General features: G+C 42.8%; 2 protein-coding genes, 1 long non-coding RNA gene and 1 pseudogene across 4 annotated transcripts; 3 read left to right on the top strand and 1 right to left on the bottom strand.

The window, feature by feature from the left end:
* Positions 1-570: 570 nt before the first annotated feature.
* On the top strand, positions 571-2502 carry LOC114158208 (uncharacterized). Its single transcript, XR_003598361.1, has 3 exons — positions 571-600; positions 2074-2210; positions 2334-2502. It is a non-coding gene; the product is annotated as an uncharacterized LOC114158208 (long non-coding RNA).
* Positions 2503-26387: 23885 nt separating this feature from the next.
* On the top strand, positions 26388-48283 carry LOC114159109 (kinesin-like protein KIF26A). 2 transcript variants are annotated; one of them, XM_028041208.1, is made up of 14 exons: positions 26388-27437; positions 27534-28074; positions 30243-30438; positions 32234-32437; positions 33887-33980; positions 34062-34330; positions 35200-35383; positions 37585-37741; positions 38528-38690; positions 39627-42603; positions 45228-45415; positions 45835-45858; positions 46636-46756; positions 47931-48283. In XM_028041208.1, the coding sequence occupies exons 2-14, from the start codon at positions 28055-28057 to the stop codon at positions 48116-48118; spliced, it is 4785 nt and encodes a 1594-aa protein (XP_027897009.1). In that variant the 5' UTR covers positions 26388-27437; positions 27534-28054; the 3' UTR covers positions 48119-48283. The 2 variants fall into 2 exon arrangements, with proteins under 2 accessions (XP_027897009.1, XP_027897010.1); XM_028041209.1 differs by lacking the exon at positions 45835-45858 and having other exon boundaries at positions 26388-28074.
* Positions 48284-59844: 11561 nt separating this feature from the next.
* Positions 59845-61677, top strand: LOC114158271 (complement C1q-like protein 2). Its single transcript, XM_028039619.1, has 3 exons — positions 59845-60063; positions 60154-60291; positions 60749-61677. Exons 1-3 carry the CDS (start codon positions 59952-59954, stop codon positions 61018-61020), a joined length of 522 nt encoding a protein of 173 aa, XP_027895420.1. The 5' UTR covers positions 59845-59951; the 3' UTR covers positions 61021-61677.
* A 7177-nt stretch (positions 61678-68854) lies between these two features.
* On the bottom strand, positions 68855-70649 carry LOC114159015 (C-C chemokine receptor type 6-like; annotated as a pseudogene).
* Positions 70650-71386: the final 737 nt, after the last annotated feature.

The raw sequence follows: 71386 nt of genomic DNA, 5'->3' as shown, positions 1-71386 counted from the left end.
TCTCTCATTTCTAACGTCTGGCAGTTTTTAAAATTCATAATTATATTCCTAATAATTAACTGTTAATGAATAAATAATTTCACTTTTCAAGGTGAATATATAATCACAATCAGACCTGGACTGTTTATGGACCTTACCACAGGGGCCGCTTTTCATTGGCTGATGCCCATTCTACGTGGTCACGTGCGTTGCCGTCTCACAAACACACTTAGCTTCCCGTTAGCTAAGTACAGCATAATGGCAGAACTGATACAACTTCTACACCTTGAAGCCTGTCTGCTACACAGTCTTACGTTAGCTAAACAGATCAATATGCAATGTGTCTGTATCTGACATACAGTATAGATTTTATTTTAGCAGAAAAGGCTTTGGACTAAACTGTTACTCCTGTTAGCCACGTTAGCACCAAGTACAGCTAGTCAGTCAACCATCGCTGTGTTCAGGGAAGCGCTGATTAATAATTGAGAAATAAATATCAAGCCTGGAAACTTGATATCGTAACGGACTGAATGTTATGTTTTTAACCTAATCTTTGCTCGTCTTGCAGGCGGTTGCCACGGTAACAGGTGTGCTTAAACTACAAAGAGAGAGAGTAAAAAGGTAGGAGTGGTTTTGAGTTGATCACCTGTTCGGGTTATTTTACCTTTGTTTACCTTTGCTGTGGCGCATTACAGCCGCTGTAGTTTCTAAACGTTGGACTAATTACCTCGTTCGTTTGTGAGTTTACGTCATTCACAACAAACATCACATAGAACAAATATATTTCATAAAATTTTAACAAACAAATGGCTTCTACCGCGGTAATTATGTGAAATTAAATTAATTATATCCCAACTTCAGAAGATTTGCCTTTACCTTTACAGAGCTCTTTGGTTCCTCCTATCGGTCTGTAGCTTCTCATATTGAGGTCAAAGTTCAGATCTACCATAACTGACTGACACCTGCTGGCCTCAGGTTTGCAACCAGCTTGTGACTGAGAAACCAGTAACCTCCTCCCAGATGATGACATGAACCTGTTAGTTCCTCTGTCCATGTAGTAGCTGATATATTGTGAAAATCCGGTAGAAATGATGCACTAATCAGTCATGTTTACATAGAAACAACGAGGCTTTGTTTTGTTTGTGAGACTTGCGGTCACGTGGGTTGGTTGTGGGCGGAGCTTGGTAAGGTCCATTCAAGTTCAGTAAAAGAAACTTCTTCCTCGGTGGTGCAATAGGAGCGTGGTGTCTGCCCCAGAGGGAACTAGAGCTCCCCCTAGTGACCACTTTGCGCCACAACTGCAAGAATACAGGCTGATGTGTGCCTTATTTAAAAGTTGTGTTTGTGCTAAAGACCAAACATAAACACACACATTTCAGTATTTTCTTATTTATTTAAATTTATTTTTACTCATTTTTGGACTCAGTTTAATATTTATTAGATGTTTAATGTATTTTTGCCAATTCACCTACTGTACTTGTCTTGTTTGCCACTTTACCTGCCAAGTAATAAATCAAATAAAATATGTAGAAATTTGTGACTTAGAGCTGGAATTTGAACCTGATCTACTGAAAAAGTGTATTTTTCAGTGTATTTTTCAGTGGATCACTATAAAAAACTATAATTTTTTTGTAACCATTACTTTTAAAGAGAAAACATTTGTTAATTAGCAGGACGGCTTCAGTCATCAGGCAAACTTTAAACATTCTTCATCTGAATTTTTAAGTTCTGAAATTACATTAAGTATTGAATATATAAGGTTTAACTGGGCCAGATGTAATGAGGATCAGTTTAGTACAACCAGTAATGTTGAAAGTATTTATTATTATTTTGGTTCTTTTAGTCGATCTTCCTGCTCAGCCAGAGTTTATGTTCAGGTTTCTTTTTGTGATGGTTCATATTTTCTTCCTTTTATGCGTCACCACTTTGAGTTTCTTTCCTGCTGCCTTTGTTCAGCTCACAGTGACTCAGCCTCACGCCCGGCTGCAGAATGCCGTCCGTCTTCGTTCCTGTCGAGTTTCTGTCCCTCGACCTGCTGCTGCCTCCGTCTCCGTCGGACCTCACTGAGCTCACAAACTGTTTATTCTGCTTCAGTCACTGACATGAAGAGGATCTCAACCTGGACGGGAATTTAACCAGGAAACATTGAATCTGTTGCTTTTTAAATCTGTTTCTGTGTCTGTGGAGCAGCAGGTGTGTCTCGCCTGAGTGATGCGGCTGATAACCAGCAGGTGAGACCTGCTTTTATGAGCAGCAGGAATCCAGCCGAGCAACAACCTGCCAAACTTCCTGGTCTCTCAACATTCCTGCCCAGGTTTCGCTGCGGCCTTTAAATCTTTTCTTTGTGTTTAAAGACGGAGATGAGATGGACCTGATCTCCGCTGGTCCCTGCAGGACCCAAACAGACTCCTCAGGTGGAGATGAAACATATCAGTGGACGTCAAGAAATCAGAATCAGAAAGTTGAAATCATACCTGATAAACTAATGAAGGCTCTGTTTTTCAGAATAAAAGCCCAATCTAAGCTCATGTTTTCTCCATATTTACCACAGAGCAGCTGTTAGCATCCATGAGCTAAAGGAAATATTTTAGTTAAAATCCTCTTTTAAATAAATTGTTTAAGTCTTAAAGTGACGCCTGCAGCAGCCGAGACATTTTGAAGCCTTATGAATAAATAATATCATCAGCATAATGTCAAACTTTATCTGAAGTATAATTGACCTGATTTCACTTTAGTGAGACAGTTTGTGTAAAATAAAGTTCATTTTGACGCGTTTGCTGACCTGATTAAATCCCAGATCAATTTTTAGGATCATTTTGAAAACAGTTTCAGTCAAAGTCGTCGTTTCAAACTCCAGTAATTAAAAACAAACCTGATGAAAGAAACAAATATTTAGAGTAAAATGAATAAAGGAACAGAAAGTTTCCCAATCTGCTTTTTACCAAAACAAATTAGTTAATGACATTTAAGATTAGAATATCAATATTAAACCATTAAAAACACCTTTTAATTACAGGAACAATGAAAGTCATGTTTAAACCTGGTTAAACGTTAATATCTAATATCAGCCTCATCTGAACACATATTTACTGAGTATAAATGAACTTTATAATCATGTCAGAGCAGAAAGATGCATCTGTTCTCTTCTTATCTGCACAATTTATGTTTCTCTATATGGCAAAAAATAAAAACCACCCTGAAGGATCCGTCTGACCTGCAGACTCGACCTTTAACCTCTGTCCACCAGGAATATTAAATAAAAAAGATCAAAGATCAGGTTTCATCTCCCTGCAGTCAGCCTGACATTTTAAATATGTTTTATTACTTCATTATATTTTCTGCCTTTATTTTGTTATTGTTTAATTCACTGGTTGGACGACAACTGAATAATTTTTGTACATAATATTAAAAAATCTAACATGTTTTCAGAAAATGAGCAAGTTGAAATGTTTCATTTTGATGTTAGAATTATATTATATTATATTATATTATATTATATTATATTATATATTTTCCTTGTTGGATTAATAAAGCAGAAATGAAAATAAAATATTTTCTCATTGTGACTGATGAGCTGTTTGTTGGTCTGTCGGGTTTTTGGTTTCAGTCCAGAACAAATTTATCAGCTTCTAAACTAAATCAAACTAAAGTTCAAGAAACTAACAAACCACAAAATCAACCATTTAATTATTTACTGAATAAACATAAAACCAAACTGGAAAACAAAATAAAAGCCCAAGATAAATTTCTAGACAGTTTAAATGATAATTCTGGGTTTTATTGGCATTAAATTTTAATTCAGTTTAATGTGGGAAAAGCTGCTTTTGTTCCTGAACAAAATAACGACGTTTCTCTTCATGTTTTAGTAAAACAAACATTAAAGTTTGATTTTTATCATTTAGTTGGACTTTAATCTTCCTGATAAAACAAATAAATCAGGTTTTAATGTTTGGTTTGACTAGAAACATTTCAGCCTGAAACTGAAGTTTGATATTTTGTATCTGAATGAAACTCAGACAGTAAATCTGGAGTCCAGAGGTGGAGGAGCAGGTGGAGCAGGTGGAGCAGGTGAGGGAGCCGACAGGTAACCCGGCCCGACAGGTAACCCCTCCCTGCTTCAGGCCCGACCGGTCCGGACCTCATTCCTGGCTCTGTGGGGAGCTTCAGTATAAAGTGAGGAGACGAGGAGCAGAACGCCACAGTGGAGAACGACCCGACCCGACCCGACCGGACCGATCCGACTGGAGCCGATCCGACTGGAGCCGCGCTGCCCATCCTCTCTGGTCCAGTGGTTCTAGATAGTTCAACAGCAGTCAGCTCACTTGTGAAATGTTTAGGACCACTTGATCCGGGTCAAGGAGAGAACGTCTGCAGAACCTATGGAGGAATCCGGTGGATTCAGGTTCTGGAGGAATCCGGTGGATTCAGGTTCTGTGAGATTTTATTTAGATTCTTGAAAACCTTAAAACGACTGAAGGAAGTTTAAGGAAATTGTGTTTTGTGAAATCTTTACAATCTTAACTGAATGTTTGAGTTTCTTCTCGTCACTTATTGATTCCTGAAAGGCCTCAGTTCAGAAATGATCCTAAATGTGAATTAATGCTTTGTCATGATTGAATAATTAATGTTTTCATGTCTTATTTTATTATTATTACCGCAGAAAATGTAATTCATGTTGCTAATTTATTGAGATTTTGAGGAACAATCTGATCTTGAAGACCTGAAAGCTAAAGAAAACCTCATTAATATCTGATCATGTTGAACATATTTATTCCTGGACAGTTTTAGACTCTCGTTGTTCTGATTTGCTGTTTTTTTTTTTTGCCAAACTTGATCTTTAAGGGATTAGTGTTTAAAGTTTGTGTAATTTGCACTAAAACGTTCTTTAATGTTTGGAACAATAAAATGTTCCTCTTCACCATCATTTCTGCATGTTTTGTGTTTTTGCTGTTAAAATGTTTCAGTTTTTACTTTTAAAGCCTCAAGTTGAAACTGAAGGGATTTAAACAAACTGATCCGATCGGATCAGCAATCTGAAGTGCTGAAGTTTTTTAAAGTTGAGTCATTGATGTCTCTGTCACCATGGCAACACAGTAACCATGGTAACCGTGGTGACACCTGTAAAACCAGCTCCTCCAGTCTAATCAGGAGGAAGTTTGTTTCTTCCAGTTTAGTTAGGAAATAAAATGTCCTTCAGCTCCTGAATGAACCTGAGATCCAAAAGAAACTTAAAACAAACCACAGAAAACCAGCAGCTTTGTGTGATTTTACTATAATTAAAGGTTTTCTTTATTTGTCTTTTTATTATTTATTATTACATGTTTGGCCTTTTGTATCAAATTCGATCCATGAAAAGTTAAACTTCTATTTCTACCAAAAACAAGCTGCAGAAATGAATGAATGTCTTAAGTTAAATGACTTCTCATAATCATTCAAACTTTGTGTCAGATTTTTCTAAATGGTCTGTGGCTAATTTAAGTTTATAGTATTTAGTTTTTAGCTTCATGACGTCACTTCCTGTTCTGTTTCCTCCTCAGTTCATCTGTAAATCTCTTCAGTTGGTTCTGACTTTACAAACCGAGTCTGGATGTTGGACCCTGCAGTCCAGGCGGCTTCGCTTCACTTTACTTTAAATAAAGTGAAATTTAAAAAAAGTAAAATATAATTGTTTAAAAGTGCAAACAGGAGAAAAAGCTGCTTATTTTCATCATCAGTCAGTGACGTTTCACCTCCATGTTTTTATGAGTTTTTTGGGTTTGGAGACAGAAACGGTTTGACCAGGAGGGAAGATGCACTTCTAACACCTGTCCACTAGATGGAGCTCATTCCTAAATATGAAAACCTTCTCAGGAACCAGTTCAAATAAAAAAGAACTGGTCATTCTGCTTTAAACAGGTCAGAAAATAATCTGTTTCCAGGATCTTCAGGTGGAGAAAAGAATTAAACTAAAGTGGGACAGAAATATCTGCTTCCTTTCCAGGATGAAGTTTGTCAGCAAACAAGAGGAAATATTTTAAGCATTAAATGTTCAGAGTATAACTTGTCCAGCAGGTTTTACCGATGCGTTAAGCCTGAGCAGGAAACAAACAAATAAATCTGGTTTAAATGGAAACCAGTTGACAGACGCCAGTCAATCATCCCAGTGGGTTGGGCAGGAACCAACCAATCAGCGGTCCAGTTTGGTTCCGACGTACAGCTGTGTTTATCACGCTACGAGCTACAGGGGTTCAGAGAAAAACCGGATCCTACGTCATCAGAGCGGGACGAACCGGAGCGTTTAGAGGCGGAAAACAAATTATTGCATTTCCGAAAACCCAACGGAGTCTGGAATCATGCAGGAAGGCAGCTGTGAAGGCAGCTGTGAAGGCAGCTGTGAAGGTAGCTGTGAAGGTAGCTGTGCCTGATTTTGTGTGTAAATTGCACTGGTAGCTCCGTGGCAGCATGAAAACATGCTGTAGTAACTTCTGCATTTACTTAAATCATGTTTAACCCGTTTTGTACAAAATGCCTCCAACAGGTTCACACTCATGACACTTTGTGCCTTTCATTCTTCTTCTAAGAAAGATTTGGGCTTTAATGAGGGTTTCTCATTGTTTCCCGGAAATGACCTCACAGACCGGATGTAGGACTGAGTAGAGGATTTTCTTGCGGGTCATCTTTGTCTCAGTGTTGCATAAGACAAAAATTACTCACAAAATGTCTGTTGATGCATCGAGTTTCACTATTTCTGCCATTTTAACACTGTTTGAAGGTTTGTTCTACTTCCGCATGGGGGCGGGGCCTGGCGGCGTCATGCCAATTAGGAAATGTCAGCCATTTTGAGTATAAAAAACCCCAAAACAAAACTACAAATCACAAAGAAATGTGTATGAAATAGTATGAAAATATTGATTATCTTTGATTAAAGGCCATCACAGTTTATTGAAATACAATCAAACACAGTTTAAGCTTCAGATTTACTTGTTTATAATATACAGGATGTTCAATTAAAACACTTTACTGTGTGATTTTATCCCATAATGATTTTAAATTAAATCAACGGGAAGTTCAGCAACAGATAAAGAATAAAATAAACCAATGAAAATGAAATAAATGATTTATGAATGATGTGCACTAAGGAGCGTTAGCATAGATCCTCCCTCTGTTTCTGTACCGACTTTCAATCCAGAAACTCACATTTTGACAGTATATGTTTTCACTCTCCTACTCAGGTGCAAATATCTTTGGATTAGATTCTGCTCTCCTTAATAACTGAATATTTTTATGTTGAAATTTTCAACTAAAAGTGTTTATCATCATAAATGTGCATAACGAAAGTAGAACAGCTGCCACTGATCAGTGCTTACAAATATTAAAATAGAATAACATATATTGATGTTATTATAGTAACATCAATAGAATAGATGCTGACTTTATTTTTGTAAAAGATAACCATAGAAACATACAGATAAAGTTTAGTGTTCCTGGTGTTGGTCAGGACTCTGGCAGCAGCATTTTGAATGAGCTGTTAGTAAAGATGATGTTGCAAACATAAAGGAAACGGAGAAATGGAAAATGAACAAGCTAAATCTAGATGCTATGATCCAGTTAGCCTCCCTAATGCTAACCGATTAGCTGAGTTGTGTAGCAGCAGAGTCTGCTCAGTGGTTGTGTAACTCTGTGGGTCTGAATCTTCACGCCTCAGTGGCGCCGTTCTCCTCCCAGCCGTCAGAACCTCTCCTCCTTCATTCTGCTGAGTTAAAAGATTTGATCAGAGGCTGGAGCCGCATCTCGTCTGATGCAGTGAGAAGACGAAGAGTTCAGGTCCGATTGGAGGATTTTAAACTGAAATGTGTTCCCAGTTCTGGACCGGAGCGCCGGGACGCGGGCCGGACTACAGGAGGTACACGGTGAGGATTCAACTCTTTATTACCATAAAATAAAACCTTCATGAGGTGTAAACAGACCTGTCTGGGAACAATCAGTCAAAATCATTAAAAGTTCAACTTTATGTCATTAATTTGGTAAGATTTCTTAATTTCTATACTGATGTTGGTAAGAAATCAATTATTAATTTATATCAACATAAACTAATCATGACATTAAATGATCGAAATATCTTTCAGATATTGGAATTTCTGCAGAACTAAATCAAAAGCTGGTTATAATTTTCAGTCATTTTGTGAGATTTACCAATCTGACATTCTTTCTATCTGTCCCACCGACGATATATACATAAAGTGCTAATATCTCTAATTTTAGCTGGAAAGTTGTGGTTTTTTTGGGAACGTCTCAAGTATTTGTAGGTGACTGTAGTCCAGTAACTCCTGTGAGTACCAGGTGTCCACTAGAATAAAATCCTCTTGTCTGAAAACTGTCCTGTCTCTCTGGTAACAGGTGTGGGAGGGGCAGACTCCTCTGCCTCTGGGCTCCACATGTCGCAGGAAACGCCTGCGTTCGTCAGGAGGCGGGGAGGACGAGGCCCGGAGGAGCTGCGCCCGGCGGCCCAACCCCGAAGGTTCGCTGTCAGCCGGCGAGTTGAGCAGCTACGGCAAGCCGGAGGAGGAGAAGCAGAGACTGTGTCAGCGCTGCCACATCATGGCGTCGCAGTTGAACAGACAGGCTGCCGCTCTGACTGACGCCGCATCAATGAAGGTCAGAGAAACATGAAGTCAAACAAGAAGCAGCAACTCAGCAGGTTTTTAACTTTACAGACTTTAAACTCAGACATGTTTTCACCTTTCCACCATCAGAACAATGGCTGCTCAGCCTCAGAACCGGTTCTTTCCAGGCCTCCTTCTCTGGGTCAGGATGAGGGAAACTGGTTTGTCTCAGTTTGGTTGGTTTGACACCTCGCAGTGTGAAAGTGAACCGCAGCAGCTGAAAATAAAACAAAAGTTGCAACTTTGTTCCCAATCGAACCGAGTCTACCGGACTATCAGGTGGGAAAACAAAGTTCTTTGGGTTTTGTTCATGTAAGAAGACGATCGGTAGATGATTGGTGCGCCATCTGCAAACGTCTGATGCGGTTGGTGAAGTGGTCGTCTGGTGAAGAGAGAGAGTCTCAGCTCCTGACTTACCAGTCGATCTGTGATCCTACCTTCATCTATGGTGACGAGCTTCAGGACCGAAAGAACCAGATCATGGATACAAGACAGGAGTTTTCTGTCCCTTAGAGACAGAATGAAAAGCTCGGTCATCCAGCAGGGACTCGGAGTAGAGCCGTTGCTCCTTCACCTGGAGACGATCCAGTTGACTTGGGCGTCTGGTTCTGATTGTTGGTTAGGATGGACGCCTGTCTGGTGAGGTACACCGGCCACGTCGCAGTGGGAGGAGACCCAGAGGGAGACCCAGGACCCCCTGGAGGGACGATGCTTCTCTGCTAGGCTTCCTGTAACAAAACATTTAGACAAACATCTCAACAGCAGGCAGCTGTTGGCAAGACGAAGAACATGAAGAAAACGACTGAACCCCAACTCCTGGTCTTTATCTCCACCTTCAACCTTTCTTTATTAGCTAAAATATCTGACAACCAGATCAATATGTCCATAAAATATCAATTAATAAGGAACTAACATACAGAACACACATTTAATGAAGTCTAACTGTGTTTCTTCTGGTTTTTAGCCCAAAAATTGCTACTTATGATTGAAAAGCATGACCTCTGCCATGGTAGTTGTTTTGTAGAAGCTGCTCTTGTTCAGAGTTTCTGTGGGGATTTTCCTCCAGACTCTCTGGTATCTGCTGGGTTTGGTTCGGTGTTTGACGCTGAGCCGCTCTGTCAGGTTGTTGAGGGGAAGCGTGAACATCGGAGCTGCTCACGTCGAGGCTTCGCTCCGATCTCTCGCTCCGACTGAACCGACCTCGCTCTCTCGCTCGCTCTGCTTCATCTGATGCTCTCTCGCCCTCTGAGCTGCTCGCTGTGCTGCACACACTCCAGTGGGCTGCAGAGATAACATTTACCTTCATTTACTGGATTCTTTCAGGCTATTCCATCATCCTGGCTTGGATTCAGCTGAAAGTGGGAAAAGAAACAGTTTAAATGTCAACTGACTCATTAAAACCGGAGTCCTGACTGTAAATACCATCCAGTCTCACTGCAGAACTTTCTGTCGAAACACTGGAAGGTCAAGCTGCCATTTTCTAAAGATTTGCAGGAGGAGAAACAGTTTTAACTAATGTTTCCTCAACTAGTTACTGTCTGCAAAGCCAGCCTGCATCTGAACACATCTCACCATGTAGCTCCTCTCTGCTCCACTAGATGGAGCTTTAACCAAAATAAACTACTAGTATCAAGACTGATCAGACTTGAACCTTTAATCTGGGATGATAAGGATGATTTGATTTTTGGACTTTCCTTCGCTCCTTGGCCTTCCTACTGAAGATATAACTGATTATTTATCTACCAACCCATCATCAAAACCTCCTTTAGAGAACCAAACTGGAGCCTGTTTCTATTCTTGTTCTCTAGTCCAGTGGATGTCTTGGGTCAGAGGAACCACAAGCTAAACCATGCTGATATTTTATGACCCAGATAAGTAGAAGAAGAGTCCAGGGGCGGTAAGGATGTCAGCAGTTTCAGGGACGAGAGATTCAGTAACTCCAACGTTGGACTTCAAGGTTCCTTGGAGTTGGTCATACTGAACATCAACATGACTAAAGATCAGATCTACTTCATGATCTTAATGAAACCCATGAAAATCCTCCTCAAAGATTATTCAGTTGGTCTCCAGAAGCTGGAAGACTTCCTGGTCATCCTTCTCAGAGTTCCTGTAAAACCTCCAAAATGTCCCCAGCAGCGTCTCTGTCCTTCATGGGACATTTAGGAGACGCATCAACCACCAACCATCCACCACCAACCATCCACCATCCGCCATCAACCACCAACCATCCACCACCAACCATCCACCATCAACCATCAACCATCCACCATCCACCATCCGCCATCAACCACCAACCATCCACCACCAACCATCCACCATCCGCCATCAACCATCAACCATCCACCATCCACCATCCACCATCCACCATCAACCATCAACCATCCACCACCAACCATCCACCACCAACCATCCACCATCCGCCATCAACCATCAACCATCCACCACCAACCATCCACCATCCGCCATCAACCACCAACCATCCACCATCCACCATCCACCATCAACCATCAACCATCAACCATCCACCACCAACCATCCACCACCAACCATCCACCATCCGCCATCAACCATCAACCATCCACCACCAACCATCCACCATCCGCCATCAACCACCAACCATCCACCACCAACCATCCACCATCCGCCATCAACCATCAACCATCCACCATCAACCATCCACCACCAACCATCCACCACCAACCATCCACCATCCGCCATCAACCATCAACCATCAACCATCCACCACCAACCATCCACCACCAACCATCCACCATCAACCATCCACCACCAACCATCAACCATCAACCGTCCGCCATCAACCACCAACCATCCACCACCAACCATCAACCTTTCCGCCATCAACCACCAACCATCAACCATCAACCGTCCGCCATCAACCATCCACCACCAACCATCAACCATCCAGACTCTTCAGCCTTTCAGGAGGTTTTTTCTCCTGACCAGAAGGTCCTGACCTCAGCGATCTCCAAGCTGTGGTACTGACTGCTTTATTTTTATCATCTGGAAGAGAAAATGAAAAATCAATGAAACCCCTGAAGCGACCTTTGACCTAGGAGTGACGGATTCAGTTTAGTTGCGGTAAAAGCATCGTCAGCACCGAGGAAACTTTATGACCCGAATGAAGAATCATCGGGTCGGTTATCGTTCTGTTGAAACGTTTTGATCCAGAACATTTAAAGCGTCTCGGACGGACGGACGGACGGACGGACGGACCATCCTCTCTGCTCCCCTCCTTCCTGCTGTCAGTCTTCATCTCTCTGCTGCTGCTGCTGCTGCTGATGAATCCACTGGTGTGTGGCGGCCTAATTAAAGTAAAAACTGTAATTAGCTGCAGCTGAAGGTCACGCTCTCCCTGTTTCTGCTGACTCTGACTTTACTTCCTCACTCTGCAGCGTCTGGTCACATTGTTTTAAAGGATGAATCTGCTGGAACACAGACGGCACCGTGCAAAAGTTTTAAACCAGGTTGATTGGTATCTTGGTGCTTTTTTCTCTCCTTTCTGCAAAATAAAGGAACAACTACCCTTTGCTAATGCGCCTCATTTGCTTCCTCCTCATGAAATCTGATGATGAGACTCATTTCATCGTCCTGCAGGTCTGTATGGTTAGAGAACCAGAGAGATGTTGGAGTAGGGGATGAGCCTGGTATGACGGATGGAAGAGTTTCTCATTTCTGACTCTTTGATTATTTGAGCTTTTGAGACGTTGAACTGTTTCCGGTTGTAAAAACAACACCTTGTTGCCATGGTTACTGTCTGAAAGTCAGGAGGGTATTAACTAGCTGCATTTACTTCAGTAGTTTTTGGAAAACATGTACTTTTAGAAGTACTTTTACTAGAGTAATTTCATTATAAAGTATTTTTTACTTTTTACTTGAGTAAAATTTCAGGATTTTCTTCCCACTGAATGAAAAACAAACATATTTTAACCAAAAATTCACCAGACAGACAAACAGCTGCAGTTTTTTTTTTAAAGTTTCATCAGTTTGAAAATTGAAATAAATTAATCAGGAATAATGTTTCTTTTGATTGTGTTGTTTTGTAGTTATGTTACAAAATCAGCTGTTTTCATTTTGATTCATAACTTTATATTTTGCTCTGTGTTGATTGGCCAATTTATAAAATATAGTATTTATAAAATACTTTGATCAGCTGCTCAGGTTTTTACCAAATACTTTTTCACCTGAGTGAAAATATGTTGGAGAAGTTCTGCTCTTATTAACGAGCAGAACTTTAATAAGATTTTCACCTTTGCTGGAATTGAAAACGTAAAATCAGAAATCCTTCCAGCTGCAGACGGAAAATCGACCCAAACGATTCAACCAGGAAGTGAAGAACAAAAGTTGAGAAAAAGAAGAAATCAGAACCAGCAGAACTTTCTCCATCATGATGATCAAGAATAATTTATAAACTGTAACGACTCTCTGATCCGATCATCCATCGTTCCTCTGCCAGAACGAGTCGCCTTCAGCCCGACCGAACCGAGCGCCGGGTCGCTCCGCTTTACGATAACGAGCTTCAGAGTCCATCAAGCTGCAGCGAGGGTCCGGTTCTGATGACACCGGTTCTGATTTCTCATCAGAACCAAATCAAATCCATCTGAGTGTCTGTGTTCTCTGGGTTATTGTTGCGAACAGAACCGCTCCTGGCTCTGTGGGAACATTAATCATTTGGATGTTTTATTTAAAAATGAAATCTGAAAACTTCAGCTTTGATATTTTAGGGTCACGGGAGCAACTACAGGAGCCTGTAGAGGACAGAATAAGGAGATTCTCCCCACAGGAATAAAAGCTGGACTCATTTCAACAACCTTCACCTCCGTTTTTCCTGGGTGTCCTTCCCTGTTGTTGCTCAGTTCCTCCCTTAAAGCAAACAGCAATAAAACCTCAGGTGCTGCTTCCTCTTAATCCTCTCAGCCTGTTTAATCAGCAATGTGGGGGCCGGCGGCGGCGGCGGGGCCCCGGGGCCTCAGAGGGCCCGACTGCAGACAGGAAACGATCCACTAAACAATTTATAAAATATAAACATGTTTATGTTGTTTTATAACGACTAAGGAGCAAAATGGAATAAATGACTGCAGTTAAAATATTGATTAACCAATAATCAGTGAAAAGCATCTGATAATGACTGGCAAACACGGTAGTGGCAGTGTGATGATGTGGGCTTTTCTTTACATACCAGGACCCTGATCCGTTAATCAGCTGAAGTTTGGACCAAACTGGGTCAACAGGACAAAGAAGCAAATATACAAAAGAAAGAATGGATAAAAAAAAATCAATGTGCTGCAACGGCCTAGTCAAAGTCCAGACCTTAACTGTTTCCTATTTATATTTAACTTTCTGTCTCATCAGAACCCGGCAAAAACAGTTTCTACTATAAATATCTGAGTACATTTGAAAAATCAATCAGTTTTTAGGGACAGAAAAGAAAATCGGATCAGAAAATAAACGAGATTTTTATACAAGTCACTTCCTGTTTCATTCTTTGAGTCACTTCCTGTTTTATTCTTTTTCTTTATTTTTCTTCAGGTTTAATAATTTCTGTTTTATTGCTGGAATCCGACTCGGTTTTTTTCCTTTGAAAATGTGAAGTTGATGCAGGATTTCCTGTTACTGGTGGGAAACATTGAGTCTGAGTTTCATTTCAGTAAAATCTGATTTGGTTGCTGGAAGCGTTTCGATGAAAGACGCTTCACCTCGCTCGCCGCCGCGCCGCCGCGCCGCTGGTGATTAATGAGATGATTAGAGCTGAGGGAGCGAATGCAGCTCCGTCAAGCACCTTGAAACACTCGTTAGCATCATTAGCCTCGTTAGCACCGGTCTCTCTCTCTCTCAGGATTAATGTGCCAACAGACAGAAATCAGCAGAATAAAAATGATTTCTTCTCTCTGATGTTGTTTTTTTCTGCTATTCAGAGAATTTATTTTATTATTATTATTTTTAATCTAAAGCTGAATTTATTAAAAAGAATCTTTTTCACAACAGAAATGAGATTTAAGGACCTGGGAGTTAATTGATCTGATTCTCAGTAAACCTTCAAAAGAAGATTTTAAAACGCTGCTGACGTTCAAGTTAAACTGAATGAATGAATCTGAGAAATGGACCCGACCAGAACCGTTCTCCAAACTCCATGGATGTTGCAGTGATTCCTGTTTGGGATCTGATGGGATCTGATGTCTGATTCTGCTAATGTGAACCGTTTGATCAACCAGAAACTGATCAGATATTTTATCTCAGATTAACGCAGATCTTCTATTTTTCTTCCACAAATCAAATTAATCTTTAAAAATGTTTCCATCAGAACCGAACAGAACCGGTTCTGTTCAGACGTAATGACCTCCAGATGAGTGTGTGTGTGTGTGTGTGTTGTTGGGTTCAGCCTTCAGGAGGCTTCAGACTCTTCATCAGCGTTTTGTCACTTTCATTTCTGCTGCTGCCAGTCAGCCGGTCCAGAACCAGGCCGACCGGAGCAGAACCATCCCAGGACGAACCTCTGACCTCTGACCTCTGTGTCTCTACACAGAGGGGTCAAACTCCAGTCCTCCAGTCTCTGTCCTGCAGGTTTTATTTGAGCCTCATGTACAAAACTCTGGAATGAAACGGTTTAATTTCCTCCTGGTGTGGAGAAGTTCTCCAGAACCTTAACAGAACCTTACTGACCTGATTATTCTGTTCAGGTGCAGCAGAGACGCATCTAAACGTTTCAGGGCACCGGGCCTCCAGGTCTGGAGTTTGACACCTGTGCTCCAGATCCAGGTGTTCAAAGTGCGGTTCGCGGGCCAATTGCGGCTCCCTGGAATGATTTCTGCGGCCCCCTGTCCACAGTTCAAGACTAAATTACCACAAAACTACGACTTCTAAATGAAAATCTACTTATAAAAATGCTCAACACAAAGTGATCATCTGGTTGTCATGGTAACTAGGAGCAGATCGACTTAAAGTTTAAATTACATCCTGGAGAAAACAAACCTGCTGGATTAAAAACAGGAAGTGGCTTAAAAATGAAAACACTACATTTTCCTTTTTTTATAGATGAGAAAATCTGAAATATTTTTCAGTTTTATTTGAGCCCAAAAATAATAAACACACTGGATGTTTTTATTTAACAAAGAGCAAAGATCTATGATCCCATTCCTACAAAAAAATCTGATTATCTGTTTAAATAATTTCATGTTTATTGGATTGATCAAAAGCCCCGCCCCCTTTGCCACCCCCCCCTACCCACCCCAGCCAGATTTAAGGCTTCGGGTCGGCGGTTCTGCTCAGAGCTGCTGAAGCTTCAGGACCAAACAGACGAAGGAATCAGAGGTAAAACCTGAAAATGTTTTAACTTTATTTCTGTTTAGTTCATCAGATGCAGGTTTTCACTCTGCAGAGGCTCTTATTTTGAAGAGTCCACATTAGAGTTCATGAAGTGAATTTTATTTAGAATATTTTGGAAATGTTTTATAAAAAATCAGTGAATAATGTGAAGTTTGGGCCTGCTGAATATATACAAGCATAAAATAGACAAACTATTTAACTCAAACTTTGATCTAAATAATTCAATTTAATTGATTAGGATCATAAACATTATTACTGTAATTTATAACAACGTAAATATGTTGGAATCAGTTCAATAGTTCAGTTTCATTATTTTTCCAAACGAATTTATTTTTCTTCCTCAATATTCAGAAATTAATGAGATTATAAAAATGTATTATTTTTATTATCTAATTAATTTTTTGAGGAACAAATTAAAAGGAAAAAAATAGCATCATATTTTCACCAGATATTAAATATTTCTGCAGCGTTTTTCAGGAACTTTTCCTCCTGATGTCGTGTTGCTGTGAGTATTCAGAGATAAAACCAGAACGACGCGGCGCTGCGCGACGCTGCGCTGCGGCGCTTTGACTTCAGCATCAAACATCCGATGAATTCTGAGCGAATCGTCTGACTGGGTTTTCAGAACAAATTGAGTTCAGCGGTTCTGACATCGACAGAGGAAACCCTTCAGGTTTAAACGTTTTCTAATTTTAACATCAGAAATCATTTCTTGTCGTTTAAATCCTGAAGTTTCTCCAGATCGTTTCTGTGAAGCTGGTTGACTTTAACCCCCTTAAAGTCCAGAAACTTTAGTTAGAAACTGAAGTTGTTTGTTTTTTGTTTTCATCTTCGTGGTGTTTATTGAGGGTTTTTAATGTTTGGATGAAGGAGGAACAGCAGCTGAAACTCGGTTTATCAAACTCTCTCCTGGTGTCTTATTAAAGGCAGCAGCTCGCCGTCTGCAGGTCAGAGGTCAACTGAGCTGCCAGTTGTAGTAAAAGTCTTCAGAAGCTGCAGAATAAAAGCCTGTGGATGTGCAGGTCACCGTCTGCTGCCTCCGTCTGCTGCTGCCTCTGAAGTTATTTCACCCTGACACTTGTTGTGACCTCGGCTGACGAGTGTCGACTGGAGGGCGAACGCGGCGCACACGCCCGGCCGTAAATCTGCAGCTCCTCTTCAGCCGCTGACGGTTTTACGTCCTGCTGCAGCAGCGGCTGCGGCTCTCCTCAGGCGCAGCATCTGCTGAGGCAGATCTGCTGCGTCTTTGTGCAGAAAACATAAAACTGGATAAAAACCGGAGCAGCTGCTGCAGGAAGAGAGCAGACGTTGAACCGCTCAGGAAAACTGGAGACAACAAACATTTAGACCAAACAGATTCACTGCTTTGCTTTTTTCTCACACTAAGATAATGAAAACGAAGTTTCAGAAGTTTTCATTCTGCGATGCAAAAACAAAATCACAACATTTCTGGAGCAAATATTTTAGAACAAGAAACTTTTCAGCAGGTTGTAGGAGTTTAAGTACATAATGAATTAATATTGATAAAAAGTTCTAGTTCCACTCTCTGGTTATTTCTGTCGTAAATAAAATCTGCCAGCTGAACTAGAAATTTTTCATCAAGATAAATTAATTATCCTGTCTTGTTCCTGTAAGTGTATTAAGATATTTGCAGAAGAAAGATGAGAAATTCTTGGTGAGACTTTGTGTTCTTGCAGTGTGAACATGCATGTGGCGACTGTGGAGAGGAAAACTTGTGTTCACCAGGATGAAACCTGGTGAAAACAGAATCTGTTCACCAGGATGATTCTCAGATGTTGAATGTTGATGCTGTGATTTTTCGTCTAGTTAAAAACTCGTTTTCCTGCTTCTGCTGCTTTTTGTTCATTTTACTGTCATATTAACTTCCAGAAGCTGATGTGTTTTTACTGGTTTTACTGATTTCCTTCACGTCTCCAGCTGAAGAATCTAAATGTTTGTCTTGACAACATAAAATCTGCTGTGTCCCCTGCAGGACCCCGCCTACGCCTCCTTCGTCTTCGATAAGCTGCACCGCCTGCAGTGGCCTCACCGCGGCCGCCATGCTCCCTGCGACGCCCGCTGCAGTGTCTGCGGCGCCGCCTACCAGCAGCTGAGGCGTCTGGCTCTGCGTCGGGCTCTGGGCGTCAGCGGGGAGATGGCGCCGCGCCCCGCCGCCCCCAGCGGCCCACCCGCCGCCGCGTCGGCCCCCTGGGAGGCGGAGGAGCTGCCGGTGAAGCAGGAGAGGTGGATGCAGGAGGAGCGGCAGGGGGGCGGAGCTCCGTGGGGCGGCGTTCACAGCACCTACCTGGGAGGGGGCGGAGCCAAAGGGCTCGCCACGGTCACGCCGCTGAACGCTCATAACTACCTGGAGGGAATCTGGAGGGTTTCCTGCTGCAGACATGAACCTCATCCAGAAACAGTGAGAAGATTTTATTAATTAGTCATTAGACTATATAATGATTAATGATTGGATGTTACTGATCCAGATCAGAGATGAGGTCATCGATCAGAGCGATGAGGTCATCGATCAGAGCGATGAGGTCGCCTGCAGACGTCAGAACCCGTGAACCCGGCCTCTCAGAACCTGCTTCTGTTGGGTTTTTGACCCGATTCAGAAAACTGTTTCTGTAAAAACCAACAGATTCTGTTTCTTTAGTCTGAACCTTAAAGGAATCTGAATATTGAGCTGAAGTTTTTAATAATTTATCTTCATTTTTCACATTAAATTCCTCTGTAAATTATTTGAGCAACAATTTACAACTAATAGAAGAAAATCACAAAATATTTATTTAAATTCCAAATATGAGATTATTTGATGAAAATCTGTTTTCTAAACACAAAATTCATTAAAATTCTCTTTGGCAGCATCATGCTGCCACCACCATGCTCAGCAGGTGGTCTCTTTGTTTTGCATGCAGACTAATGTAGATGATCATTAAAGATCATTTTCTGTTTCTGTGGATTTTGTCAGGGTTGCAATACCCAGTCTGACCACCTGAGGTCAGTGTTTTCTACATGGTGCACCTTTAAGTAGCTTAGCATCAGTTTGCTTCTCCTGACTGAATAATCTCGTTCTGCTGCAGAAAACGTATTTTTATGATAATTTCCTCCATGTTTCTCTTTGAGTGTTAAATCTTTGAATGAAGCTTCAGCCTCATTTTCTCCAGAGGATCGGATCGGCTGAGCAGCAGGAAGTGAGACAGGAATCACTGCAGGCCTGAATGCCGCCCAGCGTCTGTCCGCTGTGAGATAAGAGCCGTCCTTTAAGAGCAGACTCTCTGCTTGTCCTTTTGCTTTGAATGACAGAAACTGAAGGAGACATGAGGCCATTTTCTCCCGATTCGACTCCGTCTGTCACTCAGTCGTGTTCGTCCATTTTCCACGGCGCTGCTGCTTATCTGAGCGTCTCAGCGGCTGCTTCCTGGACGAGCTGCAGGTTTGGAGGCCGGAGATGAAAACGAACCCAGAGAGCAGAAAGAGGCAGGCAGAGAGACGTTTGAGATGAACTGTGGTTCTGGTTCTGGTACTGGCAGCGGGTCGGCGCGCCGCCGGCTCTCTCTGTAATCCTGTTAGCCGGCCGAGCGCGTCACCTGCTGGCTGCTACCTGCTGCCGTAACAATCCACCAGAACCGAGCAGAACCGAAACATGACAACGTTTATTTAGCAGAACCGCCTCCGGAGAGAAACAGAACCGAGCAGGAAGGAAATAAAACCCAAAAATAGATCAGAGGAAGGAAAACTCTGCAGACTGAAATGTTCCTGAAGAAACGGATCAAAACGGTTCTGCTCCAGGAAAACCAGCAGATTGAACCGTTTATTCATCCTGACCAGCAGGGGGCGACAGTGGAGAGGAAAGACTCTCCTGTAACAGGAAGAAACCTCCAGCAGAACCAGAACCAGAACTTGCAGAAGAACCACAGCAGGAGAGAACAGTTAGTTGATGGCAGCATCATGTCAGCCGAATCCCTCCTCCAGGAAGTGACCACGGCCAATCAGAACGCAGAACAGGTGGAGCTTCTACGGAGAGAAAAAACTGACAAAACTAAAAGTAAACAGTTGAAATAATAACAAACTGGAGAAGAGAGTGGAATAAATCCAGAGATAATCTAATCTAAGACTGAGGCAGATATTAGCTTCTGAGGTTCCACCACATCATTTTCATTAGTTTGAGGTCTGGACTTTGACTAGGCCAGTGGTTCCCAAAGTGTGGGGCGTGCCCACTAGGGGGGATGCAGTGGCATTGCAGGGGGGGCGCGGGAAGCAGTATGGATGAATTAAAAAAAAAAAAAACAGTTACACAGTTAAAGTGTTTGACTGTAAAGATGTTTGTAGTTTGTTTTGTTGCAACATGAAGGGTGAAATAAACTCCAGTGGAGTTTGAAAACAAAATGTGTGTTTAGGTTTCTGTCTGGTTGGACGATGTGACCAGTTGATTTAGTTTTTATTTTTTGGGTGGTTTTATTGTAATCCATACGGGTCCAGAACCACTGAACTGGACCATTAGAACAACTTCAGTCTGTCGTTTTGCAGCTGCTCTGTTCATGAGCATCAGATGAATCATTTAATAGACAGAGGAGATCCTGATGGATTCACTGACCACAAGCTGCTGACCAGTCATCATACCGCCTCCACCGTGCCTTACATCAGAGGCCAGTCTTCCTCCAGAGAGCCAAGATCTGCATTTTCTACATGGAGGCGACCAACTTCAGGTCGTTGTTGTTTTGGCGTTGCGTTAAAACTCACCTGTTTTTCTCACAGAAACATCTTGACCAGCAGCTCTGATGTTTGCTCCCAACATTGAACCAGAATAAGATGGAAACCAATAATTAGTGATCAACCAGAGCCAGATTATTGGTTAATGAGCATTTCCTGTTCCTGGACCTCCAGAGTCGTCGTCTGAACATCAGGAACGTTTCCTCTTCTCTCTCCTCAGGGTTCGGCGTCGGGCCGGGGCCGTGTCGCCGTGACGACCCAGGATGTCCCAGTGAAACCAGCGGCCCACAGCATCGCCACCCAAACCAGCCAGGCCCCGTCTGGTGCGGCCGCATTCTTCATCAGGTCAGTGAATGCATCGCCGCCTCCACCTGGAGGAGCTCAGAGCCTGGTGGCTTTAGGAGATTTTACATTTTATCTTTTGGTTTGACAGGAACCATAAAACTTTTCCTGTCTGTAAAAACTGGATTTTTTTGTGGGTCAGTGAATCATCCAGAGTTTCCTTCAGGGAAGAGAAGATTTCCTGTATTTGAATCCGCCCTGATTCAGATTCAGCTGAGACGACTCGGTTCAGAAGTCAAAGCGCCGCTCGCCTCTCTGAGCAGAATCTAATTGGCAGATTTACTATTTTTATCCTGAGAGGTTGGAGCTGTCAGGTTGGGCCGCGGGGTTCAGGGGTTCTGCTCCATCTGGCTGATTATGGGCTCACACCTGATGCAGGGTAGTGTGTGTGTGTGTGTGTGTGTCATGTTGTGACAGCCTGACAAACAAGTGGACCTTTTCTTCTCAGCGGTGAAACACAGCGAACGGGTCACATTAGGCGTCCTGTTGGTGCCGTGAAGATCAGCTGACATGTCACAGAGCAGCAGGAGAAAAACTGTGGAGAGAGGCAGGTTTTTTAAAGCTGCAGGTTTTTTAAAGCTGCAGGTTTTTAAAGCTGCAGGTTTTTTAAAGCTGCAGGTTTTTAAAACTGCAGGGTTTTTAAAACTGCAGGGTTTTTGGGGGGGGGGGGGGGGGGGGTTGTTTTTTTTTACCCCTCCAGGGTAAAAACATTTTTTGTGGGCTCTAGTGTCCCTTATATGACAGTGGGCTGACAGGAAACGGGGAAGGAGAGGGGGAAGACATGCGGCAAATGTCGTCGGGTCCGGGAGTCGCACCCGCGACGGCCGCGTCGAGGAAAAATGCAGGTTTTTAAAAATGCAGGTTTTTTAAAGCTGCAGGTTTTTAAAACTGCAGGTTTTTAAAACTGCAGGTTTTTAAAAATGCAGGTTTTTTAAAGCTGCAGGTTTTTAAAACTGCAGGTTTTTAAAACTGCTGGTTTTTAAAAATGCAGGTTTTTAAAGCTGCAGGTTTTTTAAAGCTGCAGGTTTTTAAAGCTGCAGGTTTTTTAAAGCTGCAGGTTTTTAAAGCTGCAGGTTTTTTAAAGCTGCAGGTTTTTAAAACTGCAGATTTTTTAAAGCTGCAGGTTTTTAAAACTGCAGGTTTTTAAAAATGCAGGTTTTTAAAACTGCTGGGTTTTAAAAATGCAGGTTTTTAAAGCTGCAGGTTTTTAAAACTGCTGGGTTTTACTACCTGACCAATTTTTAAAAATGCTGTCAGTCAAAATGATGGAGAACAGAAAATTCTAGCGCGATCTCTGGGTTGATCCAACGATTGATGGAGACGACAAGTCTGATGAAAAGTTGTTGATTTTTACTTTTTGATGCTACTAATTAAATGCGACCGGAATCAGACTTCTGATCGACATGAAACCCCAAAGCAAAAGTCAAGATCCTGCTGAGGCTGAATGAAACCTGCTGGTTTGTTGCTGCAGAGAAAATGGAAAAATCAAATACGGTATCTGTTATGTAAACTAGACGAGCTTCAGGATTTGTTTAGGCTGTTACCTGCATTAACCAGCAGATTTCCCAGCATGCATCTGTCAGAGTACAGTTCAGGTTGAAGGAGAGTCGCTGTGCTTTCATCTGCAGATGTGTGAAGGCTGGATTAGCCTGCAGCTCCCTGCAGAGCGAAGCCGCTGCTGCCTCTCCGCTCGCTGAGCTGCTCACTTCCTGCTGCAACAACAACGGAGACGAAACACTTCAGATTTATTCATTTCTCAGCGTGAAGCGGCAGATAGCGGCCTGCAGCCTCTGACCTGATACACAACTGAATCTAGATAGAAGGTGATTAAGGTGGCTAAAGTTAGTTGCGCTAACGCTAAAGCGCTGTACCAACATGGTTTATGGCAGGAGCTAATGCTAACACGCTAAATTCAATATTAAGTAAAAATGACAGAAAGGTGAGTTAAGCTGAACATTTTCAACCTTAGTGAAAATACTAACGCAGTAAAGGAAAATAAAAGCTGAGTTGTCGGTTTGCCTCCTGGTTTCTCTCCAGACGTCCAAAATGTTTGATGCTTTTCTGTCTGGTCAGAGAGAAACGAGACGTTAGGATGAGAATCAGCAGCTCCAGCTGACGCCAACCCAACACTTCATCTGAGGAGAGGAGCGTTTGGAGCGCTGCCTCTGGTTGGTTCTGTTTTGGACCCGGTTCAGGTGGTTTGATGTTGGAGCTGGATATTTGACTGTTTCTTCTTCTCTGTGTAAAACATAAAGCTTCGGTTTTCTGCTAAAACACACTGACACATTTCTGCAGGAATCTTCCATGAATCTTGATTTGTTTCATTTTTCCTGACTCCCTGATATCTCACTGAGCAGCTAAAGCGTTCGTCTGAAATCTGATCTTTATGCGTTTTATGAATCTTTCCTGGCATAATAATGCTGACAGATTGTAAAAATAGAAAATCCTATGAATAAATTCAGGTATCAGAAAATGTTTTTAAGCATTGAAATGTAGATTTTGACCTCCATTCTCGGCTGCGTGATGCGGGAAAGTGTTTGTTTTCCAGTCAGATGTGAGTTTGAGACGAGGCCGGCTGGTCGGTGCTCGCCTCACTGCGGTTCTGACTCAGATCCGGTAATCGATCAGAACAGGTCCTGGTTCGGTTGGGACTGTGAGATCTCTGCCTTCATGTTTTCATCATCCTGGAATAAAAACCTCAAGAGGAAACGCGGCGGCCATGTTTTATTCTCTCTGCGTCCTCTGATCCGTGGAGCGTCAACGGCACCGCAGAGCCTCGGGTCAGAGGACGTCTCTGGTGGCGCTGATGTTTCTCTGAAGCCACGCCGCTGTAGAACACAGACCAGTAGAACCAGTAGAACCAGTGAGTCCACAGCTGAACGGGAGGTCTGGGGTCAGCAGTTGTCCTGCAGGAGAGGAAACGTTTGAGACTGGACAGGAGGAGAGCATGCTGGTCTGAGCATGCTCAGTAGACATCCATCCGTCCATCTTCGCTTCTGTTTCCCTTCCTTCATTCGTTCCTTCCTTCCTTCCTTTCCTCCCACCTTCCTTCCTTCCTTCCTTCCTCCCGTCAGATGCAGTGAATATCTGCTGATGTTTTCTTGTTCTGTTGAGCCTGAAATCCTCCTCATGTTTCTCTGAGCAGCTTCATGAATCTCAGCTCTGCTGGTTACAGATCAATCAATCAATCAATCAATCAATCAATCAATCAATCAATCAATCATGTTTATAAAGCACCCTTCATACTAATGAATGATGATGTCGGTTCTTACGTTTTTCTCATCGCATCAAATCAAACAGCAGTTTCATGATTCAGATTCTTCTAGCTGTTTCTGCGTCACTTTTTGCTTTGCTGCCACCCAGAGATCCGATACTGGAGCACAAACATTTTTTCTGGACCCAAAAGAACCAAAATAGCCTCAGATCTCCACTGAGGAGGGTCGGGTTTCCCAAAGTGGTTTTCTGGCTTTGGGCCCAAACGTTTCTATCGACTTGCTGGGCAGCAGAGAGATGTTCCTGAGAGCCTCCAGAGCTGCTGCTGACCCGAAGGTTCCTGCAGAACCACAGGCTGACGGCCCGATTACAGCCCAGCTTCTGGGTTTCATCAGTTCTTCAGAGTGAAAACCTCTGAAATCTGGACAGTAAAACTTTTATTGTCTGATTTTAAACTGCTGAAAACGTTGTGAACCGGAGCAGAGAGCCGATGGCTGAGCGAAGCGAGTGGGTCAGCAGGAGGAGAGCAGCGGTGCGACCCGCGGCCCACCTGCTGAGACCCGCAGCCCACCTGCTGAGACTCGCTCCTCCCGGGCCGAGATGTTTCCGGCTCAAAGCCTCTGAGACGGTTTGGATCTTAACCTGTCAGAACCGGATCCGCTCATCGCTCCGTCTGGCTCCGGGTTTTATTTCAGAAATAAAATAATGAATTTATTGGATGAATTTATTCCTCATCCTGTAAGAAACTGCAGCTGATTTCTGGAGGTTCTGGTGCTGGATGTGGTACCAGCTGTAGTAACTGATCCGGTTGGATCAGAACCCTCGGTCCAGTTCCCTCGGCTCAGTCTGTCTCCCTTTTGAGCCATTATAGAGAATTTCTCTCTGACACAATTTTGCCGCTCTGATGCTCAGATTCTCGGCGGGGAATCGGACTCCGTCCATCAGAACCGCCTGCAGCAGGACGCGGTCCGGTTCTGGGTCTGTGGACGGCGCTGATGAAGACGAGCTCAGAACCAAAAACACAAAACGTTTCAGAAAACATTTTAATCTGGTTTCCAGAAACAAAACCGAATGAATATTTCTGACTCCTCATCCAGCCTCCATCGACCCGGAGCTCAGACCGATCCGGAACCAGAACCGGTTCCTGTTCTTACTGAAGTAATCAGTGATGGTGGAAAACTGAAGGAATAAATTAATCTGGAAACTGAAAGCAGAACTTTATGATTTACAGAACAAATGAATAAAAGGAGAATAAATTTCAACGTCACAACGGAGAATCAGAGCCGGAAAGAAATTATTACAAAAATAAAGTTTCCTTTTGTTGTCATTTTGTAATATTACGACTTTATTCGGCCAAAATTACTTATTTATTCTGGTCATTTTGAGTCTCGCTCTATGAATTTTTTCTCATAATATGATTCAGGATTATTGTTGTAATTTTAAAAACAAATTGTTGGACTGGCACTAAAAGGCATTTTAAGTAGAAATGTTAAAATTCTGATCTTCAGGTATGAAGGAAAGTTTTTCAGAAGTTCTTGGTGGTGATGATAAACGACGTCATCATCAGCAAACGTTGGCACTTTTCTAGCTCCATACTCTGAAGTTCATCTTTAAATGTTTCTTCTGGATGTAATCAAACTGATTTCCTTCAGTCCAGATGGAGTCAGAGTTTCATTTCTCTCATTTATTCACTTTTTGTTCCTGATATTTTCTCTGTTTCTGTTTTCCAACCTGAACATCCAGTTTGGAAACAAACCGACGTCCCGACAGTCTGAGCTGCTTGGATTTCCTGCTGACGGCTCAGAGTTTCCTGTCAGGCAGCAGCAGCAGCTCCTCATTAAGGTCCTTCAGCCTGAGAGAAACAGAATCACTTTTTACTTTCATCTGAGGAGAATCTGAGTTTGGATGAGAAATAATTAATACATGAACACAGACAGTGTTAACGCGGCCCTGCTCTGTAATCTGACTAATCCATCTGTTGGGCCGGACCTACGGTCCAACACACACACACACACACACACACACACACACACACACACCCACACACACACACACACACACAGAGTGAGTTTGAAATCCAGCAGAGGGGGTGTCAGTCGTCTCATGAAGTATTCATGCAGTGTGTGTGTGTGTGTGTAGGGTTTTCTCAGGAGGGTGGGGCTGCAAAAAGAGGCAGAGGAGGTGAGAGAGGCAGACGGACAGGGAGGAAGAGGAGAAGGAGAAGGAGGAGGAGGAGGAGGAGGAAGGCTGCAGCTTCTCCTGTGTTTCCCGGCAACAACAGCAACCAGAATCAGGAATCCACCCGCTTTATTTCCACCTCTTGTTCCAGTCCTTCATCCTCCTTTGCTGCTGTCGCGTCCTTTCATCCCTCTCTCTCCTGGAGTTACAGGAGGAGGAGGAGGAGGAGGAGGAAGGTGGGAGGGGTTGAGCGGAGCAGCATTGCGATACAGACTGCAGGAACAGACTGAGGAGCTACAGGAGAGAAGAGAGGAGACAGCAGGAGGAAACGGACAGAAATACCAGGGAATGAGGAGAAGATGGAGACGAGGAGAAACAGAGGGATGAGAGGAGAAACAGAGGGATGAGAGGAGAAACAACCAGGAAAGAAGAGGTGAAGAGATCAGAGAGGAGTTGGATGGAGAGGATGGTCGACTAGAGGAGCGGATGAAGACGTCGAGTTTACAGGTGGAGGAGGACGGAGGGGAAACGTCTGCAGCTGCTCCCTAAAAGTTCCCTTTGATCCGCCTGGCGGCAGACCGGGATGAGACAGGAGGACAGAGAGACAGACAGGAGGACAGAGAGACAGACAGGAGGACAGAGAGACAGACAGGAGGACAGACAGACAGACAGGAGGACAGAGAGACAGACAGGAGGACAGACAGACAGGACAAACTGGGGAACGCGTTCCTGAACAGAAATGACTCTGATGAAGTCGGCGTTCCTGAACTAGTTTCTGTCTTGATCTGCTGGGTTTCCTGAACACTTTGAAAACATTCCCACATTTTCACCTTGAATGGGATGAACTGATGAACTAATGGGAAGGAACCAGTTTGAGCTGCTGGACTCAGACTGGGATGAGAAAAACCGTAAATAAAAGGATTTAGATGGAATCTGATGGTTTTATCCAAAGAGAAACTTTCTGAAGACTCATTGATGAACTTTGTGAAGCCGAGTCCAGTTTGCTTCGTGTCTGGAAGGAGAAAACGGGTCGACAGAACGACGGACCGACAAAACGACAGACTGACGGACCGACAGACTGACGGGTCAACAGACCGACGGACCGACAGACTGACGGGTCAACAGACCGACGGACCGACAGACTGACGGGTCAACAGACTGACGGACCGACGCTGCGTCCGGCTGCAGGAGTTTATCTGGATGTTTTCCTGTCTCTGGAGGGAAGAACGTCTCCAGACCTCCAGCTGATGGATGGAGAACAGAAACTTTTCACCAAACCCTGATGAAGCTCAGGATCCAGATTTGACATGTTTGCAGTGAAAACTGACGGATTCTCTGGAGCAGAAAGTTCCAGATTTGATGCTCAGCAAATGTTTGAATAAATCTGGATGCATGAATCCGACTGGAAAAACGATCAAATGTACCTGGGAATAATAAAAGATGAGTTTGAACCGTATATCTCTGGATGCAGGTTTATGGAACATGATCTCTTGGTCCAGTTTGACCAGTAAACGAAGCTCAGTTCCTGTTTCCGTTTGGGTTTTCTTCTCTCACTCGGAGTAAATCTGCCTTTTCATGATGCATCAGGATGAAAACCAGTTTGGACAAAACCAGTTTGGACGTTCCAGGCCGAAGGCTGTGAGGAGATGATGGACTGGAAGGATCTGTGAGTAGAGAATCGTTTTAACAGCTGCAGAGGAAACTTTGTGTTTTCTGATTGTTTCTGAACATTTTTCACATTCCTGGATGTCAGTGATTATTTTTAGGAGTTTCCTCCTGAGCCTGGTCAGAACCTCAGAGAGACGGTAGAGTGATGAAGAGAATCAGAACAAACCCGACCAAACCTGGACCATCTGGACCTGACAGCTCAGCTCTTTGGTCCAGTTAAAGTCCAAGTAGAGTTTAACAGACTCCCTGTTTCTGTTTGTGATGGTAGGAGGGGAAGGTTTTTCTCTCATGGTGACATCAGAATTTGCTGCCTCCCTCATCACAGGTTCTGTTGGGATTCATTTCAGCCGTTTCTTTGGTTCTGCTGCTGCTTTAAACTGACCTGCAGCCCTTCTTTGTTGGTTCTGGTGTCTCTGGTCGTCCTGTAGAAACCGTGGCACAGCGCTGAATGAAATGGTTCTGGAAATGAATCCAGCATAGAGCTGATCAGCAGAGGGAATCTAAGGCTGCGTTCACACGGCAGCCTGAAGTGACCCGGTTCTGATGTATCCGATCTGAACGGTCAGATTCTCTCCGAAAGCGACCCAGGTCACTTGGTATCCGATTCAAATGTGACCCAACGTCCAGGTCACATCCACCCGACCTGAATGTCTCCGATACTCGAGGCAGGAAGAATATCAACAACCATGAGGATTAAGTTGTTAATATGCTGGTTCTGGTCGGACAACAACTTCAAACATGTAAGCTCTGCTGCACCGTTAGCATCCATGTTTACCTCCACAAACACTGAGAACTTCTTCTTTATGGCGGTTGGCAGAACGCTGAGGCTATGGCGCCCTCTGCTGCGCATGCGGGTCACGTTCAGGTCGCATTTATCTGGAACGGCCGGCAAAAAAAATCTGATTTGACCAAAAATCTGAATTGTGTCACTTCAGGCTGCAGTGTGAACGCAGGTTTAGATGATTCTGGTGTCGATTCTGGTTCAGAAGAGGTTTGGATCCCATGTCCTCTTTCTAACACTTTTTCCTTCCACTCAACTTTCCATTAATATGGTTGGACAAAGCACTGAACGATCAGTCGGCTTCTTTACTTTCATAACGTTTCTGTCCTCAGCTTGTTGGTCTCTATGATTTATTCTCATTTAGCCCTCAGGATGTCAGGAAAAGTTCTGCTGGTTCTGCCGGGTCGTTAATATTCACACTGCTGATCCAGATCAGCTCCGTTCAGCTGAATCATGATGAAGCTGCTTTCCTCTCAGCTTTCTGCCTCTCTCTTTCTTTAACTTTCCTTTCCTTTTCTTTCGTTGTGGTTTTTATTCGGTGAATAATCTGCAGAAAACTTTTGCGACTTTTTCCCTCAGATTGCAGAAAATCTTGTCGCCTCCGTGTGGAATCAGATTATTCCTGGGCGATTTTTGTGTTTGCCGACATTTGTCGGCAAATCCCAACGATGAAGCATAAATGTCACCAACACACACACACCCTCACACACACACACGCCCCCGGCCCTGTGCGCTCTCTGGCCTGTGTGAGGGAACACACACGGTGGTGAATCCCTGCAGGCCGTCCTTCATGGCGCTACGATTACACGCTCTGTTTTCTGATTGGACTCGCTGCGGATGGAGGGATGGAGAGGAGGAGTGCAGGGACGCTCTTCCTCTTCCTCTTCCTCAGCCCGGTAATCCAACTCTGTTTGTTCCTCTTTAGCTGCAGCGTTAAATTTATCTGTTGCTAAAAACAGAATCGGTTGGAAAACGAGAGACGTTTTGAAATCAGAGGAGCTTCATCAAACGTTTTTATTGGCTCAAATGTTTTACGGTTCGGTACCGACCCAAACGTGGATCCATCAGAGAAGAGAGAAGATTTCTTGTCCTGGTTGGAGGAGAAACTTTGTCTCAGACTGAAGAACCAGAACCAGAACCAGATCAGAAACAGGTTCAGCGTTTTCCTCTGGAGTTTTACTAAACTTCTGGGGTCAATCAGAGGTTCTGGTTCTGGTTCTGGTTTGATGTTTTAAAGTTCTGATTGTTCCTCCAGCTGGCGGGTCGGGTCAGAACCAACCGGACTCTAACGTTTGTATCTGTTTTGTGTATATCTATAAATGTTTGATCTTTCTGATCCGTTTCTGAACCAGAACCGGTTCTGTCTCGGTTCTGTCTCCCTGCAGGGCGGCTCAGAAGCTCAGTTTGTCCCGCAGGAGGAAGTCCCAGCCGGACCCGGCGGCGTCGCCCGAGGCCCCGGCGCCGGACCCGCCGCTGTTCACCGGAGGCTTCGGCGGGGCCCTGCAGCTGTCGCCGCCTGCCGTCCCGCCATGCCTCCTACGGACCGGGTCAAAGGTCAAGGACACGCCCGGCATGGGGAAGGTAGGACGCCGTCCGGGTTCTGGTGAGGGAATCAAACCCACAACCCGATTCCTCTCAGTTTGTCTATAGAAATATTTCTGATCAAATCCAGACAAATCCTGAGTTTGGAGTTTTTCTGCAGGTTCTACTCAGCAGCAGAACCGCTCCTCCTCTTCCTCTTCGTCCTCCTCTTCCTCCTTTTTCTCCTCTTCCTCCTCCCCTTCCTCCTCCCCTTCCTCGTCCTCTTCCTCATTTATTGCAGCTCGTTGCTCATAAACTGAAGCTGTTTGTTTACAGCAGTTGTTCCTCAGAGGCTCATAAACATTGATGGACTCTCCTCAGCGCTCTGCTTCTCCTTCATTCATTCTTTTACTCCTTTATTCACAACTTCCTTCCTTTCTTCCTCTGTTTCCTTCTTCCTAATTTTCTGATAAAACTTATTAAATCTTTTTATGATCTTCTTAAGGTTTAATGATGAACCTTTTTGGCCAGCAGCTTGTCGTGACCTTTGACCCTCCTCTCCTCTCTCGTTAAGCTCCTCTTCATCACTCGATCCTTAACGAGTTCATTAATTGCGACACGCCGCCGTCTCAGAATCATCAGCCTGGTTCGCCGTCCTTCATGTTGCCTCGGTTCCCCTCACCTGCGGTTGCTATGGTAACAGCAGCATCCTCTAGATCAAGGCCGTTTGCGGTTCTTCCAGCAGCTGCTTTGTCTTCTGAACGTGTTTGACATGAAAACCGAGGCAGCTGCTGTTTCCTGTCCGCGACTCTTTGATTCTGATCGATTTTGCTCTGAAGTTGACCCGCTGGTTGTTGACCCGCCGCCGACTCAGCAGCTCCGTGACGGCCGATAAACTCCAGCAGAGTCCCGACCCGGCGGCCAGACACCGAGCTGCAGCTCAGGAACATTTCAGTCGATGGGATTAGTTTGTTCTGCGGCTCCAGTTGGTAAAAACAGATTTAATCCCAGAAAACGAAGCTGCAGGCCGACAGGCGGGTCACCAGACACTGACTGAGATCTGGACCTGGAGACCAAAAGTGGCCAATTATGGACAACCAAGATATGCTTCAGATTTATTTTGCGCTAATAAATTCTTAGTGGATTTAGCGTTATTAGCATTAGCGCTAATATCAGATTTTAATTTAATGTTTCTGGTAATTTATCTCCCTCTAATTTAAATTCTGAAGCACTAATTGACTTTGTTGGTTTCTTAAACTTTCAGTTGAATAAAAGTTTTTGTTCTCGACTGTTAAAAATTCTTCAAGTAGTTAGTTGTTCGTGTTCATGCTCTTATTTTGAAGTCTGTTTACGCAGCAGTTCCATTTCCTCTCTTGTTCTTTTCCCCCTAAAAACTTTAAGAAACTTAAAGGAACAAAATAAAACTGACGGAAGAGGAAAAGATAGAAACACAGATACAGTAACTCTGTGGACTGTAATAATGTCAAAATTAAATTGGAGCTTGAAGGTTTTAGTTATTAAAGGACGGAGATAATCTGAACGGCTTTAGCATTTAGCTTCATTTTAATAATTATAATTAACTGAACATGAGGGAAATTAATAAGTGTCACAGTACATGTTTTAACTTAACATGTTGGGCATCGCGATGGTAGAAGATAGCGCTTTAGCATTAGCTTGGTACAACACATTAGCAATAGCAGAACTAATGTTTAGGATTAGTCCTTTAGTGTTAGCGCAGCCAGCCTTTTAGCTAGCAGTTCCCCCCACTGTATTGATTATAGTTTGTTTATCAGACAGGAAGTTGTTGCTCTGCTCTGGACCTGGTCTCTGACGTGGACTTCCTGTCCGTCCTCAGGTTCGGGTCATGGTCCGCATCAGCTCGGCTAACAGCAGCGACTCGGAGTCCAAGTCCTTCCTGAAGGTGGACGGCCGGAAGAAGCAGCTGACTCTGATTGAGACTCCGAGCGGCGGGAACTCCACTTCCTGTCAGAGGCGACCCATCGCCGCGGCTCCCAAGACCTTCACCTTCGACGCCATCTTCACTCAGGATGCCTCACAGGTGGGAGAAGCTCCCAAAACTTCATCCTCCTCATCCTCGCTGCCTGAACCAGAGCAGGTCGATGTAGATTCAGAGCACGCAGCCGCAGTTTGAGCTCTTCATCAGCTCCTCATCCCCAGAGAGGCGACAGCAGCAGATGGATCAGATCAGAGCTGCAGTTTGATACCGTCTGATGTGAAGCAGCAGAGCTGAGCTGTCAGGAAGCAGCAGATCATAAAATCAGGCTGTGACCTTTTCACCTTTCCTCCTTGTTATGCATCATTGTATACAAGATGCATAAAAACAGAAATGCTGCATCACATTGTGACATGATGAACCACATGTGACCTCAGATAAAGTTAAACCCAACATGATCCCAGAACCAGTTCATCTCTTCTGAGCCACAAAATGTTTTATGGTTTATGAAGCTAAAAAACATCAAAGCCTCCCTGTGGCTCATATTCCAGAAATTTATTTTAAATGTCAATCGTAAAATTAACGGCTTAACTTAACGGTTTTAAAGGAGAGTTGTAAAGTTTTTGGAGTGGAGTGTTGGCATTAACTTCCTCTACTGCTGATATTTAACATCCAGTTCTTCACTCAGTCTGTCCAGCGTGAAATGAACTGATTCCTTGAGCTCCAACCTGAACAAATGAAACAGACTTTGGAGTAACTGAGCGTCTGGAAAGTCACATCTGAAGGGTTGTTAGTTGAACCTTCAGTTAATATCCTAAGTTATAGTCAGGTTGGAAGCAGGTAATATTTTCGCTTTCTGCCAGTGAAATGTCTGAAATTTTCCCCTAAACGTCATATCATAACTCTTTAGGTAGCGTTAGGTCACAGTGAAGTTAAAGGTTTGTGTTTCCCAGGTACATGTTCCCATTTTACAGCACAATCAGGTAACTGTTACCTTCAGCTGTTATAAAAAAATATCAAATATGACTTAAGAGAAATTATACTTCCAGATTTAATGCCTTGAAATTGGGCCTCTGTCTCTTTAAGAAACTCCTGCTCTTTCTGAAGCTCCGCCTCCAGGAAGTCATCCCAACATGGCTCCTCTATTAACTCTTTAACGTTTTTACCAGCAGCAGCTCCTTTAAAGAGCTCAGCAGCTGTTTGCTAATCGCTGCTGGCTAGTCTGAAGGAGCTGCGACTCGGAGGCGGGGCTAGGTCCACCTAGGTGTTTTGCAGCTGAATGGTTGCCATGGAGATTAAAGGACTTATCAAACATTAAGGAATCAAAGTAAAACTCCAGGTTTGTTTCTGACGAGGGAAAAACATGAAAACATGATGGAAAGATTTTTTAAAAAGTTGATTTTTCATAATTCTGCTCCTTTAAATGACTCAGGATGAACTCAGTTTATTCCACGTTCCTCACTGTAAAAACAGGTTTGCTCAGTTCAAACCTCGCGTCACACACTGCTACATGTCATAAGATGATGACCCGGTCTGACCTCTGGCTCCTGACAGGCTGAGGTTTGTTCTGGAACCGTGTCAGAGGTCATCCAGTCGGTGGTGAACGGCGCCGATGGCTGCATCTTCTGTTATGGACACGCCAACCTGGGTAACAACCGCTCTTTTTCCTTCACACACCGACACACACATCCCTGTTGAACCCCGTGTTCGCACTGGCTCCGCCCCCCAGGGAAGACGTACACCATGATTGGCCGGGACTGCTCCACCCAGAGCCTGGGCGTGGCGCCCACGGCCATCTCCTGGCTCTTCAAGCTCATCGAGGAGCGCAGGGAGAAAAGCGGGGCTCGTTTCTCCGTCAGAGTGTCGGCGGTGGAGATCTCCGGCCAGGAGGAGGCGCTCTCCGACCTGCTGGCTGAACTCTCTGCCTCGGCGGGGGACCAAGCGGAGGCCCCGGGGCCGGCCGTGTCACTGCGGGAGGATCCTGTCTGCGGCTCCCAGGTACGCAGAAACGCTACGACTGCATCCACTTTCTGTAAATGAAGACGATTTTGCTCATTAAAGTTAGTTGCTCAAATAAAATCTAAACTAGTCCTAGAAGGATAATTATCTTAATAAGTTATAAAGTAAATGTAATTAGTGATGAAGCACAATGCAGCATTATGCATCATGTGGAACATGACACAACACGATACTGATACCACAGCTTTGATTATTGACCCGATACGATATCAGGATGAATCAAACAAACTTTGAACGTCATGTAGCTGAAGCAAAGTAGCAGGACGCAACAAACCCGTTTCACACGATTCTGTGCGTCTAAGTCTTGGACATATTGTGTGCAGTCGTCCTTTAAGCTTCCTGTCCTCTTCTTCTTCTCACACTTTCCTCTGACCTCCTCTTCACCGCCTGGGACTTCGTCGCTCTCCAGAACCGTCCAATTAGTTTGGATCTTCCTCTCTTTTATCTCCCCGGGCTCCTTCAGTCTGACTCCTTTTATCTGCTCTCGCTTTAATTTTCTTCTTCTGTCACTGCACACTTTTCTGTGCCCCACTCATACGGACGTCCTTATTTTATCAAACCCCATTCTGTCTCGTTTTGCCTTTTATCTCTGCGAGGCGAAGAAGCGGCTCAGAGATTCAGACGTTTTCATTTCAACCAGAGTTCAGTTAAAGTCAGGAGTTCTTTAAATACGGGGAATCAGAGCAAAATGAAAAAAGGTTTAACCTGAAATCTCCTGCAGCTCCTTGATAATATTATTGTGATGATTATTATTACACTATTGTGATGGTTCTTGTTTTAAGTTTCTAAGAAACTTCTCTTCTAATTGCAGAAATAATTAAATTAGTTTTTCTGTTTCGTCCGATCAGCTGCAGAACCAGACGGAGCTGCGTGCGACCAGCGCCGAGCGCGCCGCCTACTTCCTGGACGCCGCTCTGGCGGAGAGGAGGAGCAGCCGGACGCCGAGCGACCAGGACGCCCGGAGGAACTCCCACTTCCTGTTCACGCTTCACCTCTACCAGGAGAGGGCGGACAAGAGCAACAAGGCAACAGGTCAGAGGGGTCAGAGGGCAGCGGCCGACAAAACGCCAGGAGATTTCAACTAATTAGCATTTTAAAAAACATATTGAGATAATTTCTTCTCCTTTTTGTCTTTTCAATTTAATTTTAAAGCAGCAGACTTTTTGCTGTTTAATTTAGGGTTTAATTTTGAATTTAGTTGCTTTTTTAGGGAGGGACTCTGTTTTGTTTTTTTTGTCTTTAAAATTCCTGATTTATGTCTTGATATGTTGATTCAATATTTCCTCACAAGCCACCTGAAGTTCGCTGCTCCACAGCATGATGCCGCCACCTCCTTACTTCACAGTTGCAAACTGTAAATGTAACTTTTGCCTTTTGAATGATGGCTTCTTCATTGCGGAGCGGCATTAAAGCCTATACTGCTAAAAAAAAAATACCTTTACTGCAAATAATAGCTAAATAAATGTCAGATTTATTAATTTATTTAAGTAGCTGATTTAAAAACAACAAACTCTGACTGAAGAGCCTCACAGTTGCAGTGATTAAGACTCTCTTTCTGGGATCTTCATCATCATTTAGGGATTAATGCCACATTTTGTTTATGCCAAAACACATAAAGGTTGTATGAATAAAATATACAGTTTGTCTGTTGGTTTGACCAGGTCTTCCTCTATTATTTCCTTCTGCACAAAGTAAAGAAAGAAACACAGAATAAAATTGCAGAATGCCCCTTTAGCATGCTGAGAGTTTAATAATCAATAAGTCAGACATCTGAAGTGGAAATGAAATCGGATCTTTTTGCTTGTTGGAGTGAAACAGCAGCTCAGAGACTCGGAGGCAGAAATAAATTCCTGAAGCTCGTCTTCCTCCTGTTGCTAACATGTAGCCGCTAATTAGCTTCATCTGGAGCTCAGAACAGCTAACAATCCCCCACCACTCGTCCACCTGCCACAGCAGAGACGTTTCCACGGCTACCGGTGTTTTACTGTCCACTCCTGGAAACCATCAGGACGCCTAATGAGGCCCGGTGACTCGCGTCCCGCCGTGTTTATGGGGCGGCGGGCAGAAAGTGGGACGCTCAGCTGCTCTCAGCAGTTTCTAAATCCTGCTGATGCGGGCAGTTGAACTTTCACAACCTCATTACTCTGAATTACTGGAATAAGCAGGCGGTTAAAATGCTGCTGAATATTTATCAGAGCTGATTAGAGACATGGAAACAACCAGGAGCTGAACTGGAGACGCATTTATCTGAAACCGTTAAATCTGGATCTGGGGAAGCAGCTTTTATTGTTTGGGACATAAAAATATATATAAAACAAGATTAAAAATAACATCCTGCTCAGAAGATTACATCATAACAATACAGTTAACAACATATTCAGATACCAGGGATGTGCAACTATGTAGGGTCACTTTTTAAATTAATAATGTGCATTAAAAAAACAACAAAGTAAAATTAAAGATGTGCAGAAAAGCAGCGATACTCAAAACCAGCAGAAATGTCTTTTAAAATCATTAAAATGCCAAATAACTGCAAATACCACAGGGATGAAAACACTTACTGGGCTTTTAGGAGCATTGATGGTTTTAGACTTTAATATGTTAATTTTGATGAATTAATGACATAAATTTAAATATGTTAAACATTCAGCTCAATTAATTGCATTTTTTACATACAGAAGTTCAGAGTGGAACCTTTGTATCTGCATGTTTCTGGCACGTCCGTAAATCTGGTGCGCAACAGCAAAAATAAGGATTTAGCAGCAAAAATGGTTTTTGGATTGAAAATGTTGCTTATTTTGTCAGTAAATTAAAATCAAAATGTGATTAATGAATTTCAGACCCTTCAGTTAAATTGATTAAAAATAGAATTGACTCTGTTAGACTTAACAGCTGAGAGGAAGGATCTGCTGTAACGCCTGTTTGTGCGCCTTGGATGCAGCAGTTTGTCACTGAAGGAGCTCCATAAAATGTTCTGATTGTCTATGAAGGTTCCTGGTTCTGGTTCTAGACATGGGGACTTGTTGGACCAGAGTTTACTTCTCTTGAAAAGTTACTTACCAAAAAGTTTTGGACTTTTGGGTCGATCCGGTTTTGTTTGACTTCTGGGCTAAAATTAGCAGAAATATTTTAATTTCTCGTGTCCATTCCAGCAGCAGGCAGTAATCACTATAAATAGTTAAAGTTTTGGATCAGAGCTTCCTGTGAATGTTTCATGTCCCGGTGTCCCTCAGTGTCGGGCCGGAGTCGTCTCCACCTGCTGGACCTGGGCAGCTGTGAGACGGACATCAGCCGGACCAGGGAGGGCGGCGCGGCTCAGTGTCTGTCCCTGTCCGCTCTGGGGAACGTCATCCTGGCGCTGTCCAACGGGGCCAAGCACGTCCCCTACAGGTACCAGCCGCACCTCGGGAAAGACGGATGGACCGAATGTCCCTCAGGGGACGGAGGAGTCGGACTCCGTCTTTATCACTGGGTGTGTTTTGATTCAACATGGAGCCGTTCATCAGGTTATTTCCATTTCATGTCATTCAACTTCAGGTTATGGTAAGAAGTTCACTGGATGGTGAAATAAAGACTGACCTGTTGTCTCCACTGTCCAATTAAAGGGACATTTCCATGTTTCTGAAGTGTGGTTATGAAGATTATTTAGAGGCAGTCAGTGTCTCACCAGACTTCTCCTTCTGGAAAAGTCTTGAAATTGATCTAAGGACTTTACATCCAGTCTGCATGTTTGGTATAAAATAAAATATTAATTAGGTCATATTCTTTTCAGTATCATATACCTGCAGCTGACGGCACTGATTTGCATGAAATAAGCAATATGAGTCGATGCAGATAAAAGCCCAAACTGATAATATTTCCAGCTTTGCTGTTGGTGTTAAACAGGAAGCTGAAGGAAGCTGTAGTATGTAAATCCAGTTTCCCTCAGCAGCTTCCTCCAGGTCTCTTCAAAGGCAGCGTTTCTTTCTGTGCGTCTGGTAGAAGATCGCATGTGGCGTGCGGTTCAAAGTGCGCTTCATGAATGTGGGATGAGACATTCCTTCTCATTCCTCTCTGCCCGTCTGAGTCCAACTTCTGCGCAGCGTAACGAACGGTCTCCAGGGTCCTGTGGGGTTTCTCCGGCGTCTCTTCCTCGTTCTTTTGGTCTAACGAGGTTTTTTATGATCTATTATTCAGAGACAGCAAGCTCACCATGCTGCTCAGCGAGTCTCTGGGTAACATCAACTGTCGAACCACCATGATCGCCCACATCTCGGACTCGGCGGCGAACTTCATGGAGACGTTGACCACGGTGCAGCTGGCGTCCCGCATCCACCGCATGAGGAAGAAGAAATCCAAAGTACTTCATCTTTTACTTTGTTTCACAGCTTCTCTGAAGGATCTGAGAGAAAATCCTGATAACAAGGAGTTTATTCTCTATTGTGTCATTTTATACAATAACACAATGTCTTTGTGTTTCTCCTGATTCAATATTGATTATTTGTTAGTCTTCTAAATAAGCAATGAGAAACGACTTCTGTCACCAATTCAAAGCTTGGCACCATATTTGTAGCTCCTGTATGGAAAAACATCAAAGTTCAAATTGTCCTTTTTTCCGGCAGCATGACTCAGCTGTGTGATATTACTGAACAGTGTTTCACAATAAAGGCATTTCCTATTAGTCAATATTGATAATTATTGATTAGTACAATATACTTCCAAACAAATGACGTGACATTTATTGTTTTATCTACATTTTTGTTTTGAGATGCTCTCATTTTCCCCTTTTACTCCACGTCTGTATTTTTTATTCTTAAGCAGTTATGAGGCACAAAGGTAAAACCTGAAACTGCTCAGGTGAGCCGCGCACCGACCAGAAGGTTGAGCTTTTATAATCAAGTGTACCGAATACCTCCGTTTGTTGTGGCAAACTCCTTCATTTCCCACAATCTGAATGCAGCTGGATGAGTTGCCAGGTGTGTCAGTCACGCTGTGCATTCTTGTAATTGATTGGGTCGACTTTAAGCATCACCAGTTGGATGTGAACGCTGTTTCCTGCCAAGCAGTTTCCTGTCAGAGCTTTACTGAGTACGGGTCTGCGGTTGAAAGTACGCCTGAGTATGTTGGGCAACATGAAACTGCTACTTCGCATGTTACTCAACGTGTTGTTGCTAGGTAACCAAAGAGCGATTAAGCTAAACCTAGCTTAGCTGTGCTGTGAGAGGGTGAGCGGCTAACGCCTTTCCTCTGCCTGCATCTGTCCTTCTTGTTGTGCTAACTGTTTTGTTGTCTCCAGTATGCCTCCAGCTCCTCCGGAGGCGACAGTTCCTGTGAGGAAGGTCCATCCTGTCGACCTCCTCACGTTCAGCCTTTCTACCCCCGGATCGTGGCTCTGGATCCTGACCTACCGCTGCTGCTCTCCAGCGATCCTGACTATTCCTCCAGCAGTGAACAGTCCTGCGACACCGTTATTTACGTCGGTCCCGGTGGAACGGCGATATCTGACCGAGAGTTGAGCGACAATGAGGGCCCGCCTTCCTTTGTCCCCATCATTCCCTCCCTGAACAAGAAGCGAACCAAAGATTCTCCCCGTTCAGACGGAGATCACTTTAAGTGCAACACATTCGCGGAGCTGCAGGAGAGGCTCGATTGCATCGATGGCAGTGAAGCTCCAAACGCGTTAAGCACAGAGAGCAGAGCAGCACAACCAATGAAGAATCAAACTGGACCAGAATCTGATGAGAACTCCTCTCTAAATGTAACCGGACCAGACTCCAGACTCCCTTCGGTTGAAAGCCCAGTGGAATCCTCCAAAAGGACCAGTGCTGATGGAGAGAAACTCTCTGGTTCCCTCATTCAGCCATGTTCGGTACAGTCCAGTGAGCCTTGTTCATCAGATCCAGAGCCTGTGGTAAGAGAGAAGGTTAGAGGAGCCATAACCAGACCATCACCACCTCAGTCGTTACCCCAGAGGCCCTTAACAGCACCTGACTCAGGGGCAGCTGTCAGCAGGACTCCCCCAGTGGGTATGAGCTGTGAAGCACCAAGACAAAGCCAACCTTTGGAGTTACCAGACAGGGAAAGGTCCCATCACTCCACAGGTTACGCCATGGAGGTCAGCGGCCTTCGAGCGGCTTTGCTAGGAAGATGCCTGGACAGAGACTTCCTCAGGACCACCATCACGCTCCAGCAGCCCGTGGAGCTGAACGGGGAGGATGAGCTGGTGTTCACCGTCATAGAGGAGCTTCCTATCGGCCTCGTCCCGGACAACGGCCGCCCCGCCAACCTCCTCAGCTTTAACCCAGAGTGTTCGCTGCAGGCCTTAGCTGCAGGTTCAGGTCCAGTCAGCATCATCAGCAGCATCAATGATGAGTATGACGCTTACACGACCCAACATAGAGTTACAGGATCAGGCTGCCATTCATCTGCAGGATTAAGACCCGCTGAAAGAGAAGACAGTACTTCAGCAAACAGGTTTTTCATGAGAGGTGAGAGTACAGCAGCAGAGAGCGCGTCCTTCCTGACCTCACCAAGTATTTACCATCGACAGCCATTTCTGCAGCATGGCTTGAAGAGTTCGTTGAATGACAGTGGTATTTGTTTCTCAGAGTTGGACAGTGATCCCGCCACACCCAACAAACCATCATTTACCAAGGCCTCTGGTTTCCCTGATTCCACCAAAGCCACACCTAAAGGATCCTCTAAGGTGAGAGCTTTTAGCACTCCCACTTCTTCTCTCCACCACACCCATCACTCCAGTCTTCCCAGGAAAACCAAGCCTACCTCTTCTGCAGCCGTAGGCAACAACACACAAGAGAACCTGTTGTTTCAGGGAAGCACCTTCGTTGATCCAAGAGAGCTTGAGTTTCTCTCTGCAGGCAAGCCAATGAGAAGTGGCACAGCTAGCATCTCCCCCAAAAGGTCTGGAGGAAACAGCAACAGCGTTCCTCGATCTCCGAAGACACAAATGTCTTCCACAGCTCAGAGAGTCGTTGATGGCTGCGAGAAGCCCATCAGCAGAAGAGGAGATACACTCATCAAGCTGCCACGGCTCACACGAGGTGCAACAACTCTGGGAACTGTTTCCACTTCACACAGCTCTGAAACGAAATGTGGTCAAGTAGCTGCCAGTGTGACGGGGACATTAAGGTTTTCATCACTGGGGAAGAAGTCAAATGGGCAGAAAAGTAGCATGATCTCTAAGTCTGGCTCTGGAAAAATCTCTCCTCCTATGCCACTTATCAGGCAGTCCAGCCAAGAACACAAGACAAGTTTTCCAAGTGCCTTAAAACCGAGCAGTGGCAGTGGAAGGTTTGCTTTCCCTAAAAGCTTAACCTCAGAGGAGGAGTTCACCTTCAGGCACCGAGCAGATTCATTCAGTCACAACACGTCTAGTTTAAAAATCGATCATGGTTCTGCCAGAACGTCTTCCAGTCTGAAGACACGAGGAGCCAAAGCAGATTCTCGCAGGCACTATGGTAGCTTGAGATCTCTGGAGAGAGGAGACAGTCCAACCTCAACTCTGCTGAAACCAGAAGTGTTCAGAGATGCTAATGGTGCTGCTGCAGGAGGTACCTGCAAATCCAACAGATCTGTACCGAGACTTGGCCTTCCACCTTTAAACACTCCCTGTTCCTCCCAAGACTCTTCTACTTTCCTTTCAACATCCAGTAAACTATCGCAGGTCCGAGGCAATGGTAACTCCCGTGTTGCTGGTTCTGCTGGACTGAAGGTTCGAACATCGTCAACCAGCAGCTCTAAAAGCCTGAGCTCCCCTCCTGGACCCAATGCCAGCCTACCCCCAACTGGCAAACCTCCTGCCAGAGCTGGAACCGGAGTTAAGACTGGAAGGGGCACCATCATGGGAACCAAGCAGGTCATCAGCAGGGCAGCTAACAGCCGGGTCAGCGAGCTCGCTGCTGGTCAGAAACAATTCAGCAGAGGGGCCGGAGAAAGCGAAGGTACCGACAGCGGGACGAGTGGCGTCAGCACGCTGCTGCCCTCGCCCTACAGCAAGATCACAGCACCGCGACGGCCGCAGCGCTACAGCAGCGGACACGGTAGCGACAACAGCAGCATCCTCAGCGGGGAGCTGCCCCCCGCCATGGGCCGCACCGCCTTGTTTTACCACAGCGGGGGCAGCAGCGGCTACGAGAGCATGATCCGAGACAGCGAGACGACCGGCAGCACTTCGTCAGCCCACGACTCCATGAGCGAGAGCGGAGCGTCCAACCGAGGCAGGGTGTCCAAATCGCCTAAGAAGAGAGGAAACGGTGAGTAGAAATTAAGTCTGTACCTTATAATGATCAGTTTAATGGGCCGATCAACTGACCGCCACCTCAGTGCATTCACTCCTGTACATCCTGCAGTACAGCTGCTAACCACCAGGTGGAGCCATTTACAAGAAAATCTATGCTGAGCCAGCAAAAAAAAATGATCTACTGGAAGAGTGAAGTGGTACTTCTCCTTGTTTTGGTAAAATTTCCATGATGCTTTAGTGATTTTGTGTCTTTTGTACCAATTTAATTTATTACAGTGAAAGTAAAAGTCTCTCCTTCGTTATTTAATATACATATTCATAATTTCTGATCCTCATTGCCCCAAGGCCTGAATAAAGCTCCAAGCATCTATAAGCTGTTTGAACTTAGTGGACAAGCATGTCCTCATGTTTCTGAATCTTTTCAGTCAGGATTTCAGAGTTTCAGAAAGTGATGAGTTGGTTCATACGCCTTCGACTCACAGCAGCAGCAGCAGAAAATATTCCATCAGTTTCAGTCTGGACCTCTGACTCCTCGTCAGTCTCCCTTAAACTCTTCACTGGGGTTTCTTTCATAACATCCCCATGTAGTTATCCCTGTTTTTCTACTTTTCTCTACCACATGTTTTCCTTCCACTCAATTTTCCATCCATATCCTAGAATTCACCAATCTTTGGTGGCATGTTCCTCCTGTTTGCCTTGCAGCTGTCGAGTCAGCAAAATTCAAGTTTTCTAAGGAGCTGAATTTGGGTTTTTATTGGTTGTAAACTGTAGTCTGCTAATATTTTTAACTGGAGTGAGGTTAGGGCTTTGAGTAGACCGTTTCAGATCCTTAATGTTAGCCTGCACTCCCAATCCAGTTTTATTTTGTCCATATGTATACATTTTGATCACATCTGAAAATGATCATTTTAACTATAATATCTGGATCTTAAGAGTGGAAAATGGAGTTAAAAATATCAGTGATTTATTTTCTTTTAAACATCTGAAATCTGGAAAAGTGCAGAAACTCATAGATAACGACTGAGACGCCTGTCAGACGTCTGAATCCTCAGTGACGGTTTCCACTTTTCCTAAACCTGAAGTAGATTTTTTTCTTCTATAAAGGAAAATCAAAGTGAATTCTCCTGGAGCTGTTCCACGTTTCCATAAGAACCAGTTATTATTAAAATGTGTTGTGACGGCCAGTCAGACTCAGACACTAACAGTCATAAACTCATCTGGAGTCAGATGGAGACATTAGCATATTTATGGATTCCTCCGTGGATCGGAGCGAGATGAGCGAGGCGGTCGGGTTAACGCTGTGCTGCAGCATGTCTGAGCGCGTCAATTCCTCTGAGCCGCAGATCCTTTTCTAGCTTCCTGCGGATGATTGAGATTCATGCAGAACGCTGCGACGAGAATCCCTCATGAAAGTTTCATGAGGGATTCCCAGCGAACACGTCCAACTGCAATTATCACCTCACACTCCACACACACCGTCCACACACACACACCGTCCACACACACACACCGTCCACGCCCCCCTTCAGTCTGATGCGTCTCTCACAGTTTGATTATCTTCAGCCATTGGTTCACTAATTGATCCTGTTTATAGTAACGAAGCGACAGCTGCTGGTTGTAAATCATTTGGATGATGATGATGATGATGATGAGGATGACGGCGGCGGCGATAGCAGCAGCGGCGCCTCGTTTAAATCAGCTGATGTTTCCAGAGGATGAGACTGAAGACATCAGCTCACACTGCAAAACAAATATTTTTATAATCTGTTGGTGAAACTCAACCTTAAGACTAAAACTATTAAAGAAAATAAATATCTAGGAATAGAAACTCACTGAATAAATGAGAATATTATTGAAGTTTATTTATTTCATCACGTAGTGAAACATTAAATAGATTAATTCCTCAGATTTATGGTTTCTACTCATCATTTCTGTTATTTCTGATGATTTTCTGCTCAGATTTCATAAAGTTACAACATTTAAGATGAAAATATTTCACCAGATCAATAAAAATATTCAGTACAGAAATATTAATAAAAAGTATCTTTAACTCCTTAATGTGATAAACAATAATATTGTTGCTTTGAGATCAGTAATATAATGATAATAATATAAATTTTCTCTCAAAGATCAAAACATTTATAATTCAGAAATAAACAGTTAATCCTGGAACTGGAAGATATTATAAATATTCAAAATAAAACAAACAAAAACAATAAATAAAATAAAATAAAATCTCATAACTGGAACCATAAATGAAATACATTATGAATTATCTGTAAACAAAATTACCCTTCAAAATGTTTTAATCCTCAGAATGGAAATGACCAAAATCATTGTAATTTATCATATAATTATTGATTAATTGATTAATATATAAGCATATATTCATATATCATGTATACTTCCTCCTAATCATCACATTAAACCGTAGCAAAACGTTACAATGTTAAAAATTAATTATTTTTTATCAGGCAAATAAAATACTGAAATATCTGTAAACTGTTAATTTCATGAATTATGAACAAAATGATCTAAATTATCAGAATCTCATAAATGAGTCACTTTCTGAATTTCACATGTTGATGCTGTGAGTTTGTGCGGCTCTGACTCCGCCCCTTCCTGTCCGTCCTCCAGGCGGCTTCCTGCGGCGGCGGCTGATCCCCGCTCCGCTGCCGGACGCCTCCGGCCTGGGCAGGAAGGTCGGAGGTCAGTGGGTGGACCTGCCGCCGCTGGGCGGCGCCCTGAAGAAGCCGTTTGAGATCAAGGTGTACGAGATCGACGACGTGGAGCGGCTACAGAGGAAGGAGGAGACGGGGTCAGAGGTCAGGCTCTGGGTTATTTCAGCCAGATGATGATGGCGATGATGATGATGGTGACGATGATGATGATGGTGATGATGATGATGTTGATGATGACGGTGATGATGATTATGATGGTGATGATGATGACGGTGATGATGATGATGATGATGGTGACGATGATGATGATGATGGTGATGGTGATGATGGTGATGGTGATAATGATGATGGTGATGATGATGGTGATTTTGATGATGATGATGATGACGATGTTGATGATGATGATGATGTTGATGATGACGGTGATGATGATGATGGTGATGATGATGATGGTGATGATGATGACGGTGATGATGATGATGGTGATGATGATGATGGTGATGATGATGATGGTGATGATGATGATGATGGCTCTGAATGGTTTTTCCCCGTTTCTTCCTCAGCCGCCGCTCCAGGACGTGGAGAAGGTGAGGTCATAGGTTAAATATTAAAACTCGATCTGCTGCTGCATGTCTGGTATGAAACATCTTCATGTTTAGGCAAATAATTATAATTATAATAATAATAATCCAATCAATCAATAATTCATTTCTAAAACACATGAAGGTAAAAATGATCTGAGGAGCTGAAATGATGTGAAATAAAAAATTGTATTTAATTTTTCCCTCATAATTTAATTTTGTTGTTTTATATTTCTGAATTATTAGATTATTATAGTTTTATATTTCTGAATTATTAGATTATTAGATTATTATTGTTTTATATTTCTGGATTATTAGATTATTAGATTGTTATTGTTTTATATTTCTGAATTATTAGATTATTATTGTTTTATATTTCTGGATTATTAGATTATTATTGTTTTATATTTCTGAATTATTAGATTATTAGATTATTATAGTTTTATATTTCTGGATTATTAGATTATTAGATTATTATTGTTTTATATTTCTGGATTATTAGGTCGTTTATGAACAGAACTCTTACAGGTTTTCAAGATTCAGTTCTTCAGATTTGTCAAAGTCTTCATGTTGAATTTGATTTGGTTGGTTATTTTTTACAGTGTTGGTGTCAGCAGACTCTCAGGAAATTAAAGATTAATTAACGTGTTTTTAAGAGTCGGCAGGTTTTCAGTCAATCTGAAATCATGTCGTCATGGAAACAGTTTAGAAAAAACCTGTAGCTTCATTATGGATTCTTTCTGACCGGGTTCTGGTTCTGACCGGGTTCTCTCTGCTCCTCAGGTTCTGCTCCGGCGGCAGCAGCGACTGGAGGAGCTGAGGCGGCGCCATGCGGAGCTGCAGGCGGAGCTGCAGCAGGCGAAGCTCCACCTGCTGCAGCGTCCCGGCAGGCGGAGCTCAGAGTGTGAGAAACATTCATTTATTTATGGTTTATATGAAATATTTAACACATTAATTTATGTATTTATTTTAGTGTGAAACAAATAAGAAGCATGATTAAGCCGACTGAGCCAGGAGTTTAGGGTTTTATATAGTTTCTGAATGTTTTATTAATTTCATGAAAATGTGTTTTTTACCCATTTTAAACTAAACAGGAAGTAAATTTTTCTCTGGTGAACATCGAGTCCATGAGTCACACAGAAAGGAGGAAGGTGGTGATGATGACGATGATGATGATGATGATGATGATGATGGTTCTCCGTCTCTAGTCTTTAAAATAACCCTGGTTGACCCCAGCAGTCAAAGCGCTGACCTCTGTGTGACCCCGCAGCAGCAGCAGCCTGTTTATCTATTGGTCGACTTCTTTCATCTTCACAGAAACCTTCCAATCAATAATCAATAATCTGATTGAAATCAAACTTTGTTCTGTTTGTTGACTTGTTGACTGTCTCACGAACAGTTCATGAACTGTCTCACGAACAGTTCATGAACTGTCTCACGAACAGTTCATGACTGTCTCACGAACAGTTCATGAACTGTCTCACGAACAGTTCATGAACTGTTCGTGAGACAGTTCATGAACTGTCTCACGAACAGTTCATGACTGTCTCACGAACAGTTCATGAACTGTCTCACGAACAGTTCATGAACTGTCTCACGAACAGTTCATGAACTGTCTCACGAACAGTTTATGAACTGTCTCACGAACAGTTCATGACTGTCTCACGAACAGTTCATGAACTGTCTCACGAACAGTTCATCTTCAGATGGTTTCCAGGAACATCTTTTTCTTTCTCTTCAGTCAGAAAACATGAAAATGAATCTTTTTTTTCCATTGATTCTTTAAATCTGGAGGTTTTCTGTTGCATTGAGACGTTTGTAACTTCAGCCTTTAAAGTTTTTCCTCTGGGAGTTTCTCCAGAGTTCGGTTCTGCTCCGATCTGTCAGAAAACTTTCTTCCCCTGATATTCATAAAGGTTCCATATTTACATGACACACTTTCTGCTGTTTGCTGCACAGATAACAGAAACAGGAGCCACCATGTCCCAGCGCTCTGCGCCTCCTCTCAGGGTTTCAACCCGCCCGTTTTATTTTCATTTTTACCGATGAATCGTAACGTCGCCGCTTCTCCCCTGCAGTCGACGTGGACCAGAACCTGGACCGGGAGTCACAGGAGTACCTGGAGGCTCTGGCACAGGCCACGGCGGAGCTGGAGCGCTGCGTCAACCTCTGCAAAGCCCGCGTCATGATGGAGACCTGCTTCGACATCAGCGTCACCACGGCAACGAGCGCCGCCGCGGTGCAGGACGGCCGCCACAGGGTGTAGGCGCCATGGAAACGGAGCGAAACACAAACAAGATGGGAGCTTTGGAAGTGCCTTTCTACTGGATTTATTATTAATTTGAACTTCCTTATTTAATTATTTTATTCCTTATTTATCATATTTTGTATTTATTTTGGGTTTAATGGTGCTGAAATCTTCGTTATGCAACATCCATCCATCCATCCATCCATTTTCTGTTCACCCTTGTCCCTAATGGGGTCGGGAGGGTTGCTGGTGCCCATCTCCAGCTACGTTCCGGGCGAGAGGCGGGGTACACCCTGGACAGGTCGCCAGACTGTCGCAGGGCAACACAGAGACATACAGGACAAACAACCATGCACACACACACTCACACCTAGGGAGAATTTAGAGAAACCAATTGACCTAACAGTCATGTTTTTGGACTGTGGGAGGAAGCCGGAGTACCCGGAGAGAACCCACGCATGCACAGGGAGAACATGCAAACTCCATGCAGAAAGACCCCGGCCGGGAATCGAACCCAGGACCTTCTTGCTGCAAGGCAACAGTGCTACCAACTGCGCCACTGTGCAGCCCCGTTATGCAACATAATTTAGAAAATATCAGTAAATTTGTAAGATAAAAGCAGAGTTTAGGTAGAAAGAAGAAGAGATCCAACCTCAGGTTTGTGTTTCTGCTGGTTGTTTTATTGAGACGTTTTTACAGACATTGTTGAGATTTTTGGCGGTTCTGTCAGAATCCAGAGAGCCGAGCGGCTGGAACCCGAGTCCGGTTCTGGAGAGAGGTGAGCTGCTGTCTGGACAGTTACGCTGTAAAAACAGCAATAATTTGATTTAATTAGCCTTCCAAAGAGAAAGAAATGTTAGTGTCAGATTTCCAGTCATAGTTTCACTATATTGTTCTCATATTTATTGATGTCAGATTTTCAAACTAAATATTTAGTTTGGAAGACAAACATTTAGTTCCAAACTAAATGTTTACATCTGAGCCAAATATGTGTCTATTTATTTTGAACAGACAAGAAAATATGAAAAGAGGAAATAAATAAATAAATCAAATATTTATTTTGCTAACTAAACATTTTTGACCCTAAAGCCCAGCTTTTATTTTGGTATCAGCAAGCTACTTTGGCTAGCTAAACATTTAGTTTGGACCTAAATATTTGATTAAATAAATTATACTATATTTATTACTATAATATATACTAAATATATACTAAATATATACTAAATATTTAGTTAGCAAGCTAAATATTTAGTTAGCAAGTTAAATGTTGGAGCTAAAAATGTAGTTATTAAATTAAGTATTTGGTTTGCAGCTTAAATTCTTAGTTTAGGAACTAAATACTTAGTCTGAAAACTAAATATTTAGCAACAAATTAAATATTTATTTTGCTAACTAAATGTTTTGGTCGTCAAAACCAGCTTTTATTTTGATATTCCACTTCCGTTAATTTGGAAGCTACTTTGCATATTAAATATTTAGTTCCTACATTTAATTTTCAAACTAAATATCTTTCAAAGTAAATATTTAATGTAGAGCTAAATATTTAGTTAGCAAAATAAATATTTAGCTCAGACTTAAACATTCAGTTGGGATCTAAATATTTAGCTTCCTGCCAAAACATTTAATTTGATCTTTGAAGATGAACTCTCTCATTTCTTCCCTGATGAATTAAATAAAACAAATTATTTCTGTTCTCTGACGGCGCCCCCTACAGGGCTGCAGCTTTGTTGCTTCTCTGAATCAGAATTGATCCGTTTGGTTGCTCTGTTGCCTCTGAATGTTGCAGGTTGCTGTAAATACTGTTTGTTGCTGTGGTCAGACGGACAGACGCCTCCTCCTCTTCCTCTCCTCCTCTTTCTCTTCCTCTCCTCTTCCTCCTCCTCCACCTCCTCTTTCTCTTCCTCCTCCTCCTCCTCCTCCTCCTCCTCCTCTCTGTTTTCCGCTGCAGGATCCTCGTTGCTGTGCAGCGTTTGTGGAAATGTTCAGTAAGACGTTTAACTTCACAAACAGGAACCAGGATGAAAACATTTTATTCTTATTTTTCATATTTTTATCTTTATGCATTCAAACTTTCTCAGGCTCTTTTTAACGTTGCTGCATGAATTTCTTTCTCCTCTTTTATAATCTTGTGTTTTTTGACGTTTCTCTGCCTGTTTTTACACCTTCTTTTAATAATATGTTTTTTGTTTTTGTACTGTACAGTTTTTTAATAATTTCTAATGATGTGTTTGAAACATCGGAAAAGTTCAAGATGAGTCGACCATTTGCATCCAGGAGAATAAAAGTTGGAGTTTGTTCAGACAGTTTGGGTCATTTTTAATGTTTCTAAAACCATGTTTATTACAACAAGCCGCCACAGGGGGGCAGCAGCGCACGGCCCAATTGTTAGCTAATAATTAGCTTTCCAGCTAAGTGTGATCAAGATCTAATGGTTTCCAGATGCATAACTGATTAATTTTTACCTACCAGGTATTTAATATTCATCAATAATTTTACATGCTAACTGCTAATCGGTGATTTTCTATCCGATTCATTTTGAGACATTCAAAAAATCAGAGTCTTATTGCAAAGCCTGTTTATTTCAGAAACTTTATCACCAAACGAAACAAATTATATAGATTAATTACAAACTCTGTTAATTATGATGATTTTTCATTTACGGTGACAGAAAACATGACATTTAAAATCATAGTATTTTAAATGTTGGTTCATCAGACCAATATTTTATCATAAAATTTTAAATATTTTACATTTTTCAATTTTAATCTTAAATTTTTAATCTAATAAGCTTCATCAGAATCGACTCTTATTTAATCATTTGATTTCTGTAGATTCATCAGCAGTTTGAACATCAGAGACGGTTGTTCGGGGTAAACAGGGAGGTTTCCATGGCAACAGCACCAAGCGGATGCCGTCTTTACCTCCACGTCACATATTGCTAATAAATCCGTCCTTAATTAACAAATTATTTACTTTGCGTTTCGATTCTTAGCTGTTCATCCCACAGATATCCTTCCTCAGTTCCTCTGTATTAATTATTATTAATATGTGGAAAATAATTAGTTTTACGGTTTAATTCGCTGCTTTCTTGTCTGGTTTAGTTCAGTTTGTGCATCAAAACCAAACAAACTAAAATCACTTTATTCCTGAAATAATCTTAGAGGCTGCCGGCCCAGACAGAGAAAACCTTGGACCCGGTGAGGGATGAACGCGTTGCATAAGACCTGAGAGGTCAACAGTGATCTGATCTGTGCGTCCAGCTCAGAAACAAGACGACAGGTGGAGAAATGAGCCGCAGTTCTTACCTGAACAAAAAACTCATTTCCACGGTTTTTCAGATCGTACTTCAGGTCTCTGGTCTGAAATGAGGCGGTTCTGATCTGAAATGAGGCGGTTCTGGTCTGTAATGAGGCGGTTCTGGTCTGTAATGAGGCGGTTCTGGTCTGAAATGAGGCGGTTCTGGTCTGAAATGAGGCGGTTCTGGTCTGAAAGGAGGCGGTTCTGGTCTGATTTTGCTGAGCTTGCAGAAGTTGGGACAAAAAAGGCAAACAGGTTTTTAAACTGCAGAGGATTTTAGACATTAAAATCAGATTTTTCCACTGATGAATAATAAATGCATAAAGATTTTTATTTGTTAGAAAACCAAATTTTTTCCTCACATTGATCATTAATATCTGCTGCTCCAAGTCCCACTTTACCAAAGTTATAATAATTTCTCATTTTAGTTTAATTGTGATTGTTTGTTTCCCCCAAGTTAGTTTTATTTAGAGTTTTCTAGTTTTTACTGGTTAAATGTTTAGTTTTCATTAGTTATAGTCAAAGTTTTTGCTTCATTTCTAGGTGCAGAATTAAAGAAGTGATGAATTGTGATGATGTATAAATCAACAGAAGAAACTATTTTTCAAAGAATGATTCAGTTATTCTTGACTCTGGAGTTTTTTCCCAACTTTTGCTGTCGCCATTTTGCGGATCAGCGTAAGTGGCGCCAGCAGGAAAATGGATCGCTGTAGTTTGCAGATAGCTGATGTAAACAGCTTGTGTGGGGAAAAAAACAATTTTATATCAGTTCAAAAGGCCAATAAATCTATAACCTATAATTTCAGTTTGTTTTAGTTTTATAAACATGAATCCAGTTGATTCTAGTTTTTCCCTTTAATTACCGTTTTTATTTCTTCCAGTTATTTTAACTCCGTTCTGTTTTTAAACTCTAAAGGCTGAGTTAGAGATCTGGTTATGAACCGATTATAGATTCAGACGATCGTTTTTCATTCCACATGCAGCTAAACTCACTGGCCACTTGTTGTTGCGCAACACCCCCCCCCTCCTTTCTGTCTCTACTCTCTCACTCTCGTACTTCCTCTTCTGAGAGGGGAGATGTGCTACCAGCTCTCCGTCTAACGGGTACGTTGAGTTTCCTAAATCTGCTGGGATTTACCCTGTCCAGAACCGAAGTAAACTCTGTTTAAGCTGGTTTCGAGAAACGATTCGCCTGGTTATCTGACGGCCTACATCCAGGTGTCCCACCCTTCTTGCCCCTGTGAATTAGCCAGACTGAGCAGCCTACAGCCAACTAGTTTCACAGAGCACACCTGTTAACGGTCGCTCGTTCTCTATTTTACAACTTGCATTTGTTATTGAACCAGGTAGGTTTTAGTGACTCGGTCGAGTCCCAAGGATGAGGTTTTAAATATGGGCTACCAGCAACCTAAAAACATTTTCCACCTCTTCCTCTCCAGAATCAAACATCACAGCTATTTTACAACCATCAAAGAACTTTAAGGTGACTCATTAACTGAATGTCCACAACATCTTTTAGATTTTCTTTATGCTAAATATTTTATTAGTAAGGCATTTTTGCAAGGGTCAGTACAGCTTAATTCAGTAGCAGAAATAATCAAATAAGTAAAATCGATCATCTAGTCTATCTTTCCCTACTGCTGACACTGAGAACTAAAAAAGGAACCTTAGAGCGAGACGGACGGAGTTTGGCGCCTCGAACCCCAGACCTGGCACGACGACGAAGAAGGTGTGGCAGCAGGAGGAAGATGTTGATCGGCGAAGGCCAGGATCTCCGCAGGTCTGATGAGCCTCCTCTCCGCATGGATGCTGAGGTCACACAGGACTTGGTGCTGGCAGGAAAAAAGGCACCAGTTCTTCTTCCTTGTCTTTGTCTTCATCTTTGTCTTTGGGATCAGAACCCAGCCGATGAGAGAAGTGCGATTCGAAGCCACAGGTTGTGGGCCTGACAGGTTGGTCTCCATGTGCAGGACAGTCTCCGGCTCCGTGGCCCCGGCTCTTCTTCAGCTGCAGAGTTCTTTGTCCATCTCGATCTTGGCTCGAAGCTGCCCGGAGGATCCAACAAAAGGTTCCTCTTTTGCACCCACCTTATATAGGGTTCATCTGTCTGCTTAGACAGATGATCTCATATCCGTCACTGTCTTAAGAGACATCATGTCATGATGTCTGTGCCAATGTCTCAGGGTTGCTCAACCTCCTGTTTCCATATAAGGTGCTGATCATCTCTGCTCTCCTGTTAGTTCCCCTGTTTCCCTTAGCCTGTCACCTTTCACCTACCATCTACCTCCAACATATCAGTGATGTTTAATTGCAGTTTTACAACCTTTTACACCATTTCAAGTTTAATGTCAAAATCACATTTATATCACATTTATTTTCTTTAGCTTCTCTGATTTAGCATTCATTTATAATTTTATAACCATAACTTATATCACATTTATTTTCTTCAGCTTCTCTGATCTATCATTCATTTATGATTTTATAACCATAACTTATTAATTATTCTTATTATAATCTTAATGTGAGTTATTACAGATGTTTTTCTGAAAAGAAACCAAGAATAATACATGATTCTAATTATTTACTACTAAAGTTACAGTTACTTGTTTTTCTTGTAGGTGTTCTCACAAATATAAGTGTAAGTATTATTACAAGTAAACCAATATTAATATAAGTATTTTACTTTGAATCTTATCAAATTACTCAAAATGTTTAGATTTAATTTTTTAAAACTTTACCTTTAAACTAAGGAATAGTCTCAGCTATTTTTATAAATCTGCAGGCTGGAAACTTCCTCTTTTTCCAGGAAACCTGCTTTTCTTGTTTCATGAATCTCTCTGACTGACTATGATTTCTTATGATTAGATAGAAAAAAGTAGAATTAAAGCAAAGTTTGCATGAGACAAAAACAACACACACAACTAGATTTATTTTATTGACACTTAAGTCTACTGTTGGGCCTTGATATCACTTGAGTGATTCATTTTAAAGATAACTTTATTATTACTGTTAAACTAAAATCTCCAGCATGGGGAAGTGGGATGAGCTCGGATTTTCTTGACACCCCCTCCACGAGGTCAGACCTTTCACATGCTGGGAGTCCATCACCCTCCTGCAGTTCGCCGTCCTCATCCCCTAGAAAGAGAAGAAGTTCGTCTGGGATGTGAAGATGCAGATTCTTCATCCTCAGTTGTCACAGAGGGCTCGGTGTAGTCATCAAAACTCCACTTCTCTTGACACCCCCTCTTTGGAGTTTTGATTTCCCCCATGAGGTGATGAATGTCGAAGAAAACTTGGATCGCTCTGATTCTTCTACAGGAACCTTCGCTGGATGAACTGTCGGTTCTTCAGGATGTGGAATGGTTCTTTAGGGAAGATGGGCTGAGACAGAAGGCCTCAAAAAAAAAAAAAAATTCTGGCTGTTCAGCAGAGCAAAGCAAAAAGCATAAGCATCATGACGCTTTATCCGTAATCATGATCCTTTTCCATTTTAATCCATCAGGTTGTGACAGGAGTTCTTCTTTAGCATAATCCAATTTCTTCACGGCCCTCCCAGTCCAAAGCCTTGAAGTTGTTCTTTGAACGGCAACCTTCCCGTAATAGTGGCCAGTCTAATATAGGATGGCATGGTGCTTGATTCTCTGGCCATCTTCTTGTAATGTTCTGGTTCGCTGTAGCTAAGAACTGGCTTGAGCACTGCTTCCTCATGGACCCCTTTCTTCATCAGTAGTACTGTGTTGAAGTTCAGTACTTACTTTACAAAATCTTGGGCGTTGAATCTCAGCTTGATCACCGTAGTTGCAGGCCGATCTTGAGCTTTAATCCAAACTCTCTGCCCTGCTTTCAGTGACACTTCAAGCTGCAACTTCCCTTTTCCTTCTCTAAGCAAAAAGGAGAAGTGTCTTCGCCTCCCTGCTTTCTGTGACGTGAACGGAGTTCCTCTGCAGGGGAAGACCTGCTCTTCTAGCAGTTGTCACTGTGTCCATCAGCACCAAGAGGTACGTCTCACCTCTCTTTCCTGTTATCCCATTGGTTCTGCTACATCCATGCAGACTGAACCCCATGGGACTGTGCTCTTGATGAACAAACCTTCCATCCGCTGCCCTGGGTGCCCTGCGTATCGACCACATACCTCAAAGTCACACAGCTGCATCGGATGGGCTGAAGGGACATCCAGCAGTCCTGCTTGCTCAGTTCTTCACGGGGGTGTAGCACGCCTGCATATTCGAGGGCCTTATGCACGCACCGTACTACCTGCTCCCCGTGCTACTCTAGGACCACCTGTCCTTAGGTGTTCTGTCCCACTTCTCGGTACCGACAAAGACGATCTTCCTTTGTTGGACATAACAGTCCACTTCATCATTCCCACGCCAATGAGCTCCCTCATGCGTGTGTGCTCTTTGATGCTCAACTTCTATCTCCAACTGCATTTTTAGCTCAGCAATCTTTTTCCACAAATCTTTGTGTGCCACGGGCTTGCCCTTTGCAGTCTCGAAACCATTTTCTTCCCAAATGGCCAAGTCCTCTCTAAGGGCCTGAGCACAGTAGTAACTGTCAGTTACTAACCTGGCACTCTTGATTTTCCTTTTCACCAGCTCCAGCAATCCTTCCAGTACTGCCGTTACTTCTCCGGCTTGAGCACTACCGGGAGCTTTTCCTTTCTGACGGCATCTCTCTTTGCCGTCTTGCTTCAGAATAAATCCCCAGTATGCCGACTGGTCGGACCCCTTTCTGGATCCATCGGTGTAGATTGTCCATTCCGGTTGTTCTGGCTTCTCAGATGTCTCTTGCGGTCGTTTCTTACTGGTGGGTTGTGCTGGCCCAATTTCAAGCTCCGGGTCCAGCAGGATGTCTTTAACCATGTCTGCGTCTGTGTGATGATGTCAGCTGCTGGTGTTTGTTCCTCTGTTGCCGGATGTCTTCTCGATGGCTGCAGTGGAGGACGCGGTGTGCTTCCTCATCCATCGTCGGCTGATGATACTTTTCTCTCTAGCAAGACTGAGCCAACTTTCCTTTGTCTCGGGTTGATGTTTCAGTTCCTCATTCTTGGAACCAACTTCCCCACTTGCTTCAGGTCTGAGTCACAGTAGCTGTGCAGAAAGCTGATGCAGTTCTGTTGAGGTCTCCTCATTTTCCAAACGATCTGGACGGCCGGCTTCCTCCGGTTTCTTCCCCAGATTTTCCTCCTCGAAGTGATCATCCATCACTCCGTCTCTCTGTCGGTTCGAGTTGTCTATCCCCCAAAGCCTCTCTTTAGCCTTCGAGCAGGGATGGGTCTAGACTATGTTGGCTACTAGCTTCACTGTCTGGATCCGGTCATTTATCCTCAGTAGAAGCTTTCCCTCACCTGTATGCTATACAGTTACTGCAAGGGTTGTGACTGACGGCCTTATCAGTCACCATTAACTCTATTCCTTAAGAGTTAACAAGCCAAGTGAGCTATTCAGATCCTCACATCTGTTTTTACTAACTTGGCCATAGGGCCCTCCTACTCCGTTGGACTGGGCCCCACGTTGGGCGCCACTTGTTGTTGCGCAACACCCCCCCCCTCCTTTCTGTCTCTACTCTCTCACTCTCGTACTTCCTCTTCTGAGAGGGGAGATGTGCTACCAGCTCTCCGTCTAACGGGTCCGTTGAGTTTCCTAAATCTGCTGGGATTTACCCTGTCCAGAACTGAAGTAAACTCTGTTTAAGCTGGTTTCGAGAAACGATTCGCCTGGTTATCTGACGGCCTACATCCAGGTGTCCCACCCTTCTTCCCCCTGTGAATTAGCCAGACTGAGCAGCCTACAGCCAACTAGTTTCACAGAGCACACCTGTTAACGGTCGCTCGTTCTCTATTTTACAACTTGCATTTGTTATTGAACCAGGTAGGTTTTAGTAACTCGGGCGAGTCCCAAGGATGATGTTTTAAATATGGGCTACCAGCAACCTAAAAACATTTTCCACTTTTTCCTCTCCAGAATCAAACATCACAGCTATTTTACAACCATCAAAGAACTTTAAGGTGACTCATTAACTGAATGTCCACAACATCTTTTAGATTTTCTTTATGCTAAATATTTTATTAGTAAGGCATTTTTGCAAGGGTCAGTACAGCTTAATTCAGTAGCAGAAATAATCAAATAAGTAAAATCAATCATCTAGTCTATCTTTCCCTACTGCTGACACTGAGAACTAAAAAAGGGAACCTTAGAGAGAGACGGACGGAGTTTGGCGCCTCGAACCCCAGACCTGGCTTGATGATGAAGGAGGTGTGGCAGCAGGAGGAAGATGTTGATCGGCGAAGGCCAGGATCTCCGCAGGTCTGATGAGCCTCCTCTCCGCATGGATGCTGAGGTCACACAGGACTTGGTGCTGGCAGGAAAAAAGGCACCAGTTCTTCTTCCTTGTCTTTGTCTTCATCTTTGTCTTTGGGGTCAGAACCCAGCCGATGAGAGAAGTGCGATTCGAAGCCACAGATTGTGGGCCTGACGGGTTGGTCTCCATGAGCACAGGACAGTCTCCGGCTCCGTGGCCCCGGCTCTTCTTCAGCTGCAGAGTTCTTTGTCCATCTCGATCTTGGCTCGAAGCTGCCCGGAGGATCCAACGAAAGGTTCCTCTTTTGCACCCACCTTATATAGGGTTCATCTGTCTGCTTAGACAGATGATCTCATATCCGTCACTGTCTTAAGAGACATCATGTCATGATGTCTGTGCCAATGTCTCAGGGCTGCTCAACCTCCTGTTTCCATATAAGGTGCTGATCATCTCTGCTCTCCTGTTAGTTCCCCTGTTTCCCTTCCTGTCACCTTTCACCTACCATCTACCTCCAACATATCAGTGATGTTTAATTGCAGTTTTACAACCTTTTACACCATTTCAAGTTCAATGTCAAAATCACATTTATATCACATTTATTTTCTTTAGCTTCTCTGATTTAGCATTCATTTATAATTTTATAACCATAACTTATATCACATTTATTTTCTTCAGCTTCTCTGATCTAGCATTCATTTATAATTTTATAACTATAACTTATTAATTATTCTTATTATAATCTTAATGTGAGTTATTACAGATGTTTTTCTGAAAAGAAACCAAGAATAATACATGATTCTAATTATTTACTACTAAAGTTACAGTTACTTGTTTTTCTTGTAAGTGTTCTCACAAATATAAGTGTAAGTATTATTACAAGTAAACCAATATTAATATAAGTATTTTACTTTGAATCTTATCAAATTACTCAAAATGTTTAGATTTAATTTTTTAAAACTTTACCTTTAAACTAAGGAATAGTCTCAGCTATTTTTATAAATCTGCAGGCTGGAAACTTCCTCTTTTTCCAGGAAACCTGCTTTTCCTGTTTAATGACTCTCTCTGACTGACTATGATTTCTTATGATTAGATAGAAAAAAGTAGAATTAAAGCAAAGTTTGCATGAAACAAAAACAACACACACAACTAGATTTATTTTATTGACACTTAAGTCTACTGTTGGGCCTTGATATCACTTGAGTGATTCATTTTAAAGATAACTTTATTTATTATTACTGTTAAACTAACTTTATTGACACTTAAGTCTACTGCTGGGCCTTGATGTCACTTGAGTGATTCATTTTAAAGATAACTTTATTTATTATTACTGTTAAACTAAAATCTCCAGCATGGGGAAGTGGGATGAGCTCGGATTTTCTTGACACACTTTATTAGGTACGCCTGTCTAATTGGTCAGAAACAGAAACAGCAGGTTGGTTTGTCACTCTGGTCTCCATGAACTGAGGTCATAATTCACAGATTCACCAAACTGACGACTGTAACTTCAGGTCTAATAATGTCAGATAAACCAGATTTAAACCAGGTTTATCTGAAACATGTTTTCTGATGAATAATGACACAAAGTTCTGCAGTGAAACTGCTGCAGCTTTTAAAAATGCAGCAACTGATTCTGTCAATTCAACAAAATCCTTCAAAACCTCTGAGATATTTCTAAGACCTGGTTGAGGTCAAGATATGAAGACAGTCAGACGGTTCAGATCGTCTTTATGAAACTTCTTACGTCCAACTCACTAAATTTTAATTAAAATAATAAAATAATGTTGATGTTTAAAGGGAAACAAACAGATTCTGGAGGAATTCAGAGGTTTGGTGTCAGAATCAGATCTTTAGATTGATTAGAAAAAACTGACAGCATCTTCTGGTTTCACTTAAAGGTTTTGATTTAAACACTTTTTCATTTATTAAAGTTTATTTTACCTTTTGAAATCTTTCATTTCAGTATTTACCTTTGCCAGGTTGTTCTTCTGTTTACCTGGACTGAGGTTATGAAAGGTAAACAAACACGTTTTGCTGAACAATTTCAGTTTTCCATCAATAAAACATTAACCAGTATTGATCATCCGTTGCCAGTAAGGATCAACAAATTGCGTTACGTTGGACTCGTTCAACCCGGATCGTTGCTCCCAGAGATCCAAAGTTCGGATCCGGACTCGGATAAAACCCGGAGCGCTCCAGAGCTTCGGCACAGTCTCCTGTCCTGCAGTGGGTCCAGGTGTCTCAGTCCTCAGTGAAGATGAAGTCCAGTTTGTTCCTGGTGGCGGTTCTGGTGTGCGGCCTGGTCGGCGCTCAGCAGGGCGGTCTGCCTGAGCGGGTCCAGAAGCTGGAGGCGGACAACGACGTCCTGAGTCGGTTTCGATTCTTCCTCAGACTTTAGCTGATTGTCTGTTAGACTCCCAGATGTTTGTTTCTCTAACTGACCTTCTGACCTCCTGCAGCCAAATCCAGGGTGGCGTTCTCCGCCGCACTCGTCGACACCAACGACTGGACCGCGAAGGGCCCGCTGGAGGCTGATGAAACTCTGAAGTTCGAGAGAGTGATCACCAACATCGGCAACGGATACGACCCGGCAACAGGTGGACGGGATTCATTACGATCCGTTAGTTTAGGGTTCGCATGAAATGCTGAGAACCTGAACGCACCACGACTCTTTATCTGAAAAAATGAGTCATTTTACAGCATTTAGTTCATTTAGGATCAGAAACTTTTCTCCAGCAGCTAATTGGGTTCAATCAATCAATCAATCAAGTTTATCTGTGCAGAACATTTCAGCAGAAAGCCAGTTCTGAAAGCATAAAACATCATAAACTCACCAGACATTACGTTTTGTCCAGTTCCATCAATAAATGATCAATAAGCATCAATATGTTGATCAATGATCCAGTTGTTTCGGCTCAAAGGAAACTAAACGGGTTTGGACCTCAGTGTTCGACAGGAATCTGGTGAATTTGGTAACCAGGACCAACTAAAGTCCAGCAGCAGTTTAAATGTCTTCCAGAACCAGAACCACTGACCCAGGTTCTCTTCCTGCAGGTCTCTTCACCGCCCCGGTTAAAGGACTCTACTACATCCAGGTCACTGGAATCGCCGGTCCGAACGGTGAGCTGCACGCCGGGGTGAAGAAGAACGGATTAAACATGTTTGCCATCTACCATAAAGCAAGAACCCAGGCCGGCGCCTCCAACGCCATGGTGCTGGTTCTGGAGCAGGGAGACCGGGTCTACGTCCAGCTGTGGGCCGGGAAGACCATCGTTGACCAGGGCCGCCTCAGCACCTTCACCGGGTTCCTCGTCTTCCCCATGTAGATGAAGGTCCTGAACCTAACAAACTGCTGGGCCCTTTAAGGGGCGGAGCTTAGAGCAGCAGCATGCAGATGAAGGAAACAGGAGCTGTAGAGTTTATCGTTAGCATTTTGTTCTTTAATTTGCTGTTTGCAATTTATTCCTTCCTTTGATGTGTGTCCGTGGAAATGCGGGTAAGTCATGTTGGAAGTTAATGACATTGTTTATTCAGCAAGTATTTCAGTTTTTGTTTTGTAGCTTGAGAACTTAAGAGCTTCACAACGTGGGTTTTGTCGTCTATTTAGAAACGGGATATTTGTAACCATTAATATTACAGTTGTTTAGTATGTGTGATATTATTTCAGTCATTTTATTTAGGGATTATTCAGACACTGACGTTGTATTATTAATGATCTTTTCTAGAACCACACAGTTACGTCAAATTAAGAAATAAACAGCAAGTTAAACCCACTGCAGTGAGACTCTGGTTTCTAACCGGACTCACCACAGTGATCTGGACTTTTCCACTAGCAATTACAATCCCTAACGTTTATGAACCGTGGCAGACATCTTGGTCCAGAAGCTCAGCAGGAAGTCTGCTGGATGGCTGTCAAATTAAAAGCACCGATAAATAAAAATACAATCTCCAGATCATTGAAATAAATAAACACCTGAAACCAACAGGCTGCTTGGTTTGTTTTGTTTTTTGCAAATCTGTTGAGTTCTGTGAGAAATCAGTCAGAAAAAACAAGTTCAAGGTTTTCAGTCCTTTAAATATTGAAACAGATAAAATGTGAATCCAAACAGAAAAGCTTGGATTCAGACCCAGAAAATGTTCTGCGTTTGTTTCCTTTGGTTGGTTCAGCAGCTTATCGACACGATTCACAGTCAGAACTGATAACATCCAACAGAGACAGGAAGAAAATCAATAACCTGGAAAAACCCAGAACTGAAGCTCCAGTTTCCATCCTGGCCAGGCGCCATCGGGCTGACCGGACATTTTCCCTGATGTTCTGTTGGGTCAAACCCGTTCAGCAGTTCTTTTACTTTCTGTATGGTCTGAGCATCAACATTAACACCAGCTGTTTTCCTTTTAGGGATTCAAAAAATAAAGTCTGTGCAGCAGAAAACCGCCCTGAAACATGTTGGTGTAAAATCGGTTCGGTTCTGTTTCACTAACAGGAAGTGATTCGGCTAAAGGAAGCGAATCCTCTGAAAGCAGCGATGCTTTCTAAAGGAAACTAGCAGACAGGAAACTAGCAGAAAGGAAACTAGCAGACAGGAAACTAGCAGACAGAAAACTTTCTAAAGGAAACTAGCAGACAGGAAACTAGCAGACAGGAAACTAGCAGACAGAAAACTTTCTAAAGGAAACTAGCAGACAGGAAGCTAGCAGAGAGGAAACTAGCAGACAGGAAACTAGCAGAAAGGAAACTACCAGACAGGAAACTTTCTAAAGGAAACTAGCAGACAGGAAACTAGCAGAAAGGAAACTACCAGACAGGAAACTTTCTAAAGGAAACTAGCAGACAGGAAACTAGCAGAAAGGAAACTAGCAGACAGGAAGCTAGCAGAGAGGAAACTAGCAGACAGGAAACTAGCAGAAAGGAAACTACCAGACAGGAAACTAGCAGAGAGGAAGCTAGCAGACAGGAAGCTAGCAGAGAGGAAACTAGCAGAGAGGAAACTAGCAGACAGGAAACTAGCAGACAGGAAACTAGCAGAAAGGAAACTACCAGACAGGAAACTTTCTAAAGGAAACTAGCAGAAAGGAAACTACCAGACAGGAAACTTTCTAAAGGAAACTAGCAGACAGGAAACTAGCAGAAAGGAAACTAGCAGACAGGAAGCTAGCAGAGAGGAAACTAGCAGACAGGAAACTAGCAGAAAGGAAACTACCAGACAGGAAACTAGCAGAGAGGAAGCTAGCAGACAGGAAGCTAGCAGAGAGGAAACTAGCAGAGAGGAAACTAGCAGACAGGAAACTAGCAGAAAGGAAACTACCAGACAGGAAACTAGCAGAGAGGAAGCTAGCAGACAGGAAGCTAGCAGAGAGGAAACTAGCAGAGAGGAAACTAGCAGACAGGAAACTAGCAGAAAGGAAACTACCAGACAGGAAACTAGCAGAGAGGAAGCTAGCAGACAGGAAGCTAGCAGAAAGGAAACTAGCAGACAGGAAACTAGCAGAAAGGTAACTAGCAGACAGGAAACTAGCAGAAAGGAAACTAGCAGACAGGAAGCTAGCAGAGAGGAAACTAGCAGACAGGAAACTAGCAGAAAGGAAACTACCAGACAGGAAACTTTCTAAAGGAAACTAGCAGAAAGGAAACTAGCAGAGAGGAAGCTAGCAGACAGGAAGCTAGCAGAGAGGAAACTAGCAGACAGGAAGCTAGCAGAGAGGAAACTAGCAGACAGGAAACTAGCAGAAAGGAAACTACCAGACAGGAAACTTTCTAAAGGAAACTAGCAGAAAGGAAACTACCAGACAGGAAACTTTCTAAAGGAAACTAGCAGACAGGAAACTAGCAGAAAGGAAACTAGCAGACAGGAAGCTAGCAGAGAGGAAACTAGCAGACAGGAAACTAGCAGAAAGGAAACTACCAGACAGGAAACTAGCAGAGAGGAAGCTAGCAGACAGGAAGCTAGCAGAGAGGAAACTAGCAGAGAGGAAACTAGCAGACAGGAAACTAGCAGAAAGGAAACTACCAGACAGGAAACTAGCAGAGAGGAAGCTAGCAGACAGGAAGCTAGCAGAGAGGAAACTAGCAGAGAGGAAACTAGCAGACAGGAAACTAGCAGAAAGGAAACTACCAGACAGGAAACTAGCAGAGAGGAAGCTAGCAGACAGGAAGCTAGCAGAAAGGAAACTAGCAGACAGGAAACTAGCAGAAAGGTAACTAGCAGACAGGAAACTAGCAGAAAGGAAACTAGCAGAAAGGAAACTAGCAGAAAGGAAACTACCAGACAGGAAACTAGCAGAGAGGAAGCTAGCAGAGAGGAAGCTAGCAGAGAGGAAGCTAGCAGAAAGGAAACTAGCAGACAGGAAACTAGCAGAAAGGAAACTAGCAGAAAGGAAACTAGCAGAAAGGAAACTAGCAGACAGGAACCTAGCAGAAAGGAAACTAGCAGAAAGGAAACTAGCAGAAAGGAAACTAGCAGACAGGAACCTAGCAGAAAGGAAACTAGCAGAAAGGAAACTAGCATGCTCAGAGGTGATGCTGTTTATTCCAGCATTTTTTTAAAAATCAAAAGTTTTTTTTAAAAGCACTTTGGATTTTTTGTAAAAATATCTTCATCAGTAGACTGAAGTTTTCCAAAATAAAAGCATAATATTCATGTTTTAGGGTTTGTTGAAACAAGGAAGGAAGAAATCAGAATAAGGTCTTGAAGTTTGTTATAAATTGATGTCAGTAAAGAATAGAAACGGCTTCTATTCTGCTGAACACGGTGGAGGTTGCATCATGCTGTGGGTCCGCTTCTAGACCTGGACATATTAATATTAATATTCAGTTTTTACATATTAGATCACCTCTCTGTGGACAGAAATAAATAAAGACTCAGTGATCTAAGGCAGAAATATTATGGGATGTCCGGAGAACCGGGCCTTGTGTAACGACTTACAACGATTTACATAAAACCTCAGCAACACTTGGACATGTGGAGAGAAGGGTCTAGTTAAAGCCTCTGAAGAGAATCAAGGCTCTCCTGCTGTGTAATTGTATTTATGTTCTTTTATGTCGGGCTTAATGCAGTTCTTCCTTCTTTCTAAAGGATAAAATATGCATAAAAGTTTAAATTTAATCACTAAAAAATGATTTTTTTTTTGCCAGGTTATAGTTTTTTCTGAAGAAGATGAGTGAGGAATTGAACTGTTTATGCTTTGAAATGAAATAAAAACATATTGTAAGATGTTTTGCTGTGATATTTTTGTCTGTTTCCTCTTTGAATCAAACTGAATGTTTTCCTCTCAGTCGCCATGGCAACCAGGATGAAACATGCTTTAATGCTTTAATGGTGTCGTTTGTCTCCTTCGTCCTCCTGGGTGACAATAATTCGCCTCACAGTTTCTTTGTTTCTGCTGTTAATTAGTGTTTGTCACCTGAATTAATCACCATGGAAACCGTGACCTCTGTTGACCTCCGTCTTGTTTCTCACGGCGCAGAGGAACCGTCTGCTGCTGCTGTGCAGGACCAACATCTGGGAAAATGTCTTTATTTTCATCTAATCTACAAAGCACAAAACTGATTATTTTTCCAAAGCTGTGACCCAACATTGGTGCTAAATGATCAGAACCGGTTCTGATGATGGCTTGTATCCCAGACATTGGTTGAATATATTTATTAATCTGAGGTCGTGGTAAAAAACAAAGCGAGAAACTTTCTGTTAGAAATCAGTTTTATTGTTGTCATGATTTAAATGAATAAATATTTTATCTTTTATTTCTCAGAAACTTCTTAAGATGGAATCAAATCAAGAGTAACAGCGCTGCCTTAACTTGTTCCTGTAGAGTCATAGAAAGTTGAGTGGAAGAAAAAAGTGCAGTAAAAGTCAGGATGTATAAACGCAAACTTAGGAGAGATAAAAAAAATAGAAGAGCCAGGACCAGAACCAGGACCAGAATCAGAACCAGGACCAGAACCAGGACCAGGACCAGGACCAGAATCAGAACCAGAACCAGAACCAGAACCAGAGCCAGGACCAGGACCAGAACCAAACGGTTTCTCTCAGTTTTCTCTCCAGATGAAAGTTTGGTTTTCAGATTCTGAAGAGCAGAAATAACCAGAATCCATGTTGGTTTAAGTCCAGAGAATCTGGTACCATATTATCTTCTGGTTCTGGTTCCGTTTCTGGTCCACTGGGTTTTCCAAAGTTTATAATGTATAATTATTAATCCAAGACACATTTAGTTGAACAAACATGAAGAAAATCATCTGCAGTGACTCTTTGTGAAGACAGATGGCGCTGTAATCCACTGTTCGCTCTGGACTGGATGAGAAAAATAAACAGAATATAAATTTTATAATTATAATCTTTAATGTGCCGCCGTTCCATCCATCCATCCATCATCTGAAACGACAGAAACTCGTTACGATCATTTAATTTCCTTTTCCTGCAGATTTCTGAGCTGCAGCTCATTAACATAATAGATGGACTTAATACTTCCAAGAGTTAATTGAAAATTAATTCAGAGAAACAAAAACATCAAATAAAGCTGGCCAGCTTATTAACGAGTCTGGATCATTTGTTTTAATCACGTTTTAATGGAGACAAATCACGGCTGATTGTTGGGACCAAAATTTGCTGCAACGTGATTAAGACAAGCTGTAAAAGCTGGACGTTAAAACTCCATGTCAAACAAACAAACTCCAGTTATAAAGACAATTAAAAACCAATTAAAACCTTTAGAATCCATTTAAAGGATGAGGCGTGTTAATGGTGCAGATGGTAATGAAAGAACAAACAAAAGAGAATCGCAGAAGAACTGAGGACGTTTAACCCGTCGCCTGGAGGAACCGGGCTGAGAAAATCTGAGTTACCACGGCAACAGGTTTAAAGTTTCTCCCCATTAGAGACAAATAAATCCTTTCCGACTCCAGAGAAAGAAAATAATTTTTCTTTGAGTTGTAGTGAATTGAAAACAAAGTCTAGAGATCATAAAAATTTGTTTTTAAAAGATAAAAACTGTGTTGTTCCTGAAGACGATTGGAAGAAGGTTTTGATTTATTGGTAATAATTTTGAAAGCAAAATGTTTCCGTGTCTCCAGGATCCTGGGCTGATGAAACTTTCTGAAGGTTTTTATGTTTTAGTTTCTGTAGGAAACAAACTCCAACATTAATGTAATTTAGACAATCAGTGGAACGTTTTCCTCCTTCAGGCTGTTTATTAAACCTCATTAATCTGCCTCATTTATTGTTTCTTTGTCTTTTATAATCTGCTTTTAATAAACTCCAGATATTTTATTGAAAAGGTTTTCAGCTTCACAGATAAATGAATGTTGCTTCTCAGAACGTTTACCAGAACATTTCACTGCTTCCTGTTCAATACACCTTAATTCTAGAGCAGTGAGCCTCATGTTCTGTGTTCCCAGTGTTTGGACCGGTTCTTTGTTTGGACTGGCTGTTTGTTTGGACCGGTTGTTTAGACCGGTTGTTTGGACCGGTTCTTTGTTTGGACCGGTTGTTTGGACCGGTTCTTTGGGCTGGTTGTTTGGACCGGTTCTTTGTTTGGACCGGTTGTTTGGACCGGTTGTTTGGACCGGTTGTTTGGACCGGTTCTTTGTTTGGACCGGTTGTTTGGACCGGTTCTTTGGGCCGGTTGTTTGGACCGGTTCTTTGTTTGGACCGGTTGTTTGGACCGGTTGTTTGGGCCGGTTGTTTGGGCCGGGCGTGTCGGAGCCTGTGAGGCACGCCGGCTGCCTGCCAGGAGGAAAAGTGAGCGACAAACATAAAACCATAAATCATCTCCGTTCTGCAGTTTGATGTTTTCACACGTTTCTCTGGAATCTGATATTTTTCTCCAGGGAACTTCAGACACTGGATTCATTTTAAACATCAATAACTTTACAAACGACGATTAGAGGAGCTAAAAAATGATCCAGCATTTTTCTCATGGTTCTAATTACAATAGGATAGAATAGGATCAAATAGAATATAACTTATTCTGAGTTTAATAACCAAATACTGACTTTTTTGTCAGAATTTTGATTTTAATTTTCTGACATCAAATGTGAGAATTATGAAAAAAATCTGAATCTTTAGCTGAAAGAAACAAAATGTTTCAGTTCCACAGCGTAAAGATAAAACTCAAATGTTTGACCTAAAATGTCCGTATTAATCTGATAAAAGTTTTTCTCAGGCTGTTTGGTGTCTAAAGTATAAAGTGAAAGAAATGTTGGAGACTCGCCATCAGGATGGATTCACATCAGGCAGAAAGCATCTAAAACATGAAGGACAGTGGAGCAGCTACTGACACCTCGCAGCTGCTCCACATAACCACGCTCATATGACAACAACATGAATCTGAACCAAAACTCCTCCTCTACCTTCACTTATAAATCAATACTGAAATATTGAAAAGGATTTTATTAAAAGGATTGTTTTTGCTTCAGTCTTCAGGTTAACAGTTTGGTTGAAATCATTTCTTTCCCTGTTGTTCCCACGATGTTTCTCATCCATAATTGATCTGAGTTTTCCAGACGCCTCCAGGCTGTGAGCTCAATCCCAGCAGGATTATAGACAAACATCAAGGAGATTAATAATTCAAACAGCTGCAGGTCGTTTCCTCCCTTCACCGTCTGAGTCTCAGGTCGTTTCAGAACCGGCTTTATTAACCAAGACGGAGCGAACAGACGGACGGACGGACAGATATCGGATATAAATATCCTCCTTCAGAGGAGGTAAAACAAAACATTTTTCCTGGTAGGTTATAATAGTGGAAACGTTCCATTAGAGGATCATCATGTTGATCACTGAGGCAGAAAATGTCTGTGGCGCCGATCCAAAGGGAAAAGTCTAAACCGTCTGTGTCCAGCATGTGTGTGGTCTCCAGAGTGAGTCTTGATTTGTGAATAGTTCCTTGATGTTCCCTGAGTAAAACTAGTAGATTAAGGCAAATGTTTCATTATCTAAAGCTAAAACGTGTAATAAGTATAAAACATGGTGAGACTTTGAAACGTGAGTTTCTCTGTAACTGCAGGCTGAAAATCCTGAGCAGCAGGTCTTGATGGTCAGCTGTTTGTAAAACTCCTGCAGGAGCAAAACCTTCAAACAGCTGAGATTTAATCAACTTTAATCTGATTTTTAGGATTTTGGATTAAAAATGTTCATTGTTAAAACATCCAAACTGGGATTAACAAGTGAATTCACAACAAAAGGTTAAATTATTTCCCTGGTTAGATAACAAAACCTTCACAATAATCCGGGTCATAGTGCATCTAAAAGTCCAAATTAAAGTCAACAATATTCATACTTTATTCAGATCAAAGTATTGAGCTGCTCTGAACATCTTTAGGTTTGTAAAAGCTGCTGGAATTGGTCCATTTTAGAGAGAACTGGTTGAAATTGTGTCCGTTTTGTGCCGTGTTGGTTGAGCAGAAGGTCTCCCTGAACTTCTGCCTGAAGTTCTGACCTATGAAGCCGTACAGCACCGGGTTCAGGCAGCACTGCAGGTAGGCAATGAACTCTGTAACGGACAGGGCGGTCTGCCAGCGGTCAGCCTCTTCACAGGCCATCTGCTGGAACAGAGGTCTCAAACTCCAGGCCTCGAGGGCCGCAGTCCTGCAGTTTTTAGATGTGCCACAGGTACAAAACACTGGAATGAAATGGCTTAATTATCTCCTCCTTGTGCAGATCAGTTCTCCCAGCCTTGATAATGACCTAATTATTCTGTTCAGGTGTGGAGCAGCAGAGGCACATCTAAAGGTTGCAGGACTGCGGCCCTCGAGGACTGGAGTTTGAGACCCCTGAGCTGGAAGATGGTGCTGGTGTCGTACAGCAGGGTGAGGTTGTAGGGCAGTTGGCAGGACACAAACACCAGCATGATCCCCGTCACCGTCTGCACCGCCTTCCCTCGCTTTTCTCTGGGGTCTGCAGCCTGGCCCGCTTCTTTTGGGGATTTGCTGTCAGTTGGGTTGAACTTGTTGGTCAGTAGTTTGATGATGATGGAGGTGTAACAGAAGATGATGATGAGCAGAGGCAGGAAGGAGCCGACGGCCATTTGGACGCTAGGAACCGCCACCGTCACGATCCGGGACAAGTCGTGGTCTTCAAACTGAAACTCACAGACGAACCACGGCGACGCTGAGGAGTTGTTCTGTTTTTCTCCCTCCAGCATGTGGATGGTTTCACTTGTCGGCTCATACAGTTGGTAGAAGTAGAAGGTGGGGACAGAAAGCAGCAGGGCAAAGACCCAGATGGACACACAGATGATGGAGGTGTGTCTCGTCCCTATGTGGCTGTTCTGATAGCACAGAGGACTGACGACGATGACCAAGTGTAACACGCTCATCCCGGCGACCAGCAGCATGCCGCTGTACAGGTAGGATCCCTGCAGCAGCTTGCAGGTCGCCTGGCAGCAGCTCGTTGTAGATCAGGAAGGCCAGTGCCAAGGTGGACAGCAGGTTGGTGATGGCCAGGTTGAGCTGGAAGACCTGGTGTGTTTCCAGCTTGTGTTTGGTCTTAAATGTCAGAGTGATGATTATTACTGCCCTGCGACAGACTGGCGATCTGTCCAGGGTGTACCCCGCCTCTCGCCCGGAACGTAGCTGGAGATAGGTACCGGCAACCCTCCCGACCCCATCAGGGACAAAGGGTGAACAGAAAATGGATGGATGGATGGATGGATGATTATTACGACGTTCCCCACGAAGCCCAGGATGCAGATGATGGAGTAGATGTAGGAGCTGAGCAGCCAGTTTTCACGCTGTTGCTGCTGCTGAAGCTGCAGGGCTCAGGAAGTTCTTCCCTTTCAGAGGCATTAAAACCTGCATGGATGAAGGACGAGGCCTCCATGTTTCACTGCAGATAAGAAAAAGGAAACAGTTGAGATTTGTTCATTTTTATATGTGACTGATTTAGTCCTCTGATCTTTATTCTCCATCCTGACCAACATGAATCAATGACTGTTTTAAAATAAAACACTTAAAATGACACAAATACTGACCTTTTCCAAATGCATGGTGCCTGAAATCTCTGAGAAATATTATAAATGAACATCCAACAGTTGAACATCTGACTATTCAAACAGGAATAAAAATGATTTCAATCATAAAACTGAAAGTCAAAATGTTTATCGGTGAACCAGATTGTTAATCTTTAACTTTATTCACTTTATTTGAGGAAAGTTACAAAAAAATCTAAAAAATGTTGATGCTAAGTTTGTTTGGTATTTTGCAAATACAAATAATTTAGGTGGTTCGAAGTGACAAACAGCAAAAAGAGTTTGATCTGGTTTCTAAATAAATCCAGACAGTGGAAGAACCACAGCGCTGGTTCTGGTTCTGGTTCTGTTGGACCTCATCACAGCATCACCAACAGTTTTAACTGGTTAAAGACCAGGGAGGTTAAAGCTCCTCATCAGAGCAGATGACATGGAGAACCTCAGGGTTCATCCGGGTTCCTGCTGTTCACCGTCTGTTTGCTCCAATGGCTCAAACATCAGAACTATGCAGACGATACTCTGCACTACGCACTAAACAGATCCTGAAAACAAATCAGGGCCAACAGAAACAAAACAAAGCTTCAGTTATTACAGCTTCAAACTGGAGATCAGATCTGAACTTCAGTCACATAAAGATGGTTACAAAGTCGGCCTTCTGTCACCTGAAGAACATTTTCAGGATTAAACGACTAAAATACAGTTTAATATATTAATATTTAATAATAATATATT

Source organism: Xiphophorus couchianus, chromosome 15 (assembly GCF_001444195.1).
Source record: "Xiphophorus couchianus chromosome 15, X_couchianus-1.0, whole genome shotgun sequence".
NCBI classification, from domain to species: Eukaryota; Metazoa; Chordata; class Actinopteri; order Cyprinodontiformes; family Poeciliidae; genus Xiphophorus; species Xiphophorus couchianus.
Note: the sequence above shows the minus strand (reverse complement) of the source record. Positions and strands in the feature narration are given on the sequence as shown.

What these genes read in the sequence shown, in the direction of transcription:
- LOC114159109 (XM_028041208.1), top strand. Translation starts at nt 28,055, where the DNA reads ATGATGGACTGGAAGGATCT. An exon ending in ACACGCCCGGCATGGGGAAG is followed by an intron (nt 30,439 to 32,233) that starts GTAGGACGCCGT and finishes GTCCGTCCTCAG; the next exon opens with GTTCGGGTCATGGTCCGCAT. An exon ending in CGCTCCAGGACGTGGAGAAG is followed by an intron (nt 45,859 to 46,635) that starts GTGAGGTCATAG and finishes TCTGCTCCTCAG; the next exon opens with GTTCTGCTCCGGCGGCAGCA.
- LOC114158271 (XM_028039619.1), top strand. Translation starts at nt 59,952, where the DNA reads ATGAAGTCCAGTTTGTTCCTGGTGGCGGTTCTGGTGTGCGGCCTGGTC. An exon ending in GGCGGACAACGACGTCCTGA is followed by an intron (nt 60,064 to 60,153) that starts GTCGGTTTCGAT and finishes GACCTCCTGCAG; the next exon opens with CCAAATCCAGGGTGGCGTTC. An exon ending in CGGATACGACCCGGCAACAG is followed by an intron (nt 60,292 to 60,748) that starts GTGGACGGGATT and finishes CTCTTCCTGCAG; the next exon opens with GTCTCTTCACCGCCCCGGTT.